We start from the raw sequence: 71,108 nt of genomic DNA, 5'->3' as shown, positions 1-71,108 counted from the left end.
ACCCCCAACTTTCCCAGGCTACACCTCGTGGGAAACTGTTCTCCTGCTTTGATTTCATGCGCCACCTTTGGGACAATCTAAGAACTTACAAGTTTTCTTGGCCAGATATGTTAGGAATTGTATGCACTGAAACACTGAAAACCAACTAGTGGTTCTGTGGTTCCCACGTTGTGGTTTTGACACCAGCAGCATCCTTGCCACAATCAAAACCCGGAGATCCACAGATCTGCGTTGTAACAAGACCTCCCCCTGACCCTGATGCATGGCAGTTTAAGAAGTCTTTCCGTGTAAGCGAAAAGACTTTGAAGAAAAGGTGGAGATATGCGTTGTATAAACATTCTTTTGCTCTGGAACCACGTAGAGACTTGGGAGCCAGTTGGGTGGAGCATTCGTTGGATGAGGGTGCTCGGGTTAGGAATATCAAGGTGTGGCTCCAGATAATCCAATCATCTAATTAAGATTCCAGTTATGCTCATCTGTTTCAAAATTCCGTTTGGGTAAATTCTTTTAGTCAGACTGAGAATGGCAAAGCCTCAACCCCAATTTCCAGGGAGGGTTGAGAGCCTCAGGTGGAGTTGATCACCAATAGCCTATGGTTTAACCCATCATGCCTATAGAATGAGGTCTCCATAAAAACCCAAAAGGACTGGGATCAGAGAGCTTCTGGATAACACTTCCTGGAAGGTAGTGCGCCCCTCCCCACATGCCGGGCCCCACATTAATTTCTGAACTTTTTGCAATGTCCGCTAAAATACAACGGCAACTGTAAGTGCTTCCCTGCGTGCTGTGAGCTCTTCCAGCAAATGAATGCAAATAAATCTGGGAGTGGTGGCAACCTGATTTATAGCCAGTTGCTGAGAAGCACAGGTAAAACCACGTAGGGCTTCCCATTGTTATTAGTGTGGGAGGCCTGTGTGGCGGGACCCGGCCCTTTGGAATCTAATGCTATGTCCCGGTAGGTAGCGTCACCATTGAATTAGAAGACACACATATGTTGAGAATAATCTTTCTGGTCATTTGCTGCATGTCTTATTTACAATATGTAATCAAATTCTTTATCCTGACCTCATGGCACCTGGGTTGAGAACCATGATTTGAACCAAACATTGGTCTGTCACGTTCTGAGTTTGAAACTTTAGTTTGCCTTTAGCGTTTTGCTATTGCTTTTTCGTTTTCTTTTGTTTCGTTTCGTTTCTAAGTTCTGGGGAATATGTGCAGGATGTGCAGATTTGTTACTAAGGTAAACGTGTGCCATGGTGGTTTGCTGCACCTGTCAACCCATCACCTAGGCATTAAGCCCAGCATGCAGTAGCTGTTCTTCTTAACGCTCTGCCCCCCGAAAGGCCCCAGTGTGTGTTGTTCCCCTTCCTGTGTCCATGTGATCTCCTTTTTCAGCTCCCATTATAAGTGAGAATGTGGCGTTTGGTTTTCTTTCCCTGGATTAGTTTGCTGAGGATAATGACCACACATCACCACTGTTTTTGTTTTTTTAGTATAAAGAGTAGTATTTTATTGAATAAGATTTGCTCCCAGAAAAATAAGCTTAAATCTACAATGAATGCCAGACTCTACAGCAGAAAGCAATTTTCTCACTTTTCCACACACAATGGTTCCTACTAAGTGAAGAAAAGCCATAAAATTTCATTCACAAATGTACTACTCTGTCTCAAAACATCTCACATAATCATGCACTCGACTAAAGCCATTAGATCAGTTCTTCAGTCAGGTTAAAGAAGTATCCCTCTAATAACTGACTTTTATAATGGTATCAATATCCACTCCCAGTCAGTCTGCCGTGGTTAATGGTGTACAGCATGACTGAATACAATGGAATTGATGACGCCCATATCCACGGACAAACCGTGACTTATGATGGTTTGATTTATGATTTTTCAACGTTATGATGGGTTTATTGGACTATTAGATGCGTTTCTGAGTTACACTGGGTTTATGAGTATGCGACCCTAGACTCCAGAAACAGCTGTATAAGGAAAAACACGTGTACCTAATAAACATATGCTTAGTGAGTTGGGATAAACCAATAGATGTTCACAACTGATGGAGAGCCGTGAAAGAGAGATAGCGGTAAATAGTTACAATAACACAATTTTCCTGCACCTGTCGTGGATTTCCCCAAAAAAATGCAGAATGTGGGATGCACCTAAGGCATATGAAAGAGAGAGGGCAGAAGGAGTAAGAGAGAAGTAGGAGGAAGGAAGGAAGGAAGGAAGGAAGGAAAGAAGGAAGGTAGGAAAGAAGGAAGGAAGGAAGGAAGGAAAGAAGGAAGGAAGGAAGGAAGCAAAGAAGGACGAAAGGAAGGAGAAAACACCCGGTGTTACTAAAACCCCCCAAAAAATGGTTTCCCCCTGTGGGTAAGCCTACAATGTGGATGAATCTTGAAAATATTGTGCTACGTGTTATGTCAGTCATAACAGCTCACCTATTGTGCAATTCCGTTTATAGGAAATGTCTACAATATGGAAATCTATGCATATGGGATTGATGGCACTAGGTAGTTGCTACCTAGGGCTGAGGGTCAGGGAGAGGGTTTGAGACAGAATGAGGAGTGACTAATGTCTACAGGGTTTTTCTCTGGTCGGGGGTGATAAGACGTTCTACAATGGATTGCGAATTATAATTGAATGTGCACAACCACAGGTATACTAAAAGCCACTCAATTCATGACTTTTAATGGGGGAATCTTAAGTGGCGCACTCTCATGGAGACCACGGCAGACATAGTGAGAGAGAAAAAGGTGAGTAAATATCTGAAACGGAGGCAGAAACAGAGAGAACGAAAAGCCCTGTGAAAGGAAGGGAGAGCGAAAAGGGAAAATGGTCCTATTTAGAAATGACAGATGTGAAAGTGGGGTTCACATCAACAGTGTCACTGCCAGGAAGGAGGGTCATGCTAGCCATGTCACCGGTAGTGTGGGCCGCAGGGACGCCGACCTGCTGGAGCGTTGTGCCAGCATGGGCTCTGGCAGCCACGTGGGCCAGCAGGAGGGTCCCGCTGCACAGCTGTGGGGTGAGGATAGACTGGGTGGTGATATCGGCCATTACAGGGGCCTCTTCTGCTGGCAAGAGTGTGACAGTAGCAAGTAGATGGACAGGCCTGTGTGTGAGGACGGAATGCAGGAGGGGCTCTTGTGCGGCTGGGCGTGGGGCCCTCACGGGAACCGTGGAGAAATGGCCAGGTAACTGCGTCATGTGGGCTAGTAGATTGGCCAGGGCTTCGAACTGAAGGACAATAACGGGGAGTAGCTGTCAGGCCCTGGGAGTGTCTGAGTGTAAGTGGAGATGGGTTTGGGGTCACTGAGGGATGCGTGAGAGCCATCCCTGTGTAGGTACAGGTCATAGGGAGATAGTCTCGTGAGGCCTGTGAGTGTCTATGGTTGCCCTGGGTGCCTGGGGCTGACTGTGGCAGAAATCTGGGGAAGGCTGGAGAGAAGCTGGGAGGCCCAGGAGAGTCCCTTAAGGCAGGGGGTGAAGAGGTGAAAGAAATGGGGGAGGGTGGCAGTAAGGTCCGTGAGTTTGTAGATGATTCCTGGGTGCGGGAAGCTGACTCCAGGTGCAATCTGGAGATGGTTGGAGAGTAGCTGAGAGAGACAGAAGAGTCCCTGAGGGCTGGGGGTGAGAACATGAGGGAGACTGGGGAGTAAGTCAGTGAAATTCGTGAGTTCGGTGGTGTATCGTGGGTGCCTGGAACTGACTCCAGCTGGAATCTGGAGAAGTTTTGAGAGTAGCTGAAAGAGACACAAGAGTCCCTGTGGGCTGAGGGCAAAGACCTGAGAGAGACCAGGGAGGACCTCAGTGAAGTCTGTGAGTCTGTAGGTGTTTCAGGAGTGTGGGAGGCTGACTCCCGCTGAAATGTGGGCGTGGTGGGAGAGTAGCTGGGACAGACAGGAGAGTCCCAGGGGGCTGGGGGTGAAGACATGAGAGAGACTGGGGAGTAACTCAGCGAAACTGCTGAGTTTGGTGGTGATACCTGGGTGCCTGGAACGGACTCCCGCTGAAATCTGGGCATGGATGGAGAGTAGCTGGGACACACAGGAGAGTCCCTGAGGGCTGGGGGTGAAGACATGAGAGAGACCGGGGAGTACCTCAGTGAAACTGGTGAGTTTGGTGGTGAGTCCGGGGTGCCTGGAACTGACCCCAGTTGAAATGTGGGCGTGGTTGGAGAGTAGCTGGGACAGACGGGAGAGTCCCTGAGGGATGGTGAAGACATGAGAGAGACTGGGGAGTAACGCAGTGAAATTGGTGAGTTTGATGGTGATTCCTGGGTGCCTGGATCTGACTCCCGCTGAAGTGTGGGCGTGGTTGGAGAGTAGCTGGGACACACAGGAGAGTCCCTGAGGGTTGGAGATAAAGACGTGCTAGAGACTGAGGAGTAACTGAGTGAAATTGGTGAGTTTGGTGGTGAGTCCGGGGTGCCTGGAACTGACTCCAGCTGAAATGTGGGCGTGGTTGGAGAGTAGCTGGGACAGACGGGAGAGTCCCTGAGGGATGGTGAAGACATGAGAGAGACTGGGGAGTAACGCAGTGAAATTGGTGAGTTTGGTGGTGATTTCTGGGTGCCTGCAACGAACTCCCGCTGAAGTGTGGGCGTGTTTGGAGAGTAGCTGGGACAGACAGGCGAGTCCCTGAGGGTTGGAGATAAAGACGTGCTGGAGACTGGGGAGTAACTCAGTGAAAGTGGTGGGCTTGGTGGTGATCCCTGGGTTCCTGGAACTGACCCGCGCTGAAATGTGGGCGTGGTTGGAGAGTAGCTGGGACAGACTGGAGGGTCCGTAAGGGCTGGGGGTGAAGACGTGAGAGAGACTGGCGTGGATCCCACTGAGGTCTGTGAGTCTGTAGGTGTTTCTGGGGTGTGGGGTAGAGACTGCCGCTGAAATCTGGGCGTAGTTGGAGAGTAGCTGGGACAGACAGGCGAGTCATGGGTGGCTGGGGGTGAGCTGCTGGATGATGGCAGTAAGAACATATGGTATATTATTGATGAATGAGGTGACTGTGGAGAATCTCCAGAGGAGGACACGGGAGAACACAATGACATGAGTGACTGTCCTGCTTGGTTAGGAAAGGGAAACGTAAAGTTGTGGAGTTCTGTTGATGATGGATGTGAGAGTGGTGAAGCCCTGCGGGGTGATGTAGAGTACTTCCACATCCCTGGTGAGGAGCTGCCCCTTGGGTCTGAGTTTCTGGGAGGGGAGAGGGAGAAGCTGGGTGAGGCAGGCATGAATCTTGAGGAGTCAGGGCTGGGGGACCGCTCATATTCTCCCGAGACGTGTGAGTCTCTGGGGGACTCCTGGGTGCATGGGGCTGACTCCCGCAGGAACCTGGGGATGGCTGGAGAGTAACTGGGAGCAACAGGAGAGTCCCTGAGGCCTGGGGGTGAAGAGATGAAAGACACAGGGGTGGAGCACCGTGAGGCTCGTGAGTTTGTAGGTGATTCCTGGGTGTGGGGGGCTGACTCCAGCTGAAATCTGGGGTTGTTTGGAGAGTAGCTGGGAGACACAGGAGACCCCCCGAGAGCTGGGGGTGAGCTGCTGGGTGATGGCAGTAAGAACATGTGGTATATTATTGATGAACGTGGGGACTCTGAGGAATCCTCAGAGGAGGACACGGGAGAGCCCAATGGCTTCATTGATTGCCCATCACGGTGAGGACAGGGAAAAGGGAGCTTGTGGGATTCTGGTGATGGCAGAGGTGAGTGTGGTGAAGCCCTAGGGGATGGTGAATGGTAGCTCCGGATCCCTGGTGAGGAGCTTCCCCTTAAGCCTGAGTTTCTGATAGGGGAGAGGGAGAAGCTGGGTGAAGCTCGCATGGACCTTGGGGAGTCCGGGCTGGGGGACCGTTCATAAGAAGAGCCAGACAAGACCCTACTGTTCTTAGGTGCAGACATGATTAGGAAACCTGCAGCTCCCAGGGGCCCCTACTAATTTTCTAACTCGCAGAAAGAAGGAGTGTGTGTGCGTGTGTGTGCGTGCGTGTGTGTGTGTGTGCGTGTGTGCGGTGTGAGGTATGTGCCCCTTAAGAAAATGGAAATCAACCAACCAATGAGACAGACAGACAGACAGACAGACAGACAGAGATTCACTTGCCCAAGTGTTCTGTCCTGTCCTCTGAATCCGCTTCCAAGTCGCAAGACGCTGTGAGCTCCAAGTCCACGCAGAGTCCGCCAAACGCTCCGGCCGCTGATCCGCTCCGCGAAGATCTGAGTACAGGCCAGCCAGGGTGGGTTTAAATAGCCTCGGGCGCAGCCTAGCAGCGGAAAGGGCGGAGCTTCACTCCTCCTTTCCATCAGTCACCCCCAACTTTCCCAGGCAACACCTCGTGGGAAACTGTTCTCCTGCTTTGATTTCATGCGCCACCTTTGGGACAATCTAAGAACTTACAAGTTTTCTTGGCCAGATATGTTAGGAATTGTATGCACTGAAACACTGAAAACCAACTAGTGGTTCTGTGGTTCCCACGTTGTGGTTTTGACACCAGCAGCATCCTTGCCACAATCAAAACCCGGAGATCCACAGATCTGCGTTGTAACAAGACCTCCCCCTGACCCTGATGCATGGCAGTTTAAGAAGTCTTTCCGTGTAAGCGAAAAGACTTTGAAGAAAAGGTGGAGATATGCGTTGTATAAACATTCTTCTGCTCTGGAACCACGTAGAGACTTGGGAGCCAGTTGGGTGGAGCATTCGTTGGAAGAGGGTGCTCGGGTTAGGAATATCAAGGTGTGGCTCCAGATAATCCAATCATCTAATTAAGATTCCAGTTATGCTCATCTGTTTCAAAATTCCGTTTGGGTAAATTCTTTTAGTCAGACTGAGAATGGCAAAGCCTCAACCCCAATTTCCAGGGAGGGTTGAGAGCCTCAGGTGGAGTTGATCACCAATAGCCTATGGTTTAACCCATCATGCCTATAGAATGAGGTCTCCATAAAAACCCAAAAGGACTGGGATCAGAGAGCTTCTGGATAACACTTCCTGGAAGGTAGTGCGCCCCTCCCCACATGCCGGGCCCCACATTAATTTCTGAACTTTTTGCAATGTCCGCTAAAATACAACGGCAACTGTAAGTGCTTCCCTGCGTGCTGTGAGGTCTTCCAGCAAATGAATGCAACTAAATCTGGGAGTGGTGGCAACCTGATTTATAGCCAGTTGCTGAGAAGCACAGGTAAAACCACGTAGGGCTTCCCATTGTTATTAGTGTGGGAGGCCTGTGTGGCGGGACCCGGCCCTTTGGAATCTAATGCTATGTCCCGGTAGGTAGCGTCACCATTGAATTAGAAGACACACATATGTTGAGAATAATCTTTCTGGTCATTTGCTGCATGTCTTATTTACAATATGTAATCAAATTCTTTATCCTGACCTTATGGCACCTGGGTTGAGAACCATGATTTGAACCAAACATTGGTCTGTCACGTTCTGAGTTTGAAACTTTAGTTTGCCTTTAGCGTTTTGCTATTGCTTTTTCGTTTTCTTTTGTTTCGTTTCGTTTCTAAGTTCTGGGGTATATGTGCAGGATGTGCAGATTTGTTACTAAGGTAAACGTGTGCCATGGTGGTTTGCTGCACCTGTCAACCCATCACCTAGGCATTAAGCCCAGCATGCAGTAGCTGTTCTTCTTAACGCTCTGCCCCCCGAAAGGCCCCAGTGTGTGTTGTTCCCCTTCCTGTGTCCATGTGATCTCCTTTCTCAGCTCCCATTATAAGTGAGAATGTGGCGTTTGGTTTTCTTTCCCTGGATTAGTTTGCTGAGGATAATGACCACACATCACCACTGTTTTTGTTTTTTTAGTATAAAGAGTAGTATTTTATTGAATAAGATTTGCTCCCAGAAAAATAAGCTTAAATCTACAATGAATGCCAGACTCTACAGCAGAAAGCAATTTTCTCACTTTTCCGCACACAATGGTTCCTACTAAGTGAAAAAAAGCCATAAAATTTCATTCACAAATGTACTACTCTGTCTCAAAACATCTCACATAATCATGCACTCGACTAAAGCCATTAGATCAGTTCTTCAGTCAGGTTAAAGAAGTATCCCTCTAATAACTGACTTTTATAATGGTATCAATATCCACTCCCAGTCAGTCTGCCGTGGTTAATGGTGTACAGCATGACTGAATACAATGGAATTGATGACGCCCATATCCACGGACAAACCGTGACTTATGATGGTTTGATTTATGATTTTTCAACGTTATGATGGGTTTATTGGACTATTAGATGCGTTTCTGAGTTACACTGGGTTTATGAGCATGCGACCCTAGACTCCAGAAACAGCTGTATAAGGAAAAACACGTGTACCTAATAAACATATGCTTAGTGACTTGGGATAAACCAATAGATGTTCGCAACTGATGGAGAGCCGTGAAAGAGAGATAGCGGTAAATAGTTACAATAACACAATTTTCCTGCACCTGTCGTGGATTTCCCCAAAAAAATGCAGAATGTGGGATGCACCTAAGGCATATGAAAGAGAGAGGGCAGAAGGAGTAAGAGAGAAGTAGGAGGAAGGAAGGAAGGAAGGAAGGAAGGAAGGACGGAAGGAAGGAAAGAAGGAAGGTAGGAAAGAAGGAAGGAAGGAAGGAAGGAAAGAAGGAAGGAAGGAAGGAAGCAAAGAAGGACGAAAGGAGGGAGAAAACACCCGGTGTTACTAAAACCCCCCAAAAAAATGGTTTCCCCCTGTGGGTAAGCCTACAATGTGGATGAATCTTGAAAATATTGTGCTACGTGTTATGTCAGTCATAACAGCTCACCTATTGTGCAATTCCGTTTATAGGAAATGTCTACAAAATGGAAATCTATGCATATGGGATTGATGGCACTAGGTAGTTGCTACCTAGGGCTGAGGGTCAGGGAGAGGGTTTGAGACAGAATGAGGAGTGACTAATGTCTACAGGGTTTTTCTCTGGTCGGGGGTGATAAGACGTTCTACAATGGATTGCGAATTATAATTGAATGTGCACAACCACAGGTATACTAAAAGCCACTCAATTCATGACTTTTAATGGGGGAATCTTAAGTGGCGCACTCTCATGGAGACCACGGCAGACATAGTGAGAGAGAAAAAGGTGAGTAAATATGTGAAACGGAGGCAGAAACAGAGAGAACGAAAAGCCCTGTGAAAGGAAGGGAGAGCGAAAAGGGAAAATGGTCCTATTTAGAAATGACAGATGTGAAACTGGGGTTCACATCAACAGTGTCACTGCCAGGAAGGAGGGTCATGCTAGCCATGTCACCGGTAGTGTGGGCCGCAGGGACGCCGACGTGCTGGAGCGTTGTGCCAGCATGGGCTCTGGCAGCCACGTGGGCCAGCAGGAGGGTCCCGCTGCACAGCTGTGGGGTGAGGATAGACTGGGTGGTGATATCGGCCATTACAGGGGCCTGTTCTGCTGGCAAGAGTGTGACAGTAGCAAGTAGATGGACAGGCCTGTGTGTGAGGACGGAATGCAGGAGGGGCTCTTGTGCGGCTGGGCGTGGGGCCCTCAAGGGAACCGTGGAGAAATGGCCAGGTAACTGCGTCATGTGGGCTAGTAGATTGGCCAGGGCTTCGAACTGAAGGACAATAACGGGGAGTAGCTGTCAGGCCCTGGGAGTGTCTGAGTGTAAGTGGAGATGGGTTTGGGGTCACTGAGGGATGCGTGAGAGCCATCCCTGTGTAGGTACAGGTCATAGGGAGATAGTCTCGTGAGGCCTGTGAGTGTCTATGGTTGCCCTGGGTGCCTGGGGCTGACTGTGGCAGAAATCTGGGGAAGGCTGGAGAGAAGCTGGGAGGCCCAGGAGAGTCCCTTAAGGCAGGGGGTGAAGAGGTGAAAGAAATGGGGGAGGGTGGCAGTAAGGTCCGTGAGTTTGTAGATGATTCCTGGGTGCGGGAAGCTGACTCCAGGTGCAATCTGGAGATGGTTGGAGAGTAGCTGAGAGAGACAGAAGAGTCCCTGAGGGCTGGGGGTGAGAACATGAGGGAGACTGGGGAGTAAGTCAGTGAAATTCGTGAGTTCGGTGGTGTATCGTGTGTGCCTGGAACGGACTCCAGCTGGAATCTGGAGAAGTTTTGAGAGTAGCTGAAAGAGACACAAGAGTCCCTGTGGGCTGAGGGCAAAGACCTGAGAGAGACCAGGGAGGACCTCAGTGAAGTCTGTGAGTCTGTAGGTGATTCCGGAGTGTGGGAGGCTGACTCCCGCTGAAATCTGGGCGTGGTGGGAGAGTAGCTGGGACAGACAGGAGAGTCCCAGGGGGCTGGGGGTGAAGACATGAGAGAGACTGGGGAGTAACTCAGCGAAACTGCTGAGTTTGGTGGTGATACCTGGGTGCCTGGAACGGACTCCCGCTGAAATCTGGGCATGGATGGAGAGTAGCTGGGACACACAGGAGAGTCCCTGAGGGCTGGGGGTGAAGACATGAGAGAGACCGGGGAGTACCTCAGTGAAACTGGTGAGTTTGGTGGTGAGTCCGGGGTGCCTGGAACTGACCCCAGTTGAAATGTGGGCGTGGTTGGAGAGTAGCTGGGACAGACGGGAGAGTCCCTGAGGGATGGTGAAGACATGAGAGAGACTGGGGAGTAACGCAGTGAAATTGGTGAGTTTGATGGTGATTCCTGGGTGCCTGGAACTGACTCCCGCTGAAGTGTGGGCGTGGTTGGAGAGTAGCTGGGACACACAGGAGAGTCCCTGAGGGTTGGAGATAAAGACGTGCTAGAGACTGAGGAGTAACTGAGTGAAATTGGTGAGTTTGGTGGTGAGTCCGGGGTGCCTGGAACTGACTCCAGCTGAAATGTGGGCGTGGTTGGAGAGTAGCTGGGACAGACGGGAGAGTCCCTGAGGGATGGTGAAGACATGAGAGAGACTGGGGAGTAACGCAGTGAAATTGGTGAGTTTGGTGGTGATTTCTGGGTGCCTGCAACGAACTCCCGCTGAAGTGTGGGCGTGTTTGGAGAGTAGCTGGGACAGACAGGCGAGTCCCTGAGGGTTGGAGATAAAGACGTGCTGGAGACTGGGGAGTAACTCAGTGAAAGTGGTGGGCTTGGTGGTGATCCCTGGGTTCCTGGAACTGACCCGCGCTGAAATGTGGGCGTGGTTGGAGAGTAGCTGGGACAGACTGGAGGGTCCGTAAGGGCTGGGGGTGAAGACGTGAGAGAGACTGGCGAGGATCCCACTGAGGTCTGTGAGTCTGTAGGTGTTTCTGGGGTGTGGGGTAGAGACTGCCGCTGAAATCTGGGCGTAGTTGGAGAGTAGCTGGGACAGACAGGCGAGTCATGGGTGGCTGGGGGTGAGCTGCTGGATGATGGCAGTAAGAACATATGGTATATTATTGATGAATGAGGTGACTGTGGAGAATCTCCAGAGAAGGACACGGGAGAACACAATGACATGAGTGACTGTCCTGCTTGGTTAGGAAAGGGAAACGTAAAGTTGTGGAGTTCTGTTGATGATGGATGTGAGAGTGGTGAAGCCCTGCGGGGTGATGTAGAGTACTTCCACATCCCTGGTGAGGAGCTGCCCCTTGGGTCTGAGTTTCTGAGAGGGGAGAGGGAGAAGCTGGGTGAGGCAGGCATGAATCTTGAGGAGTCAGGGCTGGGGGACCGCTCATATTCTCCCGAGACGTGTGAGTCTCTGGGGGACTCCTGGGTGCATGGGGCTGACTCCCGCAGGAACCTGGGGATGGCTGGAGAGTAACTGGGAGCCACAGGAGAGTCCCTGAGGCCTGGGGGTGAAGAGATGAAAGACACAGGGGTGGAGCACCGTGAGGCTCGTGAGTTTGTAGGTGATTCCTGGGTGTGGGGGGCTGACTCCAGCTGAAATCTGGGGTTGTTTGGAGAGTAGCTGGGAGACACAGGAGACCCCCCGAGAGCTGGGGGTGAGCTGCTGGGTGATGGCAGTAAGAACATGTGGTATATTATTGATGAACGTGGGGACTCTGAGGAATCCTCAGAGGAGGACACGGGAGAGCCCAATGGCTTCATTGATTGCCCATCACGGTGAGGACAGGGAAATGGGAGCTTGTGGGATTCTGGTGATGACAGAGGTGAGTGTGGTGAAGCCCTAGGGGATGGTGAATGGTAGCTCCGGATCCCTGGTGAGGAGCTTCCCCTTAAGCCTGAGTTTCTGATAGGGGAGAGGGAGAAGCTGGGTGAAGCTCGCATGGACCTTGGGGAGTCCGGGCTGGGGGACCGTTCATAAGAAGAGCCAGACAAGACCCTACTGTTCTTAGGTGCAGACATGATTAGGAAACCTGCAGCTCCCAGGGGCCCCTACTAATTTTCTAACTCGCAGAAAGAAGGAGTGTGTGTGCGTGTGTGTGCGTGCGTGTGTGTGTGTGTGCGTGTGTGCGGTGTGAGGTATGTGCCCCTTAAGAAAATGGAAATCAACCAACCAATGAGACAGACAGACAGACAGACAGACAGACAGACAGAGATTCACTTGCCCAAGTGTTCTGTCCTGTCCTCTGAATCCGCTTCCAAGTCGCAAGACGCTGTGAGCTCCAAGTCCACGCAGAGTCCGCCAAACGCTCCGGCCGCTGATCCGCTCCGCGAAGATCTGAGTACAGGCCAGCCAGGGTGGGTTTAAATAGCCTCGGGCGCAGCCTAGCAGCGGAAAGGGCGGAGCTTCACTCCTCCTTTCCATCAGTCACCCCCAACTTTCCCAGGCTACACCTCGTGGGAAACTGTTCTCCTGCTTTGATTTCATGCGCCACCTTTGGGACAATCTAAGAACTTACAAGTTTTCTTGGCCAGATATGTTAGGAATTGTATGCACTGAAACACTGAAAACCAACTAGTGGTTCTGTGGTTCCCACGTTGTGGTTTTGACACCAGCAGCATCCTTGCCACAATCAAAACCCGGAGATCCACAGATCTGCGTTGTAACAAGACCTCCCCCTGACCCTGATGCATGGCAGTTTAAGAAGTCTTTCCGTGTAAGCGAAAAGACTTTGAAGAAAAGGTGGAGATATGCGTTGTATAAACATTCTTCTGCTCTGGAACCACGTAGAGACTTGGGAGCCAGTTGGGTGGAGCATTCGTTGGATGAGGGTGCTCGGGTTAGGAATATCAAGGTGTGGCTCCAGATAATCCAATCATCTAATTAAGATTCCAGTTATGCTCATCTGTTTCAAAATTCCGTTTGGGTAAATTCTTTTAGTCAGACTGAGAATGGCAAAGCCTCAACCCCAATTTCCAGGGAGGGTTGAGAGCCTCAGGTGGAGTTGATCACCAATAGCCTATGGTTTAACCCATCATGCCTATAGAATGAGGTCTCCACAAAAACCCAAAAGGACTGGGATCAGAGAGCTTCTGGATAACACTTCCTGGAAGGTAGTGCGCCCCTCCCCACATGCCGGGCCCCACATTAATTTCTGAACTTTTTGCAATGTCCGCTAAAATACAACGGCAACTGTAAGTGCTTCCCTGCATGCTGTGAGCTCTTCCAGCAAATGAATGCAACTAAATCTGGGAGTGGTGGCAACCTGATTTATAGCCAGTTGCTGAGAAGCACAGGTAAAACCACGTAGGGCTTCCCATTGTTATTAGTGTGGGAGGCCTCTGTGGCGGGACCCGGCCCTTTGGAATCTAATGCTATGTCCCGGTAGGTAGCGTCACCATTGAATTAGAAGACACACATATGTTGAGAATAATCTTTCTGGTCATTTGCTGCATGTCTTATTTACAATATGTAATCAAATTCTTTATCCTGACCTTATGGCACCTGGGTTGAGAACCATGATTTGAACCAAACATTGGTCTGTCACGTTCTGAGTTTGAAACTTTAGTTTGCCTTTAGCGTTTTGCTATTGCTTTTTCGTTTTCTTTTGTTTCGTTTCGTTTCTAAGTTCTGGGGTATATGTGCAGGATGTGCAGATTTGTTACTAAGGTAAACGTGTGCCATGGTGGTTTGCTGCACCTGTCAACCCATCACCTAGGCATTAAGCCCAGCATGCAGTAGCTGTTCTTCTTAACGCTCTGCCCCCCGAAAGGCCCCAGTGTGTGTTGTTCCCCTTCCTGTGTCCATGTGATCTCCTTTTTCAGCTCCCATTATAAGTGAGAATGTGGCGTTTGGTTTTCTTTCCCTGGATTAGTTTGCTGAGGATAATGACCACACATCACCACTGTTTTTGTTTTTTTAGTATAAAGAGTAGTATTTTATTGAATAAGATTTGCTCCCAGAAAAATAAGCTTAAATCTACAATGAATGCCAGACTCTACAGCAGAAAGCAATTTTCTCACTTTTCCACACACAATGGTTCCTACTAAGTGAAAAAAAGCCATAAAATTTCATTCACAAATGTACTACTCTGTCTCAAAACATCTCACATAATCATGCACTCGACTAAAGCCATTAGATCAGTTCTTCAGTCAGGTTAAAGAAGTATCCCTCTAATAACTGACTTTTATAATGGTATCAATATCCACTCCCAGTCAGTCTGCCGTGGTTAATGGTGTACAGCATGACTGAATACAATGGAATTGATGACGCCCATATCCACGGACAAACCGTGACTTATGATGGTTTGATTTATGATTTTTCAACGTTATGATGGGTTTATTGGACTATTAGATGCGTTTCTGAGTTACACTGGGTTTATGAGTATGCGACCCTAGACTCCAGAAACAGCTGTATAAGGAAAAACAGGTGTACCTAATAAACATATGCTTAGTGACTTGGGATAAACCAATAGATGTTCACAACTGATGGAGAGCCGTGAAAGAGAGATAGCGGTAAATAGTTACAATAACACAATTTTCCTGCACCTGTCGTGGATTTCCCCAAAAAAATGCAGAATGTGGGATGCACCTAAGGCATATGAAAGAGAGAGGGCAGAAGGAGTAAGAGAGAAGTAGGAGGAAGGAAGGAAGGAAGGAAGGAAGGAAGGAAAGAAGGAAGGTAGGAAAGAAGGAAGGAAGGAAGGAAGGAAAGAAGGAAGGAAAGAAGGAAGCAAAGAAGGACGAAAGGAAGGAGAAAACACCCGGTGTTACTAAAACCCCCCAAAAAAATGGTTTCCCCCTGTGGGTAAGCCTACAATGTGGATGAATCTTGAAAATATTGTGCTACGTGTTATGTCAGTCATAACAGCTCACCTATTGTGCAATTCCGTTTATAGGAAATGTCTACAATATGGAAATCTATGCATATGGGATTGATGGCACTAGGTAGCTGCTACCTAGGGCTGAGGGTCAGGGAGAGGGTTTGAGACAGAATGAGGAGTGACTAATGTCTACAGGGTTTTTCTCTGGTCGGGGGTGATAAGACGTTCTACAATGGATTGCGAATTATAATTGAATGTGCACAACCACAGGTATACTAAAAGCCACTCAATTCATGACTTTTAATGGGGGAATCTTAAGTGGCGCACTCTCATGGAGACCACGGCAGACATAGTGAGAGAGAAAAAGGTGAGTAAATATGTGAAACGGAGGCAGAAACAGAGAGAACGAAAAGCCCTGTGAAAGGAAGGGAGAGCGAAAAGGGAAAATGGTCCTATTTAGAAATGACAGATGTGAAACTGGGGTTCACATCAACAGTGTCACTGCCAGGAAGGAGGGTCATGCTAGCCATGTCACCGGTAGTGTGGGCCGCAGGGACGCCGACCTGCTGGAGCGTTGTGCCAGCATGGGCTCTGGCAGCCACGTGGGCCAGCAGGAGGGTCCCGCTGCACAGCTGTGGGGTGAGGATAGACTGGGTGGTGATATCGGCCATTACAGGGGCCTCTTCTGCCGGCAAGAGTGTGACAGTAGCAAGTAGATGGACAGGCCTGCGTGTGAGGACGGAATGCAGGAGGGGCTCTTGTGCGTCTGGGCGTGGGGCCCTCACGGGAACCGTGGAGAAATGGCCAGGTAACTGCGTCATGTGGGCTAGTAGATTGGCCAGGGCTTCGAACTGAAGGACAATAACGGGGAGTAGCTGTCAGGCCCTGGGAGTGTCTGAGTGTAAGTGGAGATGGGTTTGGGGTCACTGAGGGATGCGTGAGAGCCATCCCTGTGTAGGTACAGGTCATAGGGAGATAGTTTCGTGAGGCCTGTGAGTGTCTATGGTTGCCCTGGGTGCCTGGGGCTGACTGTGGCAGAAATCTGGGGAAGGCTGGAGAGAAGCTGGGAGGCCCAGGAGAGTCCCTTAAGGCAGGGGGTGAAGAGGTGAAAGAAATGGGGGAGGGTGGCAGTAAGGTCCGTGAGTTTGTAGATGATTCCTGGGTGCGGGAAGCTGACTCCAGGTGCAATCTGGAGATGGTTGGAGAGTAGCTGAGAGAGACAGAAGAGTCCCTGAGGGCTGGGGGTGAGAACATGAGGGAGACTGGGGAGTAAGTCAGTGAAATTCATGAGTTCGGTGGTGTATCGTGGGTGCCTGGAACTGACTCCAGCTGGAATCTGGAGAAGTTTTGAGAGTAGCTGAAAGAGACACAAGAGTTCCTGTGGGCTGAGGGCAAAGACCTGAGAGAGACCAGGGAGGACCTCAGTGAAGTCTGTGAGTCTGTAGGTGTTTCCGGAGTGTGGGAGGCTGACTCCCGCTGAAATCTGGGCGTGGTGGGAGAGTAGCTGGGACAGACAGGAGAGTCCCAGGGGGCTGGGGGTGAAGACATGAGAGAGACTGGGGAGTAACTCAGCGAAACTGCTGAGTTTGGTGGTGATACCTGGGTGCCTGGAACGGACTCCCGCTGAAATCTGGGCATGGATGGAGAGTAGCTGGGACACACAGGAGAGTCCCTGAGGGCTGGGGGTGAAGACATGAGAGAGACCGGGGAGTACCTCAGTGAAACTGGTGAGTTTGGTGGTGACTCCGGGGTGCCTGGAACTGACCCCAGCTGAAATGTGGGCGTGGTTGGAGAGTAGCTGGGACAGACGGGAGAGTCCCTGAGGGATGGTGAAGACATGAGAGAGACTGGGGAGTAACGCAGTGAAATTGGTGAGTTTGGTGGTGATTTCTGGGTGCCTGCAACGAACTCCCGCTGAAGTGTGGGCGTGTTTGGAGAGTAGCTGGGACAGACAGGCGAGTCCCTGAGGGTTGGAGATAAAGACGTGCTGGAGACTGGGGAGTAACTCAGTGAAAGTGGTGGGCTTGGTGGTGATCCCTGGGTTCCTGGAACTGACCCGCGCTGAAATGTGGGCGTGGTTGGAGAGTAGCTGGGACAGACTGGAGGGTCCGTAAGGGCTGGGGGTGAAGACGTGAGAGAGACTGGCGAGGATCCCACTGAGGTCTGTGAGTCTGTAGGTGTTTCTGCGGTGTGGGGTAGAGACTGCCGCTGAAATCTGGGCGTAGTTGGAGAGTAGCTGGGACAGACAGGCGAGTCATGGGTGGCTGGGGGTGAGCTGCTGGATGATGGCAGTAAGAACATATGGTATATTACTGATGAATGAGGTGACTGTGGAGAATCTCCAGAGGAGGACACGGGAGAACACAATGACATGAGTGACTGTCCTGCTTGGTTAGGAAAGGGAAACGTAAAGTTGTGGAATTCTGTTGATGATGGATGTGAGAGCAGTGAAGCCCTGCGGGGTGATGTAGAGTACTTCCACATCCCTGGTGAGGAGCTGCCCCTTGGGTCTGAGTTTCTGGGAGGGGAGAGGGAGAAGCTGGGTGAGGCAGGCATGAATCTTGAGGAGTCAGGGCTGGGGACCGCTCATATTCTCCCGAGACGTGTGAGTCTCTGGGGGACTCCTGGGTGCATGGGGCTGACTCCCGCAGGAACCTGGGGATGGCTGGAGAGTAACTGGGAGCCACAGGAGAGTCCCTGAGGCCTGGGGGTGAAGAGATGAAAGACACAGGGGTGGAGCACCGTGAGGCTCGTGAGTTTGTAGGTGATTCCTGGGTGTGGGGGGCTGACTCCAGCTGAAATCTGGGGTTGTTTGGAGAGTAGCTGGGAGACACAGGAGACCCCCAGAGAGCTGGGGGTGAGCTGCTGGGTGATGGCAGTAAGAACATGTGGTATATTATTGATGAACGTGGGGACTCTGAGGAATCCTCAGAGGAGGACACGGGAGAGCCCAATGGCTTCATTGATTGCCCATCACGGTGAGGACAGGGAAATGGGAGCTTGTGGGATTCTGGTGATGACAGAGGTGAGTGTGGTGAAGCCCTAGGGGATGGTGAATGGTAGCTCCGGATCCCTGGTGAGGAGCTTCCCCTTAAGCCTGAGTTTCTGATAGGGGAGAGGGAGAAGCTGGGGGAAGCTCGTATGGACCTTGGGGAGTCCGGGCTTGGGGACCGTTCATAAGAAGAGCCAGACAAGACCCTACTGTTCTTAGGTGCAGACATGATTAGGAAACCTGCAGCTCCCAGGGGCCCCTACTAATTTTCTAACTCGCGGAAAGAAGGAGTGTGTGTGCGTGTGTGTGCGTGTGTGTGCGTGTGTGTGTGTGTGCGGTGTGAGGTATGTGCCCCTTAAGAAAATGGAAATCAACCAACCAATGAGACAGACAGACAGACAGACAGACAGAGATTCACTTGCCCAAGTGTTCTGTCCTGTCCTCTGAATCCGCTTCCAAGTCGCAAGACGCTGTGAGCTCCAAGTCCACGCAGAGTCTGCCAAACGCTCCGGCCGCTGATCCGCTCCGCGAAGATCTGAGTACAGGCCAGCCAGGGTGGGTTTAAATAGCCTCGGGCGCAGCCTAGCAGCGGAAAGGGCGGAGCTTCACTCCTCCTTTCCATCAGTCACCCCCAACTTTCCCAGGCTACACCTCGTGGGAAACTGTTCTCCTGGTTTGATTTCATGCGCCACCTTTGGGACAATCTAAGAACTTACAAGTTTTCTTGGCCAGATATGTTAGGAATTGTATGCACTGAAACACTGAAAACCAACTAGTGGTTCTGTGGTTCCCACGTTGTGGTTTTGACACCAGCAGCATCCTTGCCACAATCAAAACCCGGAGATCCACAGATCTGCGTTGTAACAAGACCTCCCCCTGACCCTGATGCATGGCAGTTTAAGAAGTCTTTCCGTGTAAGCGAAAAGACTTTGAAGAAAAGGTGGAGATATGCGTTGTATAAACATTCTTCTGCTCTGGAACCACGTAGAGACTTGGGAGCCAGTTGGGTGGAGCATTCGTTGGATGAGGGTGCTCGGGTTAGGAATATCAAGGTGTGGCTCCAGATAATCCAATCATCTAATTAAGATTCCAGTTATGCTCATCTGTTTCAAAATTCCGTTTGGGTAAATTCTTTTAGTCAGACTGAGAATGGCAAAGCCTCAACCCCAATTTCCAGGGAGGGTTGAGAGCCTCAGGTGGAGTTGATCACCAATAGCCTATGGTTTAACCCATCATGCCTATAGAATGAGGTCTCCATAAAAACCCAAAAGGACTGGGATCAGAGAGCTTCTGGATAACACTTCCTGGAAGGTAGTGCGCCCCTCCCCACATGCCGGGCCCCACATTAATTTCTGAACTTTTTGCAATGTCCGCTAAAATACAACGGCAACTGTAAGTGCTTCCCTGCGTGCTGTGAGCTCTTCCAGCAAATGAATGCAACTAAATCTGGGAGTGGTGGCAACCTGATTTATAGCCAGTTGCTGAGAAGCACAGGTAAAACCACGTTTTACAATGCTTCCCATTGTTATTAGTGTGGGAGGCCTGTGTGGCGGGACCCGGCCCTTTGGAATCTAATGCTATGTCCCGGTAGGTAGCGTCACCATTGAATTAGAAGACACACATATGTTGAGAATAATCTTTCTGGTCATTTGCTGCATGTCTTATTTACAATATGTAATCAAATTCTTTATCCTGACCTTATGGCACCTGGGTTGAGAACCATGATTTGAACCAAACATTGGTCTGTCACGTTCTGAGTTTGAAACTTTAGTTTGCCTTTAGCGTTTTGCTACTGCTTTTTCGTTTTCTTTTGTTTCGTTCGTTTCTAAGTTCTGGGGTATATGTGCAGGATGTGCAGATTTCTTACTAAGGTAAACGTGTGCCATGGTGGTTTGCTGCACCTGTCAACCCATCACCTAGGCATTAAGCCCAGCATGCAGTAGCTGTTCTTCTTAACGCTCTGCCCCCCGAAAGGCCCCAGTGTGTGTTGTTCCCCTTCCTGTGTCCATGTGATCTCCTTTTTCAGCTCCCATTATAAGTGAGAATGTGGCGTTTGGTTTTCTTTCCCTGGATTAGTTTGCTGAGGATAATGACCACACATCACCACTGTTTTTGTTTTTTTAGTATAAAGAGTAGTATTTTATTGAATAAGGTTTGCTCCCAGAAAAATAAGCTTAAATCTACAATGAATGCCAGACTCTACAGCAGAAAGCAATTTTCTCACTTTTCCACACACAATGGTTCCTACTAAGTGAAAAAAAGCCATAAAATTTCATTCACAAATGTACTACTCTGTCTCAAAACATCTCACATAATCATGCACTCGACTAAAGCCATTAGATCAGTTCTTCAGTCAGGTTAAAGAAGTATCCCTCTAATAACTGACTTTTATAATGGTATCAATATCCACTCCCAGTCAGTCTGCCGTGGTTAATGTTGTACAGCATGACTGAATACAATGGAATTGATGACGCCCATATCCACGGACAAACCGTGACTTATGATGGTTTGATTTATGATTTTTCAACGTTATGTTGGGCTTATTGGACTATTAGATGCGTTTCTGTGTTACACTGGGTTTATGAGTATGCGACCCTAGACTCCAGAAACAGCTGTATAAGGAAAAACAGGTGTACCTAATAAACATATGCTTAGTGACTTGGGATAAACCAATAGATGTTCACAACTGATGGAGAGCCGTGAAAGAGAGATAGCGGTAAATAGTTACAATAACACAATCTTCCTGCACCTGTCGTGGATTTCCTCCAAAAAATGCAGAATGTGGGATGCACCTAAGGCATATGAAAGAGAGAGGGCAGAAGGAGTAAGAGAGAAGTAGGAGGAAGGAAGGAAGGAAGGAAGGAAGGAAGGAAGGAAGGAAAGAAGGAAGGTAGGAAAGAAGGAAGGAAGGAAGGAAGGAAGGAAGGAAGGAAGGAAGGAAAGAAGGACGAAAGGAAGGAGTAAACACCCGGTGTTACTAAAACCCCCCAAAAAAATGGTTTCCCCCTGTGGGTAAGCCTACAATGTGGATGAATCTTGAAAATATTGTGCTACGTGTTATGTCAGTCATAACAGCTCACCTATTGTGCAATTCCGTTTATAGGAAATGTCTACAATATGGAAATCTATGCATATGGGATTGATGGCAATAGGTAGTTGCTACCTAGGGCTGAGGGTCAGGGAGAGGGTTTGAGACAGAATGAGGAGTGACTAATGTCTACAGGGTTTTTCTCTGGTCGGGGGTGATAAGACGTTCTACAATGGATTGCGAATTATAATTGAATGTGCACAACCACAGGTATACTAAAAGCCACTCAATTCATGACTTTTAATGGGGGAATCTTAAGTGGTGCACTCTCATGGAGACCACGGCAGACATAGTGAGAGAGAAAAAGGTGAGTAAATATGTGAAACGGAGGCAGAAACAGAGAGAACGAAAAGCCCTGTGAAAGGAAGGGAGAGCGAAAAGGGAAAATGGTCCTATTTAGAAATGACAGATGTGAAACTGGGGTTCACATCAACAGTGTCACTGCCAGGAAGGAGGGTCATGCTAGCCATGTCACCGGTAGTGTGGCCCGCAGGGACGCCGACCTGCTGGAGCGTCGTGCCAGCATGGGCTCTGGCAGCCACGTGGGCCAGCAGGAGGGACCCGCTGCACAGCTGTGGGGTGAGGATAGACTGGGTGGTGATATCGGCCATTACAGGGGCCTCTTCTGCCGGCAAGAGTGTGACAGTAGCAAGTAGATGGACAGGCCTGCGTGTGAGGACGGAATGCAGGAGGGGCTCTTGTGCGGCTGGGCGTGGGGCCCTCACGGGAACCGTGGAGAAATGGCCAGGTAACTGCGTCATGTGGGCTAGTAGATTGGCCAGGGCTTCGAACTGAAGGACAATAACGGGGAGTAGCTGTCAGGCCCTGGGAGTGTCTGAGTGTAAGTGGAGATGGGTTTGGGGTCACTGGGGGATGCGTGAGAGCCATCCCTGTGTAGGTACAGGTCATAGGGAGATAGTCTCGTGAGGCCTGTGAGTGTCTATGGTTGCCCTGGGTGCCTGGGGCTGACAGTGGCAGAAATCTGGGGAAGGCTGGAGAGAAGCTGGGAGGCCCAGGAGAGTCCCTTAAGGCAGGGGGTGAAGAGGTGAAAGAAATGGGGGAGGGTGGCAGTAAGGTCCGTGAGTTTGTAGATGATTCCTGGGTGCGGGAAGCTGACTCCAGGTGCAATCTGGAGATGGTTGGAGAGTAGCTGAGAGAGACAGAAGAGTCCCTGAGGGCTGGGGGTGAGAACATGAGGGAGACTGGGGAGTAAGTCCGTGAAATTCGTGAGTTCGGTGGTGTATCGTGGGTGCCTGGAACTGACTCCAGCTGGAATCTGGAGAAGTTTTGAGAGTAGCTGAAAGAGACACAAGAGTCCCTGTGGGCTGAGGGCAAAGACCTGAGAGAGACCAGGGAGGACCTCAGTGAAGTCTGTGAGTCTGTAGGTGATTCCGGAGTGTGGGAGGCTGACTCCCGCTGAAATGTGGGCGTGGTGGGAGAGTAGCTGGGACAGACAGGAGAGTCCCAGGGGGCTGGGGGTGAAGACATGAGAGAGACTGGGGAGTAACTCAGCGAAACTGCTGAGTTTGGTGGTGATACCTGGGTGCCTGGAACGGACTCCCGCTGAAATCTGGGCATGGATGGAGAGTAGCTGGGACACACAGCAGAGTCCCTGAGGGCTGGGGGTGAAGACATGAGAGAGACCGGGGAGTACCTCAGTGAAACTGGTGAGTTTGGTGGTGACTCTGGGGTGCCTGGAACTGACCCCAGCTGAAATGTGGGCGTGGTTGGAGAGTAGCTGGGACAGACGGGAGAGTCCCTGAGGGATGGTGAAGACATGAGAGAGACTGGGGAGTAACACAGTGAAATTGGTGAGTTTGATGGTGATTCCTGGGTGCCTGGAACTGACTCCCGCTGAAGTGTGGGCGTGGTTGGAGAGTAGCTGGGACACACAGGAGAGTCCCTGAGGGTTGGAGATAAAGACGTGCTAGAGACTGAGGAGTAACTGAGTGAAATTGGTGAGTTTGGTGGTGAGTCCGGGGTGCCTGGAACTGACTGCAGCTGAAATGTGGGCGTGGTTGGAGAGTAGCCGGGACAGACGGGAGAGTCCCTGAGGGATGGTGAAGACATGAGAGAGACTGGGGAGTAACGCAGTGAAATTGGTGAGTTTGGTGGTGATTTCTGGGTGCCTGCAACGAACTCCCGCTGAAGTGTGGGCGTGTTTGGAGAGTAGCTGGGACAGACAGGCGAGTCCCTGAGGGTTGGAGATAAAGACGTGCTGGAGACTGGGGAGTAACTCAGTGAAAGTGGTGGGCTTGGTGCTGATCCCTGGGTTCCTGGAACTGACCCGCGCTGAAATGTGGGAGTGGTTGGAGAGTAGCTGGGACAGACTGGAGGGTCCGTAAGGGCTGGGGGTGAAGACGTGAGAGAGACTGGCGAGGATCCCACTGAGGTCTGTGAGTCTGTAGGTGTTTCTGGGGTGTGGGGTAGAGACTGCCGCTGAAATCTGGGCGTAGTTGGAGAGTAGCTGGGACAGACAGGCGAGTCATGTGTGGCTGGGGGTGAGCTGCTGGATGATGGCAGTAAGAACATATGGTATATTATTGATGAATGAGGTGACTGTGGAGAATCTCCAGAGAAGGACACGGGAGAACACAATGACATGAGTGACTGTCCTGCTTGGTTAGGAAAGGGAAACGTAAAGTTGTGGAGTTCTGTTGATGATGGATGTGAGAGCGGTGAAGCCCTGCGGGGTGATGTAGAGTACTTCCACATCCCTGGTGAGGAGCTGCCCCTTGGGTCTGAGTTTCTGGGAGGGGAGAGGGAGAAGCTGGGTGAGGCAGGCATGAATCTTGAGGAGTCAGGGCTGGGGGACCGCTCATATTCTCCCGAGACGTGTGAGTCTCTGGGGGACTCCTGGGTGCATGGGGCTGACTCCCGCAGGAACCTGGGGATGGCTGGAGAGTAACTGGGAGCCACAGGAGAGTCCCTGAGGCCTGGGGGTGAAGAGATGAAAGACACAGGGGTGGAGCACCGTGAGGCTCGTGAGTTTGTAGGTGATTCCTGGGTGTGGGGGGCTGACTCCAGCTGAAATCTGGGGTTGTTTGGAGAGTAGCTGGGAGACACAGGAGACCCCCCGAGAGCTGGGGGTGAGCTGCTGGGTGATGGCAGTAAGAACATGTGGTATATTATTGATGAACGTGGGGACTCTGAGGAATCCTCAGAGGAGGACACGGGAGAGCCCAATGGCTTCATTGATTGCCCATCACGGTGAGGACAGGGAAATGGGAGCTTGTGGGATTCTGGTGATGACAGAGGTGAGTGTGGTGAAGCCCTAGGGGATGGTGAATGGTAGCTCCGGATCCCTGGTGAGGAGCTTCCCCTTAAGCCTGAGTTTCTGATAGGGGAGAGGGAGAAGCTGGGTGAAGCTCGCATGGACCTTGGGGAGTCCGGGCTGGGGGACCGTTCATAAGAAGAGCCAGACAAGACCCTACTGTTCTTAGGTGCAGACATGATTAGGAAACCTGCAGCTCCCAGGGGCCCCTACTAATTTTCTAACTCGCAGAAAGAAGGAGTGTGTGTGCGTGTGTGTGCGCGTGTGTGTGTGTGTGTGTGTGTGTGTGCGGTGTGAGGTATGTGCCCCTTAAGAAAATGGAAATCAACCAACCAATGAGACAGAGAGACAGACAGACAGACAGACAGACAGAGATTCACTTGCCCAAGTGTTCTGTCCTGTCCTCTGAATCCACTTCCAAGTCGCAAGACGCTGTGAGCTCCAAGTCCACGCAGAGTCCGCCAAACGCTCCGGCCGCTGATCCGCTCCGCGAAGATCTGAGTACCGGCCAGCCAGGGTGGGTTTAAATAGCCTCGGGCGCAGCCTAGCAGCGGAAAGGGCGGAGCTTCACTCCTCCTTTCCATCAGTCACCCCCAACTTTCCCAGGCTACACCTCGTGGGAAACTGTTCTCCTGCTTTGATTTCATGCGCCACCTTTGGGACAATCTAAGAACTTACAAGTTTTCTTGGCCAGATATGTTAGGAATTGTATGCACTGAAACACTGAAAACCAACTAGTGGTTCTGTGGTTCCCACGTTGTGGTTTTGACACCAGCAGCATCCTTGCCACAATCAAAACCCGGAGATCCACAGATCTGCGTTGTAACAAGACCTCCCCCTGACCCTGATGCATGGCAGTTTAAGAAGTCTTTCCGTGTAAGCGAAAAGACTTTGAAGAAAAGGTGGAGATATGCGTTGTATAAACATTCTTTTGCTCTGGAACCACGTAGAGACTTGGGAGCCAGTTGGGTGGAGCATTCGTTGGATGAGGGTGCTCGGGCTAGGAATATCAAGGTGTGGCTCCAGATAATCCAATCATCTAATTAAGATTCCAGTTATGCTCATCTGTTTCAAAATTCCGTTTGGGTAAATTCTTTTAGTCAGACTGAGAATGGCAAAGCCTCAACCCCAATTTCCAGGGAGGGTTGAGAGCCTCAGGTGGAGTTGATCACCAATAGCCTATGGTTTAACCAATCATGCCTATAGAATGAGGTCTCCATAAAAACCCAAAAGGACTGGGATCAGAGAGCTTCTGGATAACACTTCCTGGAAGGTAGTGCGCCCCTCCCCACATGCCGGGCCCCACATTAATTTCTGAACTTTTTGCAATGTCCGCTAAAATACAACGGCAAATTTAAGTGCTTCCCTGCGTGCTGTGAGCTCTTCCAGCAAATGAATGCAACTAAATCTGGGAGTGGTGGCAACCTGATTTATAGCCAGTTGCTGAGAAGCACAGGTAAAACCACGTTTTACAATGCTTCCCATTGTTATTAGTGTGGGAGGCCTGTGTGGCGGGACCCGGCCCTTTGGAGTCTAATGCTATGTCCCGGTAGGTAGCGTCACCATTGAATTAGAAGACACACATATGTTGAGAATAATCTTTCTGGTCATTTGCTGCATGTCTTATTTACAATATGTAATCAAATTCTTTATCCTGACCTTATGGCACCTGGGTTGAGAACCATGATTTGAACCAAACATTGGTCTGTCACGTTCTGAGTCTGAAACTTTAGTTTGCCTTTAGCGTTTTGCTATTGCTTTTTCGTTTTCTTTTGTTTCGTTTCGTTTCTAAGTTCTGGGGTATATGTGCAGGATGTGCAGATTTGTTACTAAGGTAAACGTGTGCCATGGTGGTTTGCTGCACCTGTCAACCCATCACCTAGGCATTAAGCCCAGCATGCAGTAGGTGTTCTTCTTAACGCTCTGCCCCCCGAAAGGCCCCAGTGTGTGTTGTTCCCCTTCCTGTGTCCATGTGATCTCCTTTTTCAGCTCCCATTATAAGTGAGAATGTGGCGTTTGGTTTTCTTTCCCTGGATTAGTTTGCTGAGGATAATGACCACACATCACCACTGTTTTTGTTTTTTTAGTATAAAGAGTAGTATTTCACTGAATAAGATTTGCTCCCAGAAAAATAAGCTTAAATCTACAATGAATGCCAGACTCTACAGCAGAAAGCAATTCTCTCACTTTTCCACACACAATGGTTCCTACTAAGTGAAAAAAAGCCATCAAATTTCATTCACAAATGTACTACTCTGTCTCAAAACATCTCACATAATCATGCACTCGACTAAAGCCATTAGATCAGTTCTTCAGTCAGGTTAAAGAAGTATCCCTCTAATAACTGACTTTTATAATGGTATCAATATCCACTCCCAGTCAGTCTGCCGTGGTTAATGGTGTACAGCATGACTGAATACAATGGAATTGATGACGCCCATATCCACGGACAAACCGTGACTTATGATGGTTTGATTTATGATTTTTCAACGTTATGATGGGTTTATTGGACTATTAGATGCGTTTCTGAGTTACACTGGGTTTATGAGCATGCGACCCTAGACTCCAGAAACAGCTGTATAAGGAAAAACAGGTGTACCTAATAAACATATGCTTAGTGACTTGGGATAAACCAATAGATGTTCACAACTGATGGAGAGCCGTGAAAGAGAGATAGCGGTAAATAGTTACAATAACACAATTTTCCTGCACCTGTCGTGGATTTCCCCAAAAAAATGCAGAATGTGGGTTGCACCTAAGGCATATGAAAGAGAGAGGGCAGAAGGAGTAAGAGAGAAGTAGGAGGAAGGAAGGAAGGAAGGAAGGAAGGAAGGAAGGAAGGAAAGAAGGAAGGTAGGAAAGAAGGAAGGAAGGAAGGAAAGAAAGAAGGAAGGAATGAAGGAAGCAAAGAAGGACGAAAGGAAGGAGAAAACACCCGGTGTTACTAAAACCCCCCAAAAAAATGGTTTCCCCCTGTGGGTAAGCCTACAATGTGGATGAATCTTGAAAATATTGTGCTACGTGTTATGTCAGTCATAACAGCTCACCTATTGTGCAATTCCGTTTATAGGAAATGTCTACAATATGGAAATCTATGGATATCGGATTGATGGCACTAGGTAGTTGCTACCTAGGGCTGAGGGTCAGGGAGAGGGTTTGAGACAGAATGAGGAGTGACTAATGTCTACAGGGTTTTTCTCTGGTCGGGGGTGATAAGACGTTCTACAATGGATTGCGAATTATAATTGAATGTGCACAACCACAGTTATACTAAAAGCCACTCAATTCATGACTTTTAATGGGGGAGTCTTAAGTGGCGCACTCTCATGGAGACCACGGCAGACATAGTGAGAGAGAAAAAGGTGAGTAAATATGTGAAACGGAGGCAGAAACAGAGAGAACGAAAAGCCCTGTGAAAGGAAGGGAGAGCGAAAAGGGAAAATGGTCCTATTTAGAAATGACAGATGTGAAACTGGGGTTCACATCAACAGTGTCACTGCCAGGAAGGAGGGTCATGCTAGCCATGTCACCGGTAGTGTGGCCCGCAGGGACGCCGACCTGCTGGAGCGTCGTGCCAGCATGGGCTCTGGCAGCCACGTGGGCCAGCAGGAGGGACCCGCTGCACAGCTGTGGGGTGAGGATAGACTGGGTGGTGATATCGGCCATTACAGGGGCCTCTTCTGCTGGCAAGAGTGTGACAGTAGCAAGTAGATGGACAGGCCTGCGTGTGAGGACGGAATGCAGGAGGGGCTCTTGTGCGGCTGGGCGTGGGGCCCTCACGGGAACCGTGGAGAAATGGCCAGGTAACTGCGTCATGTGGGCTAGTAGATTGGCCAGGGCTTCGAACTGAAGGACAATAACGGGGAGTAGCTGTCAGGCCCTGGGAGTGTCTGAGTGTAAGTGGAGATGGGTTTGGGGTCACTGAGGGATGCGTGAGAGCCATCCCTGTGTAGGTACAGGTCATAGGGAGATAGTCTCGTGAGGCCTGTGAGTGTCTACGGTTGCCCTGGGTGCCTGGGGCTGACTGTGGCAGAAATCTGGGGAAGGCTGGAGAGAAGCTGGGAGGCCCAGGAGAGTCCCTTAAGGCAGGGGGTGAAGAGGTGAAAGAAATGGGGGAGGGTGGCAGTAAGGTCCGTGAGTTTGTAGATGATTCCTGGGTGCAGGAAGCTGACTCCAGGTGCAATCTGGAGATGGTTGGAGAGTAGCTGAGAGAGACAGAAGAGTCCCTGAGGGCTGGGGGTGAGAACATGAGGGAGACTGGGGAGTAAGTCCGTGAAATTCGTGAGTTCGGTGGTGTATCGTGGGTGCCTGGAACTGACTCCAGCTGGAATCTAGAGAAGTTTTGAGAGTAGCTGAAAGAGACATAAGAGTCCCTGTGGGCTGAGGGCAAAGACCTGAGAGAGACCAGGGAGGACCTCAGTGAAGTCTGTGAGTCTGTAGGTGATTCCGGAGTGTGGGAGGCTGACTCCCGCTGAAATGTGGGCGTGGTGGGAGAGTAGCTGGGACAGACAGGAGAGTCCCAGGGGGCTGGGGGTGAAGACATGAGAGAGACTGGGGAGTAACTCAGCGAAACTGCTGAGTTTTATGGTGATTCCTGGGTGCCTGGAACTGACTGCCGCAGAAGTGTGGGCGTGGTTGGAGAGTAGCTGGGACACACAGGAGAGTCCCTGAGGGATGGTGGTGAAGACATGAGAGAGACCGGGGAGTACCTCAGTGAAACTGGTGAGTTTGGTGGTGACTCCGGGGTGCCTGGAACTGACCCCAGCTGAAATGTGGGCGTGGTTGGAGAGTAGCTGGGACAGACGGGAGAGTCCCTGAGGGATGGTGAAGACATGAGAGAGACTGGGGAGTAACGCACTGAAATTGGTGAGTTTGACGGTGATTCCTGGGTGCCTGGAACTGACTCCCGCTGAAGTGTGGGCGTGGTTGGAGAGTAGCTGGGACACACAGGAGAGTCCCTGAGGGTTGGAGATAAAGACGTGCTAGAGACTGAGGAGTAACTGAGTGAAATTGGTGAGTTTGGTGGTGAGTCCGGGGTGCCTGGAACTGACTCCAGCTGAAATGTGGGCGTGGTTGGAGAGTAGCTGGGACAGACGGGAGAGTCCCTGAGGGATGGTGAAGACATGAGAGAGACTGGGGAGTAACGCAGTGAAATTGGTGAGTTTGGTGGTGATTTCTGGGTGCCTGCAACGAACTCCCGCTGAAGTGTGGGCGTGTTTGGAGAGTAGCTGGGACAGACAGGCGAGTCCCTGAGGGTTGGAGATAAAGACGTGCTGGAGACTGGGGAGTAACTCAGTGAAAGTGGTGGGCTTGGTGGTGATCCCTGGGTTCCTGGAACTGACCCGCGCTGAAATGTGGGCGTGGTTGGAGAGTAGCTGGGACAGACTGGAGGGTCCGTAAGGGCTGGGGGTGAAGACGTGAGAGAGACTGGCGAGGATCCCACTGAGGTCTGTGAGTCTGTAGGTGTTTCTGGGGTGTGGGGTAGAGACTGCCGCTGAAATCTGGGCGTAGTTGGAGAGTAGCTGGGACAGACAGGCGAGTCATGGGTGGCTGGGGGTGAGCTGCTGGATGATGGCAGTAAGAACATATGGTATATTACTGATGAATGAGGTGACTGTGGAGAATCTCCAGAGAAGGACACGGGAGAACACAATGACATGAGTGACTGTCCTGCTTGGTTAGGAAAGGGAAACGTAAAGTTGTGGAGTTCTGTTGATGATGGATGTGAGAGCGGTGAAGCCCTGCGGGGTGATTTAGAGTACTTCCACATCCCTGGTGAGGAGCTGCCCCTTGGGTCTGAGTTTCTGGGAGGGGAGAGGGAGAAGCTGGGTGAGGCAGGCATGAATCTTGAGGAGTCAGGGCTGGGGGACCGCTCATATTCTCCCGAGACGTGTGAGTCTCTGGGGGACTCCTGGGTGCATGGGGCTGACTCCCGCAGGAACCTGGGGATGGCTGGAGAGTAACTGGGAGCCACAGGAGAGTCCCTGAGGCCTGGGGGTGAAGAGATGAAAGACACAGGGGTGGAGCACCGTGAGGCTCGTGAGTTTGTAGGTGATTCCTGGGTGTGGGGGGCTGACTCCAGCTGAAATCTGGGGTTGTTTGGAGAGTAGCTGGGAGACACAGGAGACCCCCCGAGAGCTGGGGGTGAGCTGCTGGGTGATGGCAGTAAGAACATGTGGTATATTATTGATGAACGTGGGGACTCTGAGGAATCCTCAGAGGAGGACACGGGAGAGCCCAATGGCTTCATTGATTGCCCATCACGGTGAGGACAGGGAAATGGGAGCTTGTGGGATTCTGGTGATGACAGAGGTGAGTGTGGTGAAGCCCTAGGGGATGGTGAATGGTAGCTCCGGATCCCTGGTGAGGAGCTTCCCCTTAAGCCTGAGTTTCTGATAGGGGAGAGGGAGAAGCTGGGTGAAGCTCGCATGGACCTTGGGGAGTCCGGGCTGGGGGACCGTTCATAAGAAGAGCCAGACAAGACCCTACTGTTCTTAGGTGCAGACATGATTAGGAAACCTGCAGCTCCCAGGGGCCCCTACTAATTTTCTAACTCGCAGAAAGAAGGAGTGTGTGTGCGTGTGTGTGCGTGTGTGTGTGTGTGTGTGCGGTGTGAGGTATGTGCCCCTTAAGAAAATGGAAATCAACCAACCAATGAGACAGACAGACAGACAGACAGACAGAGATTCACTTGCCCAAGTGTTCTGTCCTGTCCTCTGAATCCGCTTCCAAGTCGCAAGACGCTGTGAGCTCCAAGTCCACGCAGAGTCCGCCAGACGCTTCGGCCGCTGATCCGCTCCGCGAAGATCTGAGTACAGGCCAGCCAGGGTGGGTTTAAATAGCCTCGGGCGCAGCCTAGCAGCGGAAAGGGCGGAGCTTCACTCCTCCTTTCCATCAGTCACCCCCAACTTTCCCAGGCTACACCTCGTGGGAAACTGTTCTCCTGCTTTGATTTCATGCGCCACCTTTGGGACAATCTAAGAACTTACAAGTTTTCTTGGCCAGATATGTTAGGAGTTGTATGCACTGAAACACTGAAAACCAACTAGTGGTTCTGTGGTTCCCACGTTGTGGTTTTGACACCAGCAGCATCCTTGCCACAATCAAAACCCGCAGATCCACAGATCTGCGTTGTAACAAGACCTCCCCCTGACCCTGATGCATGGCAGTTTAAGAAGTCTTTCCGTGTAAGCGAAAAGACTTTGAAGAAAAGGTGGAGATATGCGTTGTATAAACATTCTTTTGCTCTGGAACCACGTAGAGACTTGGGAGCCAGTTGGGTGGAGCATTCGTTGGATGAGGGTGCTCGGGTTAGGAATATCAAGGTGTGGCTCCAGATAATCCAATCATCTAATTAAGATTCCAGTTATGCTCATCTGTTTCAAAATTCCGTTTGGGTAAATTCTTTTAGTCAGACTGAGAATGGCAAAGCCTCAACCCCAATTTCCAGGGAGGGTTGAGAGCCTCAGGTGGAGTTGATCACCAATAGCCTATGGTTTAACCCATCATGCCTATAGAATGAGGTCTCCATAAAAACCCAAAAGGACTGGGATCAGAGAGCTTCTGGATAACACTTCCTGGAAGGTAGTGCGCCCCTCCCCACATGCCGGGCCCCACATTAATTTCTGAACTTTTTGCAATGTCCGCTAAAATACAACGGCAAATGTAAGTGCTTCCCTGCGTGCTGTGAGCTCTTCCAGCAAATGAATGCAACTAAATCTGGGAGTGGTGGCAACCTGATTTATAGCCAGTTGCTGAGAAGCACAGGTAAAACCACGTTTTACAATGCTTCCCATTGTTATTAGTGTGGGAGGCCTGTGTGGCGGGACCCGGCCCTTTGGAATCTAATGCTATGTCCCGGTAGGTAGCGTCACCATTGAATTAGAAGACACACATATGTTGAGAATAATCTTTCTGGTCATTTGCTGCATGTCTTATTTACAATATGTAATCAAATTCTTTATCCTGACCTTATGGCACCTGGGTTGAGAACCATGATTTGAACCAAACATTGGTCTGTCACGTTCTGAGTTTGAAACTTTAGTTTGCCTTTAGCGTTTTGCTATTGCTTTTTCGTTTTCTTTTGTTTCGTTTCGTTTCTAAGTTCTGGGGTATATGTGCAGGATGTGCAGATTTCTTACTAAGGTAAACGTGTGCCATGGTGGTTTGCTGCACCTGTCAACCCATCACCTAGGCATTAAGCCCAGCATGCAGTAGCTGTTCTTCTTAACGCTCTGCCCCCCGAAAGGCCCCAGTGTGTGTTGTTCCCCTTCCTGTGTCCATGTGATCTCCTTTTTCAGCTCCCATTATAAGTGAGAATGTGGCGTTTGGTTTTCTTTCCCTGGATTAGTTTGCTGAGGATAATGACCACACATCACCACTGTTTTTGTTTTTTTAGTATAAAGAGTAGTATTTTATTGAATAAGATTTGCTCCCAGAAAAATAAGCTTAAATCTACAATGAATGCCAGACTCTACAGCAGAAAGCAATTTTCTCACTTTTCCGCACACAATGGTTCCTACTAAGTGAAAAAAAGCCATAAAATTTCATTCACAAATGTACTACTCTGTCTCAAAACATCTCACATAATCATGCACTCGACTAAAGCCATTAGATCAGTTCTTCAGTCAGGTTAAAGAAGTATCCCTCTAATAACTGACTTTTATAATGGTATCAATATCCACTCCCAGTCAGTCTGCCGTGGTTAATGGTGTACAGCATGACTGAATACAATGGAATTGATGACGCCCATATCCACGGACAAACCGTGACTTATGATGGCTTGATTTATGATTTTTCAACGTTATGATGGGCTTATTGGACTATTAGATGCGTTTCTGAGTTACACTGGGTTTATGAGTATGCGACCCTAGACTCCAGAAACAGCTGTAGAAGGAAAAACACGTGTACCTAATAAACATATGCTTAGTGACTTGGGATAAACCAATAGATGTTCACAACTGATGGAGAGCCGTGAAAGAGAGATAGCGGTAAATAGTTACAATAACACAATCTTCCTGCACCTGTCGTGGATTTCCTCCAAAAAATGCAGAATGTGGGATGCACCTAAGGCATATGAAAGAGAGAGGGCAGAAGGAGTAAGAGAGAAGTAGGAGGAAGGAAGGAAGGAAGGAAGGAAGGAAGGAAGGAAGGAAGGAAAGAAGGAAGGTAGGAAAGAAGGAAGGAAGGAAGGAAAGAAAGAAGGAAGGAATGAAGGAAGCAAAGAAAGACGAAAGGAAGGAGAAAACACCCGGTGTTACTAAAACCCCCCAAAAAAATGGTTTCCCCCTGTGGGTAAGCCTACAATGTGGATGAATCTTGAAAATATTGTGCTACGTGTTATGTCAGTCATAACAGCTCACCTATTGTGCAATTCCGTTTATAGGAAATGTCTACAATATGGAAATCTATGGACATCGGATTGATGGCACTAGGTAGTTGCTACCTAGGGCTGAGGGTCAGGGAGAGGGTTTGAGACAGAATGAGGAGTGACTAATGTCTACAGGGTTTTTCTCTGGTCGGGGGTGATAAGACGTTCTACAATGGATTGCGAATTATAATTGAATGTGCACAACCACAGTTATACTAAAAGCCACTCAATTCATGACTTTAAATGGGGGAGTCTTAAGTGGCGCACTCTCATGGAGACCACGGCAGACATAGTGAGAGAGAAAAAGGTGAGTAAATATCTGAAACGGAGGCAGAAACAGAGAGAACGAAAAGCCCTGTGAAAGGAAGGGAGAGCGAAAAGGGAAAATGGTCCTATTTAGAAATGACAGATGTGAAACTGGGGTTCACATCAACAGTGTCACTGCCAGGAAGGAGGGTCATGCTAGCCATGTCACCGGTAGTGTGGCCCGCAGGGACGCCGACCTGCTGGAGCTTTGTGACAGCATGGGCTCTGGCAGCCACGTGGGCCAGCAGGAGGGTCCCGCTGCACAGCTGTGGGGTGAGGATAGACTGGGTGGTGATATCGGCCATTACAGGGGCCTCTTCTGCTGGCAAGAGTGTGACAGTAGCAAGTAGATGGACAGGCCTGCGTGTGAGGACGGAATGCAGGAGGGGCTCTTGTGCGGCTGGGCGTGGGGCCCTCACGGGAACCGTGGAGAAATGGCCAGGTAACTGCGTCATGTGGGCTAGTAGATTGGCCAGGGCTTCGAACTGAAGGACAATAACGGGGAGTAGCTGTCAGGCCCTGGGAGTGTCTGAGTGTAAGTGGAGATGCGTTTGGGGTCACTGAGGGATGCGTGAGAGCCATCCCTGTGTAGGTACAGGTCATAGGGAGATAGTTTTGTGAGGCCTGTGAGTGTCTATGGTTGCCCTGGGTGCCTGGGGCTGACTGTGGCAGAAATCTGGGGAAGGCTGGAGAGAAGCTGGGAGGCCCAGGAGAGTCCCTTAAGGCAGGGGGTGAAGAGGTGAAAGAAATGGGGGAGGGTGGCAGTAAGGTCCGTGAGTTTGTAGATGATTCCTGGGTGCAGGAAGCTTACTCCAGGTGCAATCTGGAGATGGTTGGAGAGTAGCTGAGAGAGACAGAAGAGTCCCTGAGGGCTGGGGGTGAGAACATGAGGGAGACTGGGGAGTAAGTCAGTGAAATTCGTGAGTTCGGTGGTGTATCGTGGGTGCCTGGAACTGACTCCAGCTGGAATCTGGAGAAGTTTTGAGAGTAGCTGAAAGAGACACAGGAGTCCCTGTGGGCTGAGGGCAAAGACCTGAGAGAGACCAGGGAGGACCTCAGTGAAGTCTGTGAGTCTGTAGGTGATTCCGGAGTGTGGGAGGCTGACTCCCGCTGAAATGTGGGCGTGGTGGGAGAGTAGCTGGGACAGACAGGAGAGTCCCAGGGGGCTGGGGGTGAAGACATGAGAGAGACTGGGGAGTAACTCAGCGAAACTGCTGAGTTTTATGGTGATTCCTGGGTGCCTGGAACTGACTGCCGCAGAAGTGTGGGCGTGGTTGGAGAGTAGCTGGGACACACAGGAGAGTCCCTGAGGGATGGTGGTGAAGACATGAGAGAGACCGGGGAGTACCTCAGTGAAACTGGTGAGTTTGGTGGTGACTCCGGGGTGCCTGGAACTGACCCCAGCTGAAATGTGGGCGTGGTTGGAGAGTAGCTGGGACAGACGGGAGAGTCCCTGAGGGATGGTGAAGACATGAGAGAGACTGGGGAGTAACGCACTGAAATTGGTGAGTTTGACGGTGATTCCTGGGTGCCTGGAACTGACTCCCGCTGAAGTGTGGGCGTGGTTGGAGAGTAGCTGGGACACACAGGAGAGTCCCTGAGGGTTGGAGATAAAGACGTGCTAGAGACTGAGGAGTAACTGAGTGAAATTGGTGAGTTTGGTGGTGAGTCCGGGGTGCCTGGAACTGACTCCAGCTGAAATGTGGGCGTGGTTGGAGAGTAGCTGGGACAGACGGGAGAGTCCCTGAGGGATGGTGAAGACATGAGAGAGACTGGGGAGTAACGCAGTGAAATTGGTGAGTTTGGTGGTGATTTCTGGGTGCCTGCAACGAACTCCCGCTGAAGTGTGGGCGTGTTTGGAGAGTAGCTGGGACAGACAGGCGAGTCCCTGAGGGTTGGAGATAAAGACGTGCTGGAGACTGGGGAGTAACTCAGTGAAAGTGGTGGGCTTGGTGGTGATCCCTGGGTTCCTGGAACTGACCCGCGCTGAAATGTGGGCGTGGTTGGAGAGTAGCTGGGACAGACTGGAGGGTCCGTAAGGGCTGGGGGTGAAGACGTGAGAGAGACTGGCGAGGATCCCACTGAGGTCTGTGAGTCTGTAGGTGTTTCTGGGGTGTGGGGTAGAGACTGTCGCTGAAATCTGGGCGTAGTTGGAGAGTAGCTGGGACAGACAGGCGAGTCATGGGTGGCTGGGGGTGAGCTGCTGGATGATGGCAGTAAGAACATATGGTATATTATTGATGAATGAGGTGACTGTGGAGAATCTCCAGAGAAGGACACGGGAGAACACAATGACATGAGTGACTGTCCTGCTTGGTTAGGAAAGGGAAACGTAAAGTTGTGGAGTTCTGTTGATGATGGATGTGAGAGCGGTGAAGCCCTGCGGGGTGATTTAGAGTACTTCCACATCCCTGGTGAGGAGCTGCCCCTTGGGTCTGAGTTTCTGGGAGGGGAGAGGGAGAAGCTGGGTGAGGCAGGCATGAATCTTGAGGAGTCAGGGCTGGGGGACCGCTCATATTCTCCCGAGACGTGTGAGTCTCTGGGGGACTCCTGGGTGCATGGGGCTGACTCCCGCAGGAACCTGGGGATGGCTGGAGAGTAACTGGGAGCCACAGGAGAGTCCCTGAGGCCTGGGGGTGAAGAGATGAAAGACACAGGGGTGGAGCACCGTGAGGCTCGTGAGTTTGTAGGTGATTCCTGGGTGTGGGGGGCTGACTCCAGATGAAATCTGGGGTTGTTTGGAGAGTAGCTGGGAGACACAGGAGACCCCCCGAGAGCTGGGGGTGAGCTGCTGGGTGATGGCAGTAAGAACATGTGGTATATTATTGATGAACGTGGGGACTCTGAGGAATCCTCAGAGGAGGACACGGGAGAGCCCAATGGCTTCATTGATTGCCCATCACGGTGAGGACAGGGAAATGGGAGCTTGTGGGATTCTGGTGATGACAGAGGTGAGTGTGGTGAAGCCCTAGGGGATGGTGAATGGTAGCTCCGGATCCCTGGTGAGGAGCTTCCCCTTAAGCCTGAGTTTCTGATAGGGGAGAGGGAGAAGCTGGGTGAAGCTCGCATGGACCTTGGGGAGTCCGGGCTGGGGGACCGTTCATAAGAAGAGCCAGACAAGACCCTACTGTTCTTAGGTGCAGACATGATTAGGAAACCTGCAGCTCCCAGGGGCCCCTACTAATTTTCTAACTCGCAGAAAGAAGGAGTGTGTGTGCGTGTGTGTGCGTGTGTGTGTGTGTGTGTGTGTGTGCGGTGTGAGGTATGTGCCCCTTAAGAAAATGGAAATCAACCAACCAATGAGACAGACAGACAGACAGACAGACAGAGATTCACTTGCCCAAGTGTTCTGTCCTGTCCTCTGAATCCGCTTCCAAGTCGCAAGACGCTGTGAGCTCCAAGTCCACGCAGAGTCCGCCAAACGCTCCGGCCGCTGATCCGCTCCGCGAAGATCTGAGTACAGGCCAGCCAGGGTGGGTTTAAATAGCCTCGGGCGCAGCCTAGCAGCGGAAAGGGCGGAGCTTCACTCCTCCTTTCCATCAGTCACCCCCAACTTTCCCAGGCTACACCTCGTGGGAAACTGTTCTCCTGCTTTGATTTCATGCGCCACCTTTGGGACAATCTAAGAACTTACAAGTTTTCTTGGCCAGATATGTTAGGAATTGTATGCACTGAAACACTGAAAACCAACTAGTGGTTCTGTGGTTCCCACGTTGTGGTTTTGACACCAGCAGCATCCTTGCCACAATCAAAACCCGGAGATCCACAGATCTGCGTTGTAACAAGACCTCCCCCTGACCCTGATGCATGGCAGTTTAAGAAGTCTTTCCGTGTAAGCGAAAAGACTTTGAAGAAAAGGTGGAGATATGCGTTGTATAAACATTCTTTTGCTCTGGAACCACGTAGAGACTTGGGAGCCAGTTGGGTGGAGCATTCGTTGGATGAGGGTGCTCGGGTTAGGAATATCAAGGTGTGGCTCCAGATAATCCAATCATCTAATTAAGATTCCAGTTATGCTCATCTGTTTCAAAATTCCGTTTGGGTAAATTCTTTTAGTCAGACTGAGAATGGCAAAGCCTCAACCCCAATTTCCAGGGAGGGTTGAGAGCCTCAGGTGGAGTTGATCACCAATAGCCTATGGTTTAACCCATCATGCCTATAGAATGAGGTCTCCATAAAAACCCAAAAGGACTGGGATCAGAGAGCTTCTGGATAACACTTCCTGGAAGGTAGTGCGCCCCTCCCCACATGCCGGGCCCCACATTAATTTCTGAACTTTTTGCAATGTCCGCTAAAATACAACGGCAAATGTAAGTGCTTCCCTGCGTGCTGTGAGCTCTTCCAGCAAATGAATGCAACTAAATCTGGGAGTGGTGGCAACCTGATTTATAGCCAGTTGCTGAGAAGCACAGGTAAAACCACGTTTTACAATGCTTCCCATTGTTATTAGTGTGGGAGGCCTGTGTGGCGGGACCCGGCCCTTTGGAATCTAATGCTATGTCCCGGTAGGTAGCGTCACCATTGAATTAGAAGACACACATATGTTGAGAATAATCTTTCTGGTCATTTGCTGCATGTCTTATTTACAATATGTAATCAAATTCTTTATCCTGACCTTATGGCACCTGGGTTGAGAACCATGATTTGAACCAAACATTGGTCTGTCACGTTCTGAGTTTGAAACTTTAGTTTGCCTTTAGCGTTTTGCTATTGCTTTTTCGTTTTCTTTTGTTTCCTTTCGTTTCTAAGTTCTGGGGTATATGTGCAGGATGTGCAGATTTGTTACTAAGGTAAACGTGTGCCATGGTGGTTTGCTGCACCTGTCAACCCATCACCTAGGCATTAAGCCCAGCATGCAGTAGGTGTTCTTCTTAACGCTCTGCCCCCCGAAAGGCCCCAGTGTGTGTTGTTCCCCTTCCTGTGTCCATGTGATCTCCTTTTTCAGCTCCCATTATAAGTGAGAATGTGGCGTTTGGTTTTCTTTCCCTGGATTAGTTTGCTGAGGATAATGACCACACATCACCACTGTTTTTGTTTTTTTAGTATAAAGAGTAGTATTTTATTGAATAAGATTTGCTCCCAGAAAAATAAGCTTAAATCTACAATGAATGCCAGACTCTACAGCAGAAAGCAATTTTCTCACTTTTCCGCACACAATGGTTCCTACTAAGTGAAAAAAAGCCATAAAATTTCATTCACAAATGTACTACTCTGTCTCAAAACATCTCACATAATCATGCACTCGACTAAAGCCATTAGATCAGTTCTTCAGTCAGGTTAAAGAAGTATCCCTCTAATAACTGACTTTTATAATGGTATCAATATCCACTCCCAGTCAGTCTGCCGTGGTTAATGGTGTACAGCATGACTGAATACAATGGAATTGATGACGCCCATATCCACGGACAAACCGTGACTTATGATGGCTTGATTTATGATTTTTCAACGTTATGATGGGCTTATTGGACTATTAGATGCGTTTCTGAGTTACACTGGGTTTATGAGTATGCGACCCTAGACTCCAGAAACAGCTGTAGAAGGAAAAACACGTGTACCTAATAAACATATGCTTAGTGACTTGGGATAAACCAATAGATGTTCACAACTGATGGAGAGCCGTGAAAGAGAGATAGCGGTAAATAGTTACAATAACACAATCTTCCTGCACCTGTCGTGGATTTCCTCCAAAAAATGCAGAATGTGGGATGCACCTAAGGCATATGAAAGAGAGAGGGCAGAAGGAGTAAGAGAGAAGTAGGAGGAAGGAAGGAAGGAAGGAAGGAAGGAAGGAAGGAAGGAAGGAAAGAAGGAAGGTAGGAAAGAAGGAAGGAAGGAAGGAAGGAAGGAAGGAAAGAAGGACGAAAGGAAGGAGTAAACACCCGGTGTTACTAAAACCCCCCAAAAAATGGTTTCCCCCTGTGGGTAAGCCTACAATGTGGATGAATCCTGAAAATATTGTGCTACGTGTTATGTCAGTCATAACAGCTCACCTATTGTGCAATTCCGTTTATAGGAAATGTCTACAATATGGAAATCTATGCATATGGGATTGATGGCACTAGGTAGTTGCTACCTAGGGCTGAGGGTCAGGGAGAGGGTTTGAGACAGAATGAGGAGTGACTAATGTCTACAGGGTTTTTCTCTGGTCGGGGGTGATAAGACGTTCTACAATGGATTGCGAATTATAATTGAATGTGCACAACCACAGGTATACTAAAAGCCACTCAATTCATGACTTTTAATGGGGGAATCTTAAGTGGCGCACTCTCATGGAGACCACGGCAGACATAGTGAGAGAGAAAAAGGTGAGTAAATATGTGAAACGGAGGCAGAAACAGAGAGAACGAAAAGCCCTGTGAAAGGAAGGGAGAGCGAAAAGGGAAAATGGTCCTATTTAGAAATGACAGATGTGAAACTGGGGTTCACATCAACAGTGTCACTGCCAGGAAGGAGGGTCATGCTAGCCATGTCACCGGTAGTGTGGCCCGCAGGGACGCCGACCTGCTGGAGCGTCGTGCCAGCATGGGCTCTGGCAGCCACGTGGGCCAGCAGGAGGGACCCGCTGCACAGCTGTGGGGTGAGGATAGACTGGGTGGTGATATCGGCCATTACAGGGGCCTCTTCTGCTGGCAAGAGTGTGACAGTAGCAAGTAGATGGACAGGCCTGCGTGTGAGGACGGAATGCAGGAGGGGCTCTTGTGCGGCTGGGCGTGGGGCCCTCACGGGAACCGTGGAGAAATGGCCAGGTAACTGCGTCATGTGGGCTAGTAGATTGGCCAGGGCTTCGAACTGAAGGACAATAACGGGGAGTAGCGGTCAGGCCCTGGGAGTGTCTGAGTGTAAGTGGAGATGGGTTTGGGGTCACTGAGGGATGCGTGAGAGCCATCCCTGTGTAGGTACAGGTCATAGGGAGATAGTCTCGTGAGGCCTGTGAGTGTCTATGGTTGCCCTGGGTGCCTGGGGCTGACTGTGGCAGAAATCTGGGGAAGGCTGGAGAGAAGCTGGGAGGCCCAGGAGAGTCCCTTAAGGCAGGGGGTGAAGAGGTGAAAGAAATGGGGGAGGGTGGCAGTAAGGTCCGTGAGTTTGTAGATGATTCCTGGCTGTGGGAAGCTGACTCCAGGTGCAATCTGGAGATGGTTGGAGAGTAGCTGAGAGAGACAGAAGAGTCCCTGAGGGCTGGGGGTGAGAACATGAGGGAGACTGGGGAGTAAGTCAGTGAAATTCGTGAGTTCGGTGGTGTATCGTGGGTGCCTGGAACTGACTCCAGCTGGAATCTGGAGAAGTTTTGAGAGTAGCTGAAAGAGACACAAGAGTCCCTGTGGGCTGAGGGCAAAGACCTGAGAGAGACCAGGGAGGACCTCAGTGAAGTCTGTGAGTCTGTAGGTGATTCCGGAGTGTGGGAGGCTGACTCCCGCTGAAATGTGGGCGTGGTGGGAGAGTAGCTGGGACAGACAGGAGAGTCCCAGGGGGCTGGGGGTGAAGACATGAGAGAGACTGGGGAGAAACTCAGCGAAACTGCTGAGTTTGATGGTGATTCCTGGGTGCCTGGAACTGACTGCCGCAGAAGTGTGGGCGTGGTTGGAGAGTAGCTGGGACACACAGGAGAGTCCCTGAGGGATGGTGGTGAAGACATGAGAGAGACCGGGGAGTACCTCAGTGAAACTGGTGAGTTTGGTGGTGACTCCGGGGTGCCTGGAACTGACCCCAGCTGAAATGTGGGCGTGGTTGGAGAGTAGCTGGGACAGACGGGAGAGTCCCTGAGGGATGGTGAAGACATGAGAGAGACTGGGGAGTAACACAGTGAAATTGGTGAGTTTGATGGTGATTCCTGGGTGCCTGGAACTGACTCCCGCTGATGTGTGGGCGTGGTTGGAGAGTAGCTGGGACACACAGGAGAGTCCCTGAGGGTTGGAGATAAAGACGTGCTAGAGACTGAGGAGTAACTGAGTGAAATTGGTGAGTTTGGTGGTGAGTCCGGGGTGCCTGGAACTGACTCCAGCTGAAATGTGGGCGTGGTTGGAGAGTAGCTGGGACAGACGGGAGAGTCCCTGAGGGATGGTGAAGACATGAGAGAGACTGGGGAGTAACGCAGTGAAATTGGTGAGTTTGATGGTGATTCCTGGGTGCCTGGAACTGACTCCCGCTGAAGTGTGGGAGTGGTTGGAGAGTAGCTGGGACACACAGGAGAGTCTCTGAGGGTTGGTGCTAAAGACGTGCTAGAGACTGAGGAGTAACTGAGTGAAATTGGTGAGTTTGGTGGTGAGTCCGGGGTGCCTGGAACTGACTCCAGCCGAAATGTGGCGTGGTTGGAGAGTAGCTGGGACAGACGGGAGAGTCCCTGAGGGATGGTGAAGACATGAGAGAGACTGGGGAGTAACGCAGTGAAATTGGTGAGTTTGGTGGTGATTTCTGGGTGCCTGCAACGAACTCCCGCTGAAGTGTGGGCGTGTTTGGAGAGTAGCTGGGACAGACAGGCGAGTCCCTGAGGGTTGGAGATAAAGACGTGCTGGAGACTGGGGAGTAACTCAGTGAAAGTGGTGGGCTTGGTGGTGATCCCTGGGTTCCTGGAACTGACCCGCGCTGATATGTGGGCGTGGTTGGAGAGTAGCTGGGACAGACTGGAGGGTCCGTAAGGGCTGGGGGTGAAGACGTGAGAGAGACTGGCGAGGATCCCACTGAGGTCTGTGAGTCTGTAGGTGTTTCTGGGGTGTGGGGTAGAGACTGCCGCTGAAATCTGGGCGTAGTTGGAGAGTAGCTGGGACAGACAGGCGAGTCATGGGTGGCTGGGGGTGAGCTGCTGGATGATGGCAGTAAGAACATATGGTATATTATTGATGAATGAGGTGACTGTGGAGAATCTCCAGAGAAGGACACGGGAGAACACAATGACATGAGTGACTGTCCTGCTTGGTTAGGAAAGGGAAACGTAAAGTTGTGGAGTTCTGTTGATGATGGATGTGAGAGCGGTGAAGCCCTGCGGGGTGATTTAGAGTACTTCCAAATCCCTGGTGAGGAGCTGCCCCTTGGGTCTGAGTTTCTGGGAGGGGAGAGGGAGAAGCTGGGTGAGGCAGGCATGAATCTTGAGGAGTCATGGCTGGGGACCGCTCATAATCTCCCGAGACGTGTGAGTCTCTGGGGGACTCCTGGGTGCATGGGGCTGACTCCCGCAGGAACCTGGGGATGGCTGGAGAGTAACTGGGAGCCACAGGAGAGTCCCTGAGGCCTGGGGGTGAAGAGATGAAAGACACAGTGGTGGAGCACAGTGAGGCTCGTGAGTTTGTAGGTGATTCCTGGGTGTGGGGGGCTGACTCCAGCTGAAATCTGGGGTTGTTTGGAGAGTAGCTGGGAGACACAGGAGACCCCCCGAGAGCTGGGGGTGAGCTGCTGGGTGATGGCAGTAAGAACATGTGGTATATTATTGATGAACGTGGGGACTCTGAGGAATCCTCAGAGGAGGACACGGGAGAGCCCAATGGCTTCATTGATTGCCCATCACGGTGAGGACAGGGAAATGGGAGCTTGTGGGATTCTGGTGATGGCAGAGGTGAGTGTGGTGAAGCCCTAGGGGATGGTGAATGGTAGCTCCGGATCCCTGGTGAGGAGCTTCCCCTTAAGCCTGAGTTTCTGATAGGGGAGAGGGAGAAGCTGGGTGAAGCTCGCATGGACCTTGGGGAGTCCGGGCTGGGGGACCGTTCATAAGAAGAGCCAGACAAGACCCTACTGTTCTTAGGTGCAGACATGATTAGGAAACCTGCAGCTCCCAGGGGCCCCTACTAATTTTCTAACTCGCAGAAAGAAGGAGTGTGTGTGCGTGTGTGTGCGTGCGTGTGTGTGAGTGTGCGTGTGTGCGGTGTGAGGTATGTGCCCCTTAAGAAAATGGAAATCAACCAACCAATGAGACAGACAGACAGACAGACAGACAGAGATTCACTTGCCCAAGTGTTCTGTCCTGTCCTCTGAATCCGCTTCCAAGTCGCAAGACGCTGTGAGCTCCAAGTCCACGCAGAGTCCGCCAAACGCTCCGGCCGCTGATCCGCTCCGCGAAGATCTGAGTACAGGCCAGCCAGGGTGGGTTTAAATAGCCTCGGGCGCAGCCTAGCAGCGGAAAGGGCGGAGCTTCACTCCTCCTTTCCATCAGTCATCCCCAACTTTCCCAGGCTACACCTCGTGGGAAACTGTTCTCCTGCTTTGATTTCATGCGCCACCTTTAGGACAAACTAAGAACTTACAAGTTTTCTTGGCCAGATATGTTAGGAATTGTATGCACTGAAACACTGAAAACCAACTAGTGGTTCTGTGGTTCCCACGTTGTGGTTTTGACACCAGCAGCATCCTTGCCACAATCAAAACCCGGAGATCCACAGATCTGCGTTGTAACAAGACCTCCCCCTGACCCTGATGCATGGCAGTTTAAGAAGTCTTTCCGTGTAAGCGAAAAGACTTTGAAGAAAAGGTGGAGATATGCGTTGTATAAACATTCTTTTGCTCTGGAACCACGTAGAGACTTGGGAGCCAGTTGGGTGGAGCATTCGTTGGATGAGGGTGCTCGGGTTAGGAATATCAAGGTGTGGCTCCAGATAATCCAATCATCTAATTAAGATTCCAGTTATGCTCATCTGTTTCAAAATTCCGTTTGGGTAAATTCTTTTAGTCAGACTGAGAATGGCAAAGCCTCAACCCCAATTTCCAGGGAGGGTTGAGAGCCTCAGGTGGAGTTGATCACCAATAGCCTATGGTTTAACCCATCATGCCTATAGAATGAGGTCTCCATAAAAACCCAAAAGGACTGGGATCAGAGAGCTTCTGGATAACACTTCCTGGAAGGTAGTGCGCCCCTCCCCACATGCCGGGCCCCACATTAATTTCTGAACTTTTTGCAATGTCCGCTAAAATACAACGGCAACTGTAAGTGCTTCCCTGCGTGCTGTGAGCTCTTCCAGCAAATGAATGCAACTAAATCTGGGAGTGGTGGCAACCTGATTTATAGCCAGTTGCTGAGAAGCACAGGTAAAACCACGTTTTACAATGCTTCCCATTGTTATTAGTGTGGGAGGCCTGTGTGGCGGGACCCGGCCCTTTGGAATCTAATGCTATGTCCCGGTAGGTAGCGTCACCATTGAATTAGAAGACACACATATGTTGAGAATAATCTTTCTGGTCATTTGCTGCATGTCTTATTTACAATATGTAATCAAATTCTTTATCCTGACCTTATGGCACCTGGGTTGAGAACCATGATTTGAACCAAACATTGGTCTGTCACGTTCTGAGTTTGAAACTTTAGTTTGCCTTTAGCGTTTTGCTATTGCTTTTTCGTTTTCTTTTGTTTCGTTTCGTTTCTAAGTTCTGGGGTATATGTGCAGGATGTGCAGATTTCTTACTAAGGTAAACGTGTGCCATGGTGGTTTGCTGCACCTGTCAACCCATCACCTAGGCATTAAGCCCAGCATGCAGTAGCTGTTCTTCTTAACGCTCTGCCCCCCGAAAGGCCCCAGTGTGTGTTGTTCCCCTTCCTGTGTCCATGTGATCTCCTTTTTCAGCTCCCATTATAAGTGAGAATGTGGCGTTTGGTTTTCTTTCCCTGGATTAGTTTGCTGAGGATAATGACCACACATCACCACTGTTTTTGTTTTTTAGTATAAAGAGTAGTATTTTATTGAATAAGATTTGCTCCCAGAAAAATAAGCTTAAATCTACAATGAATGCCAGACTCTACAGCAGAAAGCAATTTTCTCACTTTTCCGCACACAATGGTTCCTACTAAGTGAAAAAAAGCCATAAAATTTCATTCACAAATGTACTACTCTGTCTCAAAACATCTCACATAATCATGCACTCGACTAAAGCCATTAGATCAGTTCTTCAGTCAGGTTAAAGAAGTATCCCTCTAATAACTGACTTTTATAATGGTATCAATATCCACTCCCAGTCAGTCTGCCGTGGTTAATGGTGTACAGCATGACTGAATACAATGGAATTGATGACGCCCATATCCACGGACAAACCGTGACTTATGATGGTTTGATTTATGAATTTTCAACGTTATGATGGGCTTATTGGACTATTAGATGCGTTTCTGAGTTACACTGGGTTTATGAGTATGCGACCCTAGACTCCAGAAACAGCTGTATAAGGAAAAACAGGTGTACCTAATAAACATATGCTTAGTGACTTGGGATAAACCAATAGATGTTCACAACTGATGGAGAGCCGTGAAAGAGAGATAGCGGTAAATAGTTACAATAACACAATCTTCCTGCACCTGTCGTGGATTTCTCCCAAAAAATGCAGAATGTGGGATGCACCTAAGGCATATGAAAGAGAGAGGGCAGAAGGAGTAAGAGAGAAGTAGGAGGAAGGAAGGAAGGAAGGAAGGAAGGAAGGAAGGAAAGAAATATGGTAGGAATGAAGGAAGGAAGGAAGGAAGGAAGGAAGGAAGGAAAGAAGGACGAAAGGAAGGAGAAAACACCCGGTGTTACTAAAACCCACCAAAAAAATGGTTTCCCCCTGTGGCTAAGCCTACAATGTGGATGAATCTTGAAAATATTGTGCTACGTGTTATGTCAGTCATAACAGCTCACCTATTGTGCAATTCCGTTTATAGGAAATGTCTACAATATGGAAATCTATGCATATGGGATTGATGGCACTAGGTAGTTGCTACCTAGGGCTGAGGGTCAGTGAGAGGGTTTGAGACAGAATGAGGAGTGACTAATGTCTACAGGGTTTTTCTCTGGTCGGGGGTGATAAGACGTTCTACAATGGATTGCGAATTATAATTGAATGTGCACAACCACAGGTATACTAAAAGCCACTCAATTCATGACTTTTAATGGGGGAATCTTAAGTGGCGCACTCTCATGGAGACCACGGCAGACATAGTGAGAGAGAAAAAGGTGAGTAAATATCTGAAACGGAGGCAGAAACAGAGAGAACGAAAAGCCCTGTGAAAGGAAGGGAGAGCGAAAAGGGAAAATGGTCCTATTTAGAAATGACAGATGTGAAACTGGGGTTCACATCAACAGTGTCACTGCCAGGAAGGAGGGTCATGCTAGCCATGTCACCGGTAGTGTGGCCCGCAGGGACGCCGACCTGCTGGAGCGTTGTGCCAGCATGGGCTCTGGCAGCCACGTGGGCCAGCAGGAGGGACCCGCTGCACAGCTGTGGGGTGAGGATAGACTGGGTGGTGATATCGGCCATTACAGGGGCCTCTTCTGCTGGCAAGAGTGTGACAGTAGCAAGTAGATAGACAGGCCTGCGTGTGAGGACGGAATGCAGGAGGGGCTCTTGTGCGGCTGGGCGTGGGGCCCTCAAGGGAACCGTGGAGAAATGGCCAGGTAACTGCGTCATGTGGGCTAGTAGATTGGCCAGGGCTTCGAACTGAAGGACAATAACGGGGAGTAGCTGTCAGGCCCTGGGAGTGTCTGAGTGTAAGTGGAGATGGGTTTGGGGTCACTGAGGGATGCGTGAGAGCCATCCCTGTGTAGGTACAGGTCATAGGGAGATAGTCTCGTGAGGCCTGTGAGTGTCTATGGTTGCCCTGGGTGCCTGGGGCTGACTGTGGCAGAAATCTGGGGAAGGCTGGAGAGAAGCTGGGAGGCCCAGGAGAGTCCCTTAAGGCAGGGGGTGAAGAGGTGAAAGAAATGGGGGAGGGTGGCAGTAAGGTCCGTGAGTTTGTAGATGATTCCTGGGTGCGGGAAGCTGACTCCAGGTGCAATCTGGAGATGGTTGGAGAGTAGCTGAGAGAGACAGAAGAGTCCCTGAGGGCTGGGGGTGAGAACATGAGGGAGAATGGGGAGTAAGTCCGTGAAATTCGTGAGTTCGGTGGTGTATCGTGGGTGCCTGGAACTGACTCCAGCTGGAATCTGGAGAAGTTTTGAGAGTAGCTGAAAGAGACACAAGAGTCCCTGTGGGCTGAGGGCAAAGACCTGAGAGAGACCAGGGAGGACCTCAGTGAAGTCTGTGAGTCTGTAGGTGATTCCGGAGTGTGGGAGGCTGACTCCCGCTGAAATCTGGGCGTGGTGGGAGAGTAGCTGGGACAGACAGGAGAGTCCCAGGGGGTGAAGACATGAGAGAGACTGGGGAGTAACTCAGCGAAACTGCTGAGTTTGGTGGTGATACCTGGGAGCCTGGAACGGACTCCTGCTGAAATCTGGGCATGGATGGAGAGTAGCTGGGACACACAGGAGAGTCCCTGAGGGCTGGGGGTGAAGACATGAGAGAGACTGGGGAGTAACGCAGTGAAATTGGTGAGTTTGATGGTGATTCCTGGGTGCCTGGAACTGACTCCCGCTGAAGTGTGGGCGTGGTTGGAGAGTAGCTGGGACACACAGGAGAGTCCCTGAGGGTTGGAGATAAAGACGTGCTAGAGACTGAGGAGTAACTGAGTGAAATTGGTGAGTTTGGTGGTGAGTCCGGGGTGCCTGGAACTGACTCCAGCTGAAATGTGGGCGTGGTTGGAGAGTAGCTGGGACAGACGGGAGAGTCCCTGAGGGATGGTGAAGACATGAGAGAGACTGGGGAGTAACGCAGTGAAATTGGTGAGTTTGGTGGTGATTTCTGGGTGCCTGCAACGGACTCCCGCTGAAGTGTGGGCGTGTTTGGAGAGTAGCTGGGACAGACAGGCGAGTCCCTGAGGGTTGGAGATAAAGACGTGCTAGACACTGGGGAGTAACTCAGTGAAAGTGGTGGGCTTGGTGGTGATCCCTGGGTTCCTGGAACTGACCCGTGCTGAAATGTGGGCGTGGTTGGAGAGTAGCTGGGACAGACTGGAGGGTCCGTAAGGGCTGGGGGTGAAGACGTGAGAGAGACTGGCGAGGATCTCACTGAGGTCTGTGAGTTTGTAGGTGTTTATGGGGTGTGGGATAGAGACTGCCACTGAAATCTGGGCGTAGTTGGAGAGTAGCTGGGACAGACAGGCGAGTCATGGGTGGCTGGGGGTGAGCTGCTGGATGATGGCAGTAAGAACATATGGTATATTATTGATGAATTAGGTGACTGTGGAGAATCTCCAGAGGAGGACACTGGAGAACAGAATGACATGAGTGACTGTCCTGCTTGCTTAGGAAAGGGCAACGTAAAGTTGTGGAGTTCTGTTGATGATGGATGTGAGAGCGGTGAAGCCCTGCGGGGTGATGTAGAGTACTTCCACATCCCTGGTGAGGAGCTGCCCCTTGGGTCTGAGTTTCTGGGAGGGGAGAGGGAGAAGCTGCGTGAGGCAGGCCTGAGTCTTGAGTAGTCAGGGTTAGGGGACCGCTCATATTCTCCCGAGACGTGTGAGTCTCTGGGGGACTCCTGGGTGCATGGGGCTGACTCCCGCAGGAACCTGGGGATGGCTGGAGAGTAACTGGGAGCCACAGGAGAGTCCCTGAGGCCTGGGGTGAAGAGATGAAAGACACAGGGGTGGAGCACCGTGAGGCTCGTGAGTTTGTAGGTGATTCCTGGGTGTGGGGGGCTGACTCCAGCTGAAATCTGGGGTTGTTTGTAGAGTAGCTGGGAGACACAGGAGACCCCCCGAGAGCTGGGGGTGAGCTGCTGGGTGATGGCAGTAAGAACATGTGGTATATTATTGATGAACGTGGGGACTCTGAGGAATCCTCAGAGGAGGACACGGGAGAGCCCAATGGCTTCATTGATTGCCCATCACGGTGAGGACAGGGAAATGGGAGCTTGTGGGATTCTGGTGATGACAGAGGTGAGTGTGGTGAAGCCCTAGGGGATGGTGAATGGTAGCTCTGGATGCCTGGTGAGGAGCTTCCCCTTAAGCCTGAGTTTCTGATAGGGGAGAGGGAGAAGCTGGGTGAAGCTCGCATGGACCTTGGGGAGTCCCGGCTGTGGGACCGTTCATAAGAAGAGCCAGACAAGACCCTACTCTTCTTAGGTGCAGACATGGTTAGGAAACCTGCAGCTCCCAGTGGCCCCTACTAATTTTCTAACTCGCAGAAAGAAGGAGTGTGTGTGCGTGTGTGTGTGTGTGTGTGTGTGTGCAGTGTGAGGTATGTGCCCCTTAAGAAAATGGAAATCAACCAACCAATGAGACAGACAGACAGACAGACAGACAGAGATTCACTTGCCCAAGTGTTCTGTCCTGTCCTCTGAATCCGCTTCCAAGTCGCAAGACCCTGTGAGCTCCAAGTCCACGCAGAGTCCGCCAAACGCTCCGGCCGCTGATCCGCTCCGCGAAGATCTGAGTACAGGCCAGCCAGGGTGGGTTTAAATAGCCTCGGGCGCAGCCTAGCAGCGGAAAGGGCGGAGCTTCACTCCTCCTTTCCATCAGTCACCCCCAACTTTCCCAGGCTACACCTCGTGGGAAACTGTTCTCCTGCTTTGATTTCATGCGCCACCTTTGGGACAATCTAAGAACTTACAAGTTTTCTTGGCCAGATATGTTAGGAATTGTATGCACTGAAACACTGAAAACCAACTAGTGGTTCTGTGGTTCCCACGTTGTGGTTTTGACACCAGCAGCATCCTTGCCACAATCAAAACCCGGAGATCCACAGATCTGCGTTGTAACAAGACCTCCCCCTGACCCTGATGCATGGCAGTTTAAGAAGTCTTTCCGTGTAAGCGAAAAGACTTTGAAGAAAAGGTGGAGATATGCGTTGTATAAACATTCTTTTGCTCTGGAACCACGTAGAGACTTGGGAGCCAGTTGGGTGGAGCATTCGTTGGATGAGGGTGCTCGGGTTAGGAATATCAAGGTGTGGCTCCAGATAATCCAATCATCTAATTAAGATTCCAGTTATGCTCATCTGTTTCAAAATTCCGTTTGGGTAAATTCTTTTAGTCAGACTGAGAATGGCAAAGCCTCAACCCCAATTTCCAGGGACGGTTGAGAGCCTCAGGTGGAGTTGATCACCAATAGCCTATGGTTTAACCCATCATGCCTATAGAATGAGGTCTCCATAAAAACCCAAAAGGACTGGGATCAGAGAGCTTCTGGATAACACTTCCTGGAAGGTAGTGCGCCCCTCCCCACATGCCGGGCCCCACATTAATTTCTGAACTTTTTGCAATGTCCGCTAAAATACAACGGCAACTGTAGGTGCTTCCCTGCGTGCTGTGAGCTCTTCCAGCAAATGAATGCAACTAAATCTGGGAGTGGTGGCAACCTGATTTATAGCCAGTTGCTGAGAAGCACAGGTAAAACCACGTAGGGCTTCCCATTGTTATTAGTGTGGGAGGCCTGTGTGGCGGGACCCGGCCCTTTGGAATCTAATGCTATGTCCCGGTAGGTAGCGTCACCATTGAATTAGAAGACACACATATGTTGAGAATAATCTTTCTGGTCATTTGCTGCATGTCTTATTTACAATATGTAATCAAATTCTTTATCCTGACCTTATGGCACCTGGGTTGAGAACCATGATTTGAACCAAACATTGGTCTGTCACGTTCTGAGTTTGAAACTTTAGTTTGCCTTTAGCGTTTTGCTATTGCTTTTTCGTTTTCTTTTGTTTCGTTTCGTTTCTAAGTTCTGGGGTATATGTGCAGGATGTGCAGATTTGTTACTAAGGTAAACGTGTGCCATGGTGGTTTGCTGCACCTGTCAACCCATCACCTAGGCATTAAGCCCAGCATGCAGTAGGTGTTCTTCTTAACGCTCTGCCCCCCGAAAGGCCCCAGTGTGTGTTGTTCCCCTTCCTGTGTCCATGTGATCTCCTTTTTCAGCTCCCATTATAAGTGAGAATGTGGCGTTTGGTTTTCTTTCCCTGGATTAGTTTGCTGAGGATAATGACCACACATCACCACTGTTTTTGTTTTTTTAGTATAAAGAGTAGTATTTTATTGAATAAGATTTGCTCCCAGAAAAATAAGCTTAAATCTACAATGAATGCCAGACTCTACAGCAGAAAGCAATTTTCTCACTTTTCCGCACACAATGGTTCCTACTAAGTGAAAAAAAGCCATAAAATTTCATTCACAAATGTACTACTCTGTCTCAAAACATCTCACATAATCATGCACTCGACTAAAGCCATTAGATCAGTTCTTCAGTCAGGTTAAAGAAGTATCCCTCTAATAACTGACTTTTATAATGGTATCAATATCCACTCCCAGTCAGTCTGCCGTGGTTAATGGTGTACAGCATGACTGAATACAATGGAATTGATGACGCCCATATCCACGGACAAACCGTGACTTATGATGGTTTGATTTATGATTTTTCAACGTTATGATGGGTTTATTGGACTATTAGATGCGTTTCTGAGTTACACTGGGTTGATGAGTATGCGACCCTAGACTCCAGAAACAGCTGTATAAGGAAAAACAGGTGTACCTAATAAACATATGCTTAGTGACTTGGGATAAACCAATAGATGTTCACAACTGATGGAGAGCCGTGAAAGAGAGATAGCGGTAAATAGTTACAATAACACAATTTTCCTGCACCTGTCGTGGATTTCCCCAAAAAAATGCAGAATGTGGGATGCACCTAAGGCATATGAAAGAGAGAGCGCAGAAGGAGTAAGAGAGAAGTAGGAGGAAGGAAGGAAGGAAGGAAGGAAGGAAGGAAGGAAGGAAGGAAGGAAGGAAAGAAGGAAGGTAGGAAAGAAGGAAGGAAGGAAGGAAGGAAGGAAGGAAGGAAGGAAGGACGAAAGGAAGGAGAAAACACCCGGTGTTATTAAAACCCCCCAAAAAACTTGTTTGCCCCTGTGGGTAAGCCTACAATGTGGATGAATCTTGAAAATATTATGTTACGTGTTATGTCAGTCATAACAGCTCACCTATTGTGCAATTCCGTTTATAGGAAATGTCCACAATATGGAAATCTATGCATATGGGATTGATCGCACTAGGTAGTTGCTGCCTGGGGCTGAGGGTCAGGGAGAGAGTTTGAGGCAGAAGGAGGAGTGACTAATGTCTACAGGGTTTTTCTCTGGTCGGGGGTGATAATACGTTCTACAATGGATTGCCAGTTATAATTGAATGTGCACAACCACAGGTATTGTAAAAGCCACTCAATTCATGACTTTTAATGGGGGAATCTTATGTGGCGCACTCTCTTGGAGACCACGGCAGACGTAGTGAGAGAGAAAAATGTGAGTAAATATCTTAAACGGAGGCAGAAACAGAGAGAATGAAAAGCCCTGTGAAAGGAAGGGAGAGCGAAAAGGGAAAATGGTCCTATTTAGAAATGACAGATGTGAAACTGGGGTTCACATCAACAGTGTCACTGCCAGGAAGGAGGGTCATGCTAGCCATGTCACCGGTAGTGTGGCCCGCAGGGACGCCGACCTGCTGGAGTGTCGTGCCAGCATGGGCTCTGGCAGCCACCTGGGCCAGCAGGAGGGTCCCGCTGCACAGCTGTGGGGTGAGGATAGACTGGGTGGTGATATCGGCCATTACAGGGGCCTCTTCTGCTGGCAAGAGTGTGACAGTAGCAAGTAGATGGACAGGCCTGCGTGTGAGGACGGAATGCAGGAGGGGCTCTTGTGCGGCTGGGTGTGGGGCCCTCACGGGAACCGTGGAGAAATGGCCAGGTAACTGCATCATGTTGGCTAGTAGATTGGCCAGGGCTTCGAACTGAAGGACAATAACGGGGAGTAGCTGTCAGGCCCTGGGAGTGTCTGAGTGTAAGTGAAGATGGGTTTGGGGTCACTGAGGGATGCGTGGGAGCCATCCCTGTGTAGGTACAGGTTATTGGGGGATAGTCTCGTGAGGCCTGTGAGTGTCCAGGGTTGTCCTGGGTGCCTGGGCCTGACTGTGGCAGAAATCTGGGGAAGGCTGGAGAGAAGCTGGGAGACCCTGGAGAGTCCCTGAAGGCAAGGGGTGAAGAGGTGAAAGAAATTGGGGGGGGGGTTGCAGTAAGTTCCGTGAGTTTGTAGGTGATTCCTGGGTGCGGGAAGCTGACTCCAGGTGCAATCTGGAGATGGTTGGAGAGTAGCTGAGAGAGACAGAAGAGTCCCTGAGGGCTGGGGGTGAGAACATGAGGGAGACTGGGGAGTAAGTCAGTGAAACTCGTGAGTTCGGTGGTGTATCGTGGGTGCCTGGAACTGACTCCAGCTGGAATCTAGAGAAGTTTTCAGAGTAGCTGAAAGAGACACAAGAGTCCCTGTGGGCTGATGGCAAAGACCTGAGAGAGACCAGGGAGGACCTCAGTGAAGTCTGTGAGTCTGTAGGTGATTCCGGAGTGTGGGAGGCTGACTCCCGCTGAAATCTGGGCGTGGTGGGAGAGTAGCTGGGACAGACAGGAGAGTCCCAGGGGGCTTGGCGTGAAGACATGAGAGAGACAGGGGAGTAACTCAGCGAAACTGCTTAGTTTGGTGGTGATACCTGGGTGCCTGGAACTGACTCCCACTGAAATCTGGGCATGGCTGGAGAGTAGCTGGGACACACAGGAGAGTCCCTGAGGGCTGGGGGTGAAGACATGAGAGAGTCCGGGGCCCCCAGTGCGCTCTGGAGAGTCATGCTGCCTGTTTTGTCTGAGCTCTGATCCAAGAACCCCCCTCCTTGGTGGTCACCAGTTCCCAAATCCTGCTCAAAGACTGGGGACTCAGTGGTGGTAAAGGCCACGCTGAGGCCCTAGAGTCAGAGCCCTGCCTGCCAGGCCAGGACTCTTGGGGACCTCCCGGGCGGTCAATGCTCCCCAGACCACCTCCTGCCTCCATCATCCCCACAGCTCCTCCTGCTCAGTCATGGGTGTTGCAACACCCTGCGATCATACCCAGTGTCACCTGGTTTTACATAGGTTTACGGAGAGGTGACGCTTGCTTCTGGGGTCCTTTGGGATAAGTGGGACAGAGGAGAAAGGTGTTGAGGGCCCAGGTCAGGTGATGAGAGTGGGCACAGTGGTTTGCAGGAGCGGGAGCCATCTTCGGGGTTGAGGGTGCCCCATTTTGTGCAGGTGGTGCTGCAGCTTGTGCCGCGCGTCCTCCAGCTCCTCACAGCGGCGCCCGAAGGCCAGGTTCACGGCCTCACACTGGAGTCCCAGGTCCTCGGAGGTTTTGCGAAGGCTGCAGTCCACCAGCACCCACAGGTTGGCCGAGTCCAGGCGCTCGCGCTAGGCGCGGCACAGATTGTCCTGCGTGAACTTGGTCCAGGTCTCCGGGGTGGAGGCGCTGCGCGGTGGGAGACAGCCAGGGGAGGGTCGGGAGGCTCTGCCAAATGCTGGGGGCCCTGCCACGCCCCCATTCCCTGTCTGTGCCCCATGCTCCTGGAGGAACTGCATGGACTCCAATGCACCCCGTGCAGACCCACGAAGCCCAGTCCCCCAAGCTGCCTGCCTCCAAGTGCCCCCCGCCCACAACTCCCCTGAGTCCTCCCACACCCTACCCACCTCGGGCACTTAGTCCCCTCCTGCCCCCGCAACCCCGTTCCCAGCACCGCTGCCCCCGAGGCCCCCTCTGCAGCACCTCCGTCCCCCGCAGCCTCCCTTCCCTAGTACCCAGCGCCCGCGTCCGCTTCTCGCACCCAGGAGTTTGCCGAGCTCAAGTGGGCGGTGGTCGCGCTCCCTCTGCTGGCCTTGGGTGGAAATGCAATCCTGCCGGCGCCTGGGGCTGACCCCACCCCACCCTGTCCTGTCTACGGGCAACCAGGCTGTGCACACGCTGGGCACTTGAGGAGGTCTTGCTCGCTTACTCATGCCAGGGGCAGACAGTTGCCCAAGTGCCCTCGGGGGCGAGGGCCTCTGGGCCAGGCTGTGGGAAGGAGCCCCGCTGGGGCCCCCAGGCAGAGGGAGGCGAGACCACAGCCAGGGCAAGCGCGGGGGCAGAGCTGGCCCCCACCCTCTTGGAAGGTGGTGGAGTGCCAGATGAGTCTACACCTCGGTGCTCTGGCTGTGGTGGCGCCCGCAGGTCTTGTCGAGGTTGTAGGCCTCCACCTTGTCCGACCAGTGCATCTTGCAGATCTCCGTGTGCTCCCGGTTCAGTCTGGGGCGGGGTGGGGCAGGGCATTGGTGTGTGGCCAGGGAGGGCCCCGCCGGGGACCCTCCATGCTGCAGGCTAGGCCTTCATGCCCGCTTCAGGAGGGAGCTCTGGGCCGGCTGTCCTCGTGCTCAGCAGTGACCAAGAGCTGCCGCCCATGCTGGGAGGCTGCAGATCAGTTGTGGCACTGGGCTTTGGCCACTCAAACTCAGGCTGGACCGGAACCTCCCCCACCCAGCCCTGTGCTCCCACTGTGACCTGGGACAGCCCCTGCCGGCTGTGAGCTTCAGGGTCCTGTCGTTCAATGCCTTGCCCCAGGACCAGCCGTGGGTGGGGTCAGGAGTCATCCCTTGGGCAGCCCTCGACCCACCGGATCTGGCTCACTGCTTGCACGATGGCTCTCTTCAGCAGCTCCTGAATGTTCCGGATGAGCTCAGCTTCCTGAGGGAGGAGACGCCCTGAGCACCAGAGCCGGTCCTTGGTGAGGATCCCAGGAGGCCCAGCTGCTGCAGGCCTTGGTCTACACCTGAGCAACCAGAAGGAGTTGAATGCCGGGCCTGAGCTCTGACTGTGCAAGTTCTGCTCTCTCACTGGGTTTATCCTGGGCTTTTGGGCATTCTCCTTGGTGCATTGTAAGTGGGGTGTTTTCCTCCAGGGCCTTCTATGGGCTGCTGGGAAGGTCCCTCAGCGGCAGTTCCCACGCCCCAGGCCTCAAGAGCCATCACTGCTGCTCACTCACTGCACCCAGGAACGTTGGCCTGCCCCTGGCCTCTGGACAGCCCCTGAGGACCCTAACTCTGGGGGCCCAGATGCCCGCCCAGGCTGCCCCTCAGGGTTCTGTGTTGGGAAAGACCATCCTCACACCAAGAACAGGAGGAAGACCCTGTGTTTCTTCTTACTGCCTGGCCAGTTTAATTTTCTGTGTGTAGGAACAAGCCTTTTTTCCCTGTGATTGGGGTCTTTGCCTGGACCACCAGCTACCTCCTTGTGTGCCAGGGCCCGAGTCCTGCACCCCTCTGTCCCTGGGTTTTCCTCTTCCTGCGCTGTCAGTGTCTCCGTCACTTCGCAGGCACCCTTGTTGCAGGCAGAGGGTTTGTGGGAGCTGCAGCAGTTCTTGAGGCACTGAGAGGGTGCAGGGGGATAGGCCTGCAGAAGGGGAAGGGAGGGAGGAGGGAAGGCATGAGGGGAGGGAGGGACTCAAGGGTTCTTGCCTGAGTTTGGGGGTATGGCAGGAGACCAGCTGCCTCCACCCCACATCTTTCACAAATGTCTACAGGCCTTTAGTGGTTCTCATGGAGGCCCCAGGCTCTGAGAGCTCAGGGAATTCTCCAGAGCCAGCATCAGGGCCAGGACTGAGTTACTCTCTCACCCTATGGGGTTGCCCCATAGACAAGCTGGGCTGGATTAGGAAGTTACAGGTGACATGGAGAAGGGGACCTGTGGGTGCAGATCTTCGTGTCCCCGGCTCTGTATAGGATGAATGGGAGCAGTAGATCCCAGCCTATCCCACCCTACCTGTCCACACCCGCAGTGCTGGCCCAGACCTGGGTTTCCACCTTGGGAGCAACTGTCCCAACCAGGGAGCATCTCTGGGGAGCCCAGGGTCAGGATGACTATGCCAGGACTCAAAGGGATTGGAGGACGAGAGGAGAAACAGCTGCTTGGAAGTCAGGGGCCTTCTGGGGCAAAACTGCCTCCTGTCACTAAGGGGCCAGATTTCGGGACTCAGGGGTCTCACGCACAGAGGGCTGGTCTCCCGTGTGCTTGCAGCAGCACGTGGCTTGTCCACATGAACTGCCGGGGGCTCCTCCTCTCTGTGCCCACAAGTCCTGGCCACCCAAGGCTGCTGGCACCTTCAGCAGCTCCGTCTCCACATGGTCACGCACGAGGTTGGCGTGCTGGTGGCGCTGGCTGCACTGCATGTTGTCAGTGGCGATGGAGAAGGGCACCTCCATGGCATCCAGGGCGCGCTCCAGCCGTTTCTTCTGGGCCAGCAGCAGGTCGGTCTCCGCAGCCAGCGCCTCCACCTCGCGCTGCAGCTCCGACTTCCAGCTGTGCGTGTCCTGCAGTCGCTCGCCCACTCTGCACGTGGAGTCTTGCTGTGTCGGCTGCGTCAGCGCCTGGGTCTCTGCGGCCAGCTGATGGCTCTCATGCCCCTGCAGCTCCTGCTCTGCTGGTTGCAGTCGGCAAAGGCCTGGTGGTAGCGAGCATAGCAGTTCTGGAACCACACCTCCAGCCGGTGGTGGCCAGGCCGGAGGACGTGTAGGCGCCCGTGTTGCGGGCCACGTCATACTCTTTGCAGGGCAGCTCGCAGGGTGGCACTTTCTGCGGGGCCGGCTCTGGTAGGAGCACATCCGTCTGCACCATGGTGTCTGCCGCCCACCAGGACCAGGGGAGTGAGGAGTGTGTGTGGTCAGCTTGCTGCGGTCAGCCCAGTGCAGTCATCGGTCGGCTCCAACGGCTCAGTCCCAGAGCAGGACGCGGCTCCCAGTCGCTTGGGTGACGCAGTAAACCAAGAGCTTCCTGTTGCCAAGAAACGGGATCTCTTCTCCAGTGGCTAGGGGAGGGGTCATCCAGGGCGGTGGGCAGAATTGCCCTCTTAAAGGGCCAGGCAGCCCCAGCCCCACCTCGGGGCAATCAACAGTGGCCAAGGGTTCCTGTCACTTAGAGGATCCCAGGGCCAGCCCGTCTCCAGCCTCTGTGTCCCACCCTTAGGGATCAGGGTGTGGGTGGGGACGTACTGCCCTGGCCCCTTCGTTGATTCATCCATTTGTTCCTGGTTTGCTCTCTGATCCTGTCCTGTGCGGAGCTCCGTGCTCAGGGTGAACAAGACAGAGGAGGCTCTGCCCACCTGCTCCCTCAGGGCAGAGGGCTGTGGTTGTTGTGTGGGTGTTGGGTGTGCTGAGTGATAGTGTTACTTGATGCCGTACAGGTGGCTGCTCTCCCTGCCCTCCTGGCCCCAACAGCAGCCTGGTAGCACAGGGAGGGTCCCAGGCCAGGCACCCTCAGGGGCAGTCTGAGGCAGTTCCTGCAGGGACTCCGCTCCATTTTCTCCTGGACCTAGTGCCTGAGAGCCAGGCCCTGGCCTCTGGCCTTCTCCTCCCAAGTCCCAGCCAGGGTCCCCTCAGGCTGGGCACAGTGGGGAGGGAGGGAGTCTGAGTGTGCTTTTCCCTGGGGAGTTGAATTCAGCCTCTGGGTAAGTGTCCAGAGTCAGATGCCCAAATCTGCCCCACAGGGCGGAGGCAGGCTCTGTGCTGCGGAGGCTGCCCTGAAAGCCACCCAGGGCCATGCTGCCTGGTGGAGACTGGATGGGCAGTAAGCGCCCCAGGACACATCAGCCTCCCCCAAACCTGGGGCGAGGGGAGCCCCAGCCTAGGCGCGATTCCCCACGCAGCCAGCGGAGGGCGGCTTTGGTCTGGCGGTGAGAAGCCTGTGGCTCCTGGCTCGTCCTCCCCTCCGCCTGCCTGGTGCATGCACTCCTGGGGACCCCAGCCCCTCCAGCCTCCTCTTCCCTGAGAACCCCGCACCAGAAAGTCCTCGCTAGGAAGTCCATGCCCTTCCTACAGCACAGGCCACTGGGCCCCTGTTCCTTCCACCTTCACCTCCTCTCCCACCACAGCCCACACCCTCACTCCAGCCACAGGAGCCGGGGCTCCTCCTGGGCCATTCCCACCACCCCGCCCAGGTCTCTCCAGCACCACCATGTGCCGGCCAGTGCCCTCCTCCTGGACCTGACCTCCCCCGGTCCTGACCTCTCCCGCGGCCAGAACCCTCAGTCCATGCTGCTGTCACCACGGTGTGCCTGGCCTGACACAGCCTCCTGATGGGGCTTTGAGGACAGCAGCCGGGAGACTTACCCCAACCCAGGCCGAGCCAGAACCTATTGCAGGTGGCCTGGGAACCTCTTCTCACTGTCCGTCAAGATTGGGAGGTCAGGGGACCTTCAGGGACTGGTGTGGTCTGAGAAACATCCTTGAGCCTCGCCATGACTCAGTTTCCCCAGATGGCAGCAGGCTGGAGCCCACGCAGGGCAGGATGCCAGGCTCCACCTTTTGTCTGGAACCTGCATTCACTGGGCACCTCTCTGTAGGCATAGCAGAGCAGAGCTGCCTGTTTCTGTCCCTGATCTGCAGCCCCAGGAGCCCGAGAGACCACCTAAGCCAAGGAGAAGGCCTCTGGGCCAGAGCCCAGCTCTGCGAAGTGGGAGACCTCTCAGCCTCCACTTCCAGGGGCCCTGAAGTCATTGGCAGGGGGTGCTGCCTACTTGGGGCTCCCAGACTAAGGGAACACATTCACCTGGTGACCGCAATAGGCCCTGCAGGCTGAGGCACAGGATCTGACCAAGGACGCATCAGAGTTAGGGGACTGGGCCCTGACTCCTGCCAGCTGCAAACTCCCAAAGCCCCCAGCCCTCTCATGGGGTGAAGACACCCTGAAGGACACTCCACTGTGCTCCCACCTCTGGGTTCTGCCAGCCAGAGAGTGGGACTCTCAGGCCACGTGTGTCTTGCTGGATCTCAGCTTCAGGGACCCAGGGTGCTGTCAGCTGTCTGAGACCTGGGTTGGGGGTGTCCATTAGAGCACCTTGGTCAGGACCCAGAGATGGGGAGGGCACGGCTAAGAGCACCCCAGGCAGTTGGCATCTCCAGAAAGCAGGAGATAGCGCATGGCTCTGTGACAGATGCCCCGTGACAGGGAGGATTGGAGGGACAGATGGACGTGCTCAGGGGCTGAGGGGCAGACGAGACCACCAAAGGGCAACTTGGACACTGGATGGCCCCAGGAAGGCCCCTGAACCCCATCCTGATTGATCCAGGGCCAGTGACCTTGGCCCAGACTGCAGGCCTGGGGACTCAGGTTCCTTTAGTTTCTTAAGAAACTACTATACTCCTTTTTGGCATAGCTGTACGATTTTACATTCCAACCAGTCATGTGTGAAAGCTCCAGTTTTTACTCATGCTCCCCAGCATTTGATGTTTTATTTTTATTTTAGCTATTCTGGTATATATGTGTTAGTCATTGTGGTCTTAATTTGCAAATTTCTAATGACTAATGACATTTAACATCTTTTCATGTTCATAATTAAATACCATCTGTATTCCTTTTCACATATGATTAGCACAAATGTGAAAAATCAGAACAAAATTTTTCACACAACTTCAAAATTTTTAGAACAATACTCAAGGGAAAAGGTGTTTATTTAGAAAAATGAAAACAATGAGACATTAACTTCCAGCTTAAATAAAGTTGATTGTGTGCATAAAAATGGTGAAAATATTGGACTTTCTTGGCAAAAGAAGAAAGGGGAAGACTTTATATTTTCTGACATAATATTTATCATTTGTCTTTGGTTTGTGTATTATGTGTATGATTTTGAAAAAATGCATCAAAGATATAACTTTCTGGTGTTTTCTTTGATATTATCCTTGCAAACAGAAAAGTTGGCACATGTTTCTGTATAAAACTGGTCAAAGTTGGCCTAGGAATGATCTTACATTGTACTTTCACTTTACATCATACTGTAAGAGTTTAATAATAGCTAAGGCATCAGCATTGATGTGGACTTATTATCCCTATTCAAGAGGTGGTGTGAGGTTTAGGAGAGTTATGTGCCCTTTATCATAAAACGAATCTATGAAGCATTTATGTAAAAACCCAGTATTTCTGGTTTCAAATTTAGTACTGTGCCGTCTGCTTGATAGATTTGTTCGCAGGTTAGAGACATTTTATTGCATAACTTCCATGAAATATCACAGTTGTACTCTTGACTATGTTTGAATCACAAAAAGACTTTAATCTGCACTCAGTTCTTGTAACTAAAATCTTCAGTTTGAATATGAATTTCACTTAAAGAACATCGCCAGAAATTTCAGAGAGAAAAAGATTTTACTTGCAGAATACAATCTGCATTTGCTTTGACAACTAGTTAGTTCACATATGTAAAATAAGTCTACCTGTCTGTATGCATAATTAAGATGTAACAGTAGTGTGGTAATGACTTGTTAAAGCAATTAGAATGGCAGTGGATCATGGCACAATTTACCTTAAAAGCCATGAGCAGAATACATCACAAGCTATGATACAATAAATAGTCATTAGGTTTAAAGTAGTATCCACATATAAAAACACAAAGCATATTTTAGCCCTTTAAATGAAAGCTTCATTCAGTCAATATTGGTCTTCCTGTAGATGCATTTATGAAACAAAACCACAAAACATACAGCTTACCCGCTTCTCAAAACTCATTGCACAATAGGTTGAGGGACTTCTCTACACAAGGACCTATTATTAAAACCAGTAAGTCCTCAGTGAAAATCATTTATTTGCCTGCAGTGTCATCTGATGTGTCTGTTGTAGGCAGCTGTGGCAGTGGTGGGTGGTTTAGTGACACGGACCCTGCCCACGTCTGTCCGTCCATCAGTGGGCTAGTGTCTCTCTGGCTGCCCCTGAGAAGGGTCTATAGGAGTTAACGGCATTAGCATGGGATTGAAAAGAAATCATCTTGGATTCAAACTTCCATTTCAGTATTCATTTCCAGCTAAGTTTGTGTAGCATGCTTAATGTTTCTGAAGCTCAATTTTAGTAATGGTAAAGCATATCTGCCTAAAAGACAGGGACACATCCCAGTTTTGTGTTTTTTTATTTTTATTTTATTCTATTTTTCTTGAGACGGATTTTTGCTCTTGCTGCCCAGGCTGGAGTGCAATGGTGCAATCTCGGCTCACCACAACCTCCGCCTCCTGGGTTCAAGGGACTCTCCTGCTTCAGCATTCTGAGTAAATGGAATTACAGGTGCCTGCCACCACACCCAGCTAATTTTTTGTATTTTTAATAGAGACGGGTTTCACCATGTTGGCCAGGCTGGTCTTGAACCCCTGACCTCAGATGATCCACCCACCTCAGATGATAATCCTGCCAAGTGCTGAGATTACAGGTGTGAGCCACCATGCCCGGCCTTATCCTCAAAAAAGAATTTATCAAAAATGTATGTGTGTGTGTGTGTGTGTGTGTGTTTTAAGTAGAGTAACACTATATTAAAATGCCACTATATATGTTCTAACAAAAAACCTCAATTTAACAAATGTATGTGGAGAGAGGGAGAGAGAGAGGGAGAGAGGGAGGGAGAGAGAAGGAGGGAGGGAGAGAGAGAGGGAGAGAGAGAGGGAGAGACGGAGGGAGAGAGAAGGAGGGGGGCAGAGAGAGAGAGAAGAGAGAGAGAGATATCTCTTGTGTCTCTACCTTTTTGGATGATGACCCCAGTCCTAACAGATTAGGGCCTTACCCTTTTGCCCGTATTTAACCTTTACCTTCTTAAAAGCTCCTTCTCCAAATACAGTCACACTGGGAGATAGGGCTTCAGGTTAGGAATTCTGGGGGGACATAATTCTCTCCAGAACAGACACTAATATCATAAGTGCTCAGATTGCTAGTGAATGTGTTCTTGTTACAATTATTTTTGCTTTGCAGTTTTAGATAATGAATACTTGGATAATAAATAGCCACTGTAATCTAATTTTTTCAACACTTCTTACTTGCATGGATTCTAAACAGGAGTCCAATGTAATTCTTATGTCTGTTTCTCTGTAGACACTGTGTTTCTTCCTCTGCCTTATTTTAATCTTTTATCTTTGTTACAGGTTTTCTACAGTTTGAATATGATATTCCTAGGTATATTTTTAAAATATTCATCCTGCTTGGTGTTCTCTGAGCTTTTTGGATTTGTAATTTGGTGTCTGTCATTAATTTGTGTTTTTTTCCTAGTTAAAAAAATGAACTTTATAGATTTTACATTCTCAACTTTCACTTATTTTCAAAATGAGAGACAAGACACCTAAACTCCAAGATTTCAGTCCTGAATGCAATAGTACCAGATTTTCAAGTTACATAAGTGAACTGCATAAACACCACTAGTTTCAAGTGTACCCTATAAGAAACACATGGACATACTTGCGTTGTTTAACCACACGGTGTCATATCAATAAACATCAAAGTATCTGACACATATTTGTCCATTAAAGGTAAACACAACTCTGAGTATCAAATTAAATTAACCATTTGCCTTTTATAATCTAAATCAGAAATTGAAAAACAGGAAGAATGTAGAGGTAAGTGGCTGAAAATGCTCTGCTTACTGCACACAAGCATATCATGACAAAGAATGCTAGAAGTAGCTTTCCTCAGAAGTAATAATTGAACATTTAAAATATTATTTTCTCAGAAAAGTTAAAGCTTTTAGTGTAAAAAGCATGGTAAATGACATTTTAACTTAATAGTTAACTATATAGCAAATTATAGATTTCAAGCAATTAGTTACCCACATTTCACCAGAACCTTCAGTGAAAGTGTCTACTCTCAACATTGACCAGACCCTTCCTGTTCTGAAGTGTCTACTCTTTAGAGTTGCTTCAGCTTTACATATCTGTAAAACCTAAGATTACTCAATGAGAAGTTACAGCTTATTCTGTACTAGATACAGAAAATACATATAGATTTAGAACAAATGGATGTTTTTCAACTTAAAAAAAGTATTTTTATTTACACAATGTTAGATTGTTTTTCACCTATGTGTATACATAACAGTGTTTCCCAAATTCACAGGGTCCACTTCCATAATTCTAAAGCAAAAATAGAGGCACACAAATGGATAATAATTCATAGCTTTATGCCTTTTTTTAAAAACATATCTTTAAAGAAATTCAGTTGCCATTTAGACAAAGATGTGATGAACCTGTAACAAATTTCTATGACTTGGAAAATTAAAGGTCTAAAAATCCTAAATGTTGTAACACTGGGCAGTTTGCAATCTGTGCATGGGTTCACTCACCCTATGGTCCGTGAACTCCCTTATCCTGCAAGCTGTAGGTAGTTTCAGCAAATATGAGACTCAATAAGACTAAGGAAGGGCTTGTTTAAATTAGTTCCCCTCACAGTTGATTCTAATCTTGCAATGAACAGATTTAATGTACTAGTGAGTTAAATTTTAAAGTAATTATAAAGCCATTTACTCTATCATAAATGAATGAAATGTAAGAATCACACTTGAAACAAGTCTTTCATTTTAATGAATGGTATCTTTCATTTATATACGAAGGAATTCACTTGCCAGCAGCATTTAAATATAGAAATAGTCCCGTCTTTTCTCTAGTGCCTTTTATAAAGCAGTGCCATTTCTAACTAGGTGTATTTGTTTCCCAGCTATTCAGTAACTACACTATAGGTATCTAATAGACTCAAGAAAAGATTGGAAAATTGAGAAGATTTAGCATTTTAAACATTTGAAAAATGTTGCTACAAAGCATCGATTATGAATGCATTAGTAAAATAAATTGACACCTTATGTGAGAATCATTAAGTTGGTTTAATTATATCGCACAAGTATGGGCTCACTAATATTTATAACAATTTATGCTAATTAAACCAGAAAGTTTCTGTAGGTAATTCAGCTCTGAGCACCATTTAATAAGGTTATGCCAAATAGAACCAATGGTTATGTAATACTCAGAATATAAACCTCAGCAAATTCAAACTTTTGGAATGGCAACACAAGTGAGAATGAGAGGCAATATTTCATTTCAAAGTACCATAGGCTGCTTAGAGAATTCTTTTCTTTTAAAAATTTGTGTGGTTGTTAGTAATGTGCCTTAACACTGGTCCTCCTTGACAGCGGTGTTAGAGATGGTTAGGTAGAACCTATATTACGGAAGTCAGCGTTGCCCATTTCTTTAGTTCAGTGATTAAAATTGAAATTGCTTTTACAAAACAATTGAACTGCTGCTTACAATATAAATAGAATACCAACAGGTTTCCTGTTGTATTCACATTCTTCTCTAATTAGTATTTTTGCATTTCCACTCTGACCTGACCTTCAGTAGTTCCTTTATTTTTATTTTCAAGCATTTTTATGAGTATATAATAGGCATATATATTTATGGGGTGCATGAGATATTTTGATACAGGCAATGCAACATGAACTAATCACATCATGGAGAGTGGGTATCCATCCCTTTAAGCATGTATCTTTTGTGTTACAATCCAATTAGATTCTTTTAGTTATTTTAAAATGTACAATTATTGACTAGAGTCCCCCTCTTGTGCTATCAAACAGTATGTCTTATTCATTCCTTCTGCCTGTTTTTGTACCCATTACCCGTGCCCTGTGTCCCCCACCAGCCCCCTAGTACTTAGTATGTCCATGAGCTTAATTGTTTTGATTTTTAGATCCCACAAATAAGTGAGAACATGCAATGTCTGCCTTTCCATGCTTGGCTTATTTCCCTTAACATAATGATATCCAGTTCCTTCCATCTTGTTGCAAATGATTGAATCTCATTCTTTTTTAGGGCTGAATAATACTCCACTCTGTGTATCTACCACATTTTCTTTAATACATTAATCTGTTGATGGACACTTAGGTTGCTTCCAAATCTTAGCTATTGTCAACAGTGGTGCAACCAACATGGGAGTGAAGATAATTTCTTCGATATACTCATTTCTTATTTTGGGGGTATATATCCAACAGTGGGATTGCTGGATCATGTGGCACCTCTATTTTCAGTGTTTAGAGGAACCTCCAAACTGTTCTCCACCGTGGCTGTACCAGTAGTACCTTAAAATGCAAATGCAATTGGTAAAAGAACAAGACAGCATGTAGTACTTGCACTTACAAATACTACCAGTTTTGTACAAATTTGCATTTTTTTTGTCCTTGAAAGAGTAACCACTTAATAAAACAGATAATTAAAAGCGCAATGTTCCTTCCTTTGCATGGCATGCAGGAATGGTGAAAGCAAAGAAACAGTCATCCCTTCTCTTCCCCCCACTTCTGGTCTCCGGAAATAGGAACGCCAGGTCAGACAGGTGGAGGAGGGAAATGGGGCACAGGTCAAAGTATGATGAATCTCTTAAAAAGAAATCCGGCCAGGCGCAGTGGCTCATGCCTCTAATCCCAGCACTTTGGCAGGCCGAGGCGGGCGGATCACGAGGTCAGGAATAGAGACCATCCTGGAGAACACGGTGACACCCTGTCTCTACTAAAAATACAAAAAAATTAGCCGTGTGTGGTGGCGGACGCCTGTAGTCCCAGCTACTGGGAGGCTGGGGCTGGAGAATGGCATAAACCCGAGGGGAGGAGCTTGCAGTGAGCGGAGATGGCGCCACTGCATTCCAGCCTGGGTGACAGAGCGAGACTCCTTCCTCCCACCGCCAAAAAAAAAAAAAAAACAAAAACAAAAACAAACAAACAAACAAACAAAAAAAACACTTTCCCCGGAATGCTAGCCTGATGGGAACTCCACCCCATCCATTCCAACCTAGTAAGGATAGTTTAGTTTGTCTTTTCTGGTCTCACTTCCTGACGTCTAATGTTCTTTTTTTGTTTCTGTTATTAAATTTCAGAAGACAAACCTTAGCATTTTCTAAAAGAAATTATTTTTTACCTAAATACATTGGACTTTGGTCTTAATTTGAAGGAATAGGATAAGTGGCCTTTAAGAGAGTGTTCCTTCTCCTTCTCTTCCAGTGGTTGCTCTGGGTCCCTGAAAGAGGGTGTGATGTGAACCATCTGGGTTGTGAAGTGGATTTTGTTGAGCCTGTGTTTTTTAAGTCCATTAGTCCTGCCCGAGGCTGTGCGCCCTGGAATCCTTGGCTTCACGTCTGGACCACCTTCAGCCAAGTGGTGATGGTGGAGAGGGTCCACCCATCTTCCAGGACGTGTGAGAGTTTGTAGGTGGTGAGATGGAGGGGGCAGCTTTTAAATCTTCCAGTACCCACCCCCGCTGCTGGCGGTGCTCTCCCCATCGTCCTTGTCCAGGACTCCCATCAGGGTCTCAATCTCTTCTGTGATGCTCTGACTCACATGCTGGGAGGCCCTTTTCCCAATGTAGTCCCTGATATCCACATCGGCGTCCTATGTCCCCACTAGCAGCTTCACCATCTCCAAGGTACATGGCTGCCAAGTGCAGGGCGGTGTAGCTCTGGCCTTGCTGTTCCCAGGCAGCAGAGGCTCGTTGGGGAAGTTGACCAGCATGGCCAGAAGCTCCAGCCTGCAGTGCTAGGTGCCTGCGCAGGCAGGTGAGGCTGTGATGAAGCCCAGAGTGGCCAGCAGGCCGGCTGGCACGGCGGCAACCCCCTAAGCTGTCCACTCCCCATCGGAGGCCGAGAGCAGCCAGCCGTGCTTCCTGGTCCAGCTCACCCAGCCCCTCAGCTCTCCTCCGTGGACGGGAAAGCCAGCCCTGCGCCGCCAGAGTCACTCGCCTCTGCCGTGTCCTCGGAGGAGGAGCTCCCAGGCTGCTGCCTCCAGGACACAGGTTCCTCTTCAAGGGCAGGGCACTGCGCCTTCCCAGGTCGCTCAAGTTCTGGCGGAATGGCCTCGGGGCGGTAGCCCCCCAGGAGCTGCCCCTGTCCGCCTCCTGGCAACCGTGGGGCGGGGGCTCCAGGTCCTCGCTGGTCTGAGGTCCCGCATCTGGGGTAGGGGCTGGTGGAGCCGGCGAGCTCTTCCTGCGTCTCCGCCGCTCAGGGCGGCCCGTGCAGGGGCTGGGCTCCCCCTTGCCCAGCTCGGCCCTGCCTGTGGAGCACTTCGGGGACCGCTGTTTCAGGGAGGGGATGGTGAATGCTGCGCTCCGCGTTCACGTGGACGCGGGACAGGTACCAGGGGCGCGGCCTCAGGCGGAGGACCCGCCAGAACCTCTTCCTGAGACGCAGGTACTGGGCGCCATCGGCGGGGTCCGTGCAGTGGCCACAGCGTTCACCCGGAGATACATTTAAACAGTTTTATTCTCCTGTTTTTTATTTTTTCATTCCAGAAACCATTACTACTATGCAACGAAGTAAAAATATCTAGTTTAAATAATAATTTGATACGGTCAGGTGGGGATGAGTGCACACGTGTGTGTACACACACACACAGGCTCTAAGTGGGATATTTTGGCGGAGCAGAGGGATAAGGCTTTTATTTCGTTGGTGTGTTGAGTTAGAATCGCCCTTCTCACAATTAAATAATTTAAATCAGGAGTTTTATTAAAGCTAATTTGTACAACTAGGCAACATCTTTTCTCCTTATATTTATACACATATACACATCTCTAATATTTGCATTTATTACTTCATCTAAAAGAGCCTGGAAAAAGGGTCCTAGGTCTTGGCTAGTTAAGGTAAAAATCTATATTTTAAGGTAATAAAAACGTTTGCTATGGACAGAGACCTGCAGACACTGTGGGTGAAGCTGATTCATGTTCCATTGAAGGAAATGACATGGGGTTTTCTAAGGGAAAGCCCAGCATTCTGCAAGGAGAGGGGAGGTCCCAGGGGGGAATTGGAGTCAGCATTAGGATCTAAGTGTCACAGGGGAGTGTGTTCCCAAAAAAGACTGTGACTGTTTCTGTGTGCATCCTGAACTGGTTACCATGAGTGTGTGTGTGTGTGTGTGTGTGTGTGTGTGTGTGTGTGTGTGTGAATTAAAAGAGGAGTTACATGCTGGGGTATTCCTGGTATCTCAACTGGCATCTCAGCTGCTGGTGATGATGGCTATACATTTTCCTCAGTATTCAATGTGTGCATTTTGAGTTAACACTCCACCCATTGGCTGAGGCAGGTGGATCATCTGAGGTGAAGAGTTCGAGACCAGCCTGGCCAATATGTGAAACTCTGTCTCTACTAAAAATACAAAAATTAGCCGGGCATGGTTGCAGCACCTGTAATCCCAGCTACTCGGGAGGCCAAGACAGGAGAATTGCTTGAATCCAGGAGACAGAATTTGCAGTGAGCTGAGATGGACCACTGCACTCCAGCTTGGGCAGCAGAGTGAGACTTGGTCTCAAAAAAAAAAAAGTTATTGTGACATGCTGTACACATGCTGTGCACATTCACAAATTCAGTGTCTCCCAGAAGTCTGAGATTCTTTTTTTCTTTCTTTTTTTGTTTTTTTGAGAAGGAATTTCACTCTTGTTGCCCAGGCTGGAGTGCAATGGTGTGATCTCGGCTAACTACAACCCTTCCTGGGTTCAAGCGATTCTCCTGCCTCAGCCCAAGTAGCTCCTGCCTCCCAAGTAGCTGGGATTACAGGCATGTGCCACCATGCGCAGCTAATTTTATATTTTTAGTAGAGTTGGGGTTTCTCCACGTTGATCAGGCTCATCTCGAACTCCTGACCTCAGGTGATCCACCCGCCTTGGCCTCTCGAAGTGCTGGTATTACAGCCATGAGCCACCATGCCCAGCCAGAAAGTTTTAAGGTTATGATTATTAGACCATCATACACACAAAAAGTACTTAAAAAGTCTCAGGAATGCAGTCCCTCATTGGCCTGGTATGACAAAGATAAAAAGAAGTTGGTCGTGAAAATTTCTGAATGTGGTTTAGGAGAAGGAACCCCAGTAAGATTCAGAGACAACCTAGAAAATTGAAAGACAATTTTACTACCCAAATCACCCTTCTATAAAAAATAATAGAAGATGTCAAATATGAAAATAAAACTGTCCTCTGGGCCCTCAATTTTCCATGTTATTGGGAAGGCAGACAGCTACTCAGCAGTTATATCCCATAAGAATGGATAACACTAAAACAACAGACAGCATCAAGTATTGGTTAGAAAGTGGAACTGATTCTCTCAAACATTTTCATTGTAGTTTAAGATGGCACAACCACTTAGGAAAATGTCTCCCTATTTCATACAATGCCAAATGTATACTTATTTTATAACCCAGAAAATCCACTCTTATGTACTTAAACTCAAGAAAAGTGAAAATATTATTACAGAAAAATGTGTATATCTGATTTGTTCGTAGCAGGTTTATTCATGATAGCCTCAAATCAGAAACTGCTTTTGTGTCTATCAATAGTGGAGTGGATTATAAACAAAACAAGCAAAGGCCTCAAACCTGTGGTATAGTCATAAAATTGAGTATTACAAAATAAAGTTAATGAATAATCAATAGGAACAAAATGATGTCACAAGCATGTTTAGTGAATGAACATAAAAATTATATAATTTATAGTTTCACTTATGTAAATGGTGAAAACAGACAAAACTATCCTTTTGTGGAAAGAATCAAAACCATGGAAGCCTCTGTGTTCAAATATTGAATGGAAATGGGCATGAGAAAACGTGTTTCTGCCAGATCTTCTATATGCCTGAGGTACATTCACTCGATGTATTTTGCATATACTATTTTTGCAAATAAAACTGAGATA

General features: G+C 49.9%; 1 protein-coding gene and 1 pseudogene across 1 annotated transcript; both read right to left on the bottom strand.

The window, feature by feature from the left end:
• Window positions 1-54,827: 54,827 nt before the first annotated feature.
• Window positions 54,828-58,290, bottom strand: LOC129139071 (tektin-4-like; annotated as a pseudogene).
• A 9,166-nt stretch (window positions 58,291-67,456) lies between these two features.
• Window positions 67,457-68,546, bottom strand: LOC129139070 (ankyrin repeat domain-containing protein SOWAHC-like; the record flags this gene model as incomplete). The annotated part of the gene is made up of 1 exon (XM_054677354.2): window positions 67,457-68,546. A coding segment is annotated over one exon (798 nt), but the record flags the coding sequence as incomplete, so codon positions are not given.
• Window positions 68,547-71,108: the final 2,562 nt, after the last annotated feature.

This window comes from Pan troglodytes, chromosome 17 (assembly GCF_028858775.2).
Source record: "Pan troglodytes isolate AG18354 chromosome 17, NHGRI_mPanTro3-v2.0_pri, whole genome shotgun sequence".
NCBI lineage: Eukaryota > Metazoa > Chordata > Mammalia > Primates > Hominidae > Pan > Pan troglodytes.
Note: the sequence above shows the minus strand (reverse complement) of the source record. Positions and strands in the feature narration are given on the sequence as shown.